This window comes from Ovis canadensis, chromosome 3 (genome assembly GCF_042477335.2).
Source record: "Ovis canadensis isolate MfBH-ARS-UI-01 breed Bighorn chromosome 3, ARS-UI_OviCan_v2, whole genome shotgun sequence".
Lineage (NCBI taxonomy): Eukaryota > Metazoa > Chordata > Mammalia > Artiodactyla > Bovidae > Ovis > Ovis canadensis.
Window position 1 is genome coordinate 63,323,499 of NC_091247.1, and position 72,089 is coordinate 63,395,587.

A 72,089-nucleotide genomic window follows, 5' to 3' on the forward strand; every position below is an offset into this window, starting at 1 on the left:
AAAAGATCCTCTGACTTTTCTGGAAGATTGTTCAATGATTTGTTCTGCGTATCACAGGCTGAGCTCTCCAGGAAGTAGGCTCTGCAACAGAGGTTTGCCTGCACAAAGTTTCCTGGGGAGTGAACCAACACCAGTAGCGAGAGGCGAAGGAGCAGGACGGATGGAAGGAAAAGCTGAACTTTGATGCTCTCCCAACAGAGGCTTCAGCTGATGTCATGAGGAGCTCTGGAGCTAGGATGGCCCTTTACAGTTGGAACCCAGGGCAGGCTTTATACCCCCACTGACCACTGGATACAGGCTTCTCTAGGAAGGTGCAGAGAGGCCTTGGGGTAGGCGGCTCGCTGTAGACCAGGGCCAGCTCTAAGGATCCTACCAACACTTCCTGAAGCTGGGTTAAAGAACCCCTCAACCCGGGGCGAGACCTGGGCAATGCACCTCGGTGTCCAGCACACTAAGCATGGGTGGTAGACCTTTCTACCTCTTGTGTGTATGTTAGTCGCTCAATTGTGTCCAGCTTTTTGCGATCCCATGGAATTCTATGCAGTCCATGGAATTCTCCAGGCCAGAAAACCAGAGTGGGTTGACATTTCTTTCTCCAGGTGATCTTCCTTACCCATTGCAGGCAGATTCTTTACCATCTGAACCACCAGGGAAGCCTACCTCTTGCCGCTGTCCAAATCCTTCTCATTTTCTAAGAGCTACAGAGTACAATGACTGAAGGTATAGACTTCAGGGGACTCAAGTTCAAGTCCTGTTTCTACTATTCATTTGGCAATATTTATAGTGTATATTTCAGGTGCTGTTCAATGCACTATGGGTACAAAAGTAGTAACCCCTTCTCTCTGGAGCTTATATTCCATGTGTGGCAGGGAGACACAGGCAATTTAAAAAAGGAATACACATACACACATGTACACTTAATATATATTTGATATATATTGTATAAACTCTATGCATTATATATAATAATCAGTGACATGGAGAATGTGAGAAGGGTGTGGGGGTGAGGGAATGTGGGAGGCTTGGTTGGTGCAGAGGTCAGGAAGGCTTCCTTCCCTGAGGAGGTGACATTTGAGCTGAGACAGGAGGTGTGGCTGTACAGAGATCAGGGAGTGAGGAGTTCAGGTGAAAGGAACAGCTGTGCAAAGGCCCTTTGAAGGGAGTGATCAGGGAGCACCAGGAGGCCAAGGTGTTGGGTGGAATAGGAGGAGGAAAATGGAAGAGGGGAAGGGAGGGGTTTCAGGAGGAGAGAAACTCAGAAAGGTTTCTAGGCAATATCCACAAAAGCGAAATGTAGAGACAGAAAGCAGGTTGCCTGGGGCTGTAAGAGGAGGGAAGATTGGGGAGTGATGCCCAGGGGCATGCAGTTTCTGTATGAAACGATGGAAATGGTCTAATATCCATTGAGATGGTAACTGCACAACTCTGAGAATGTGCTAAAAGCCACACCGTTGTGCACTGTAAGTAGGCAAACTGTATGGTATGTGAATTATATCTGAAAGAGCTATTTTAAAAATAGAAGCAGTAGATCAGGTATGACCTGACGTGCCATCTGAGGGTCTGAGATGGGACGCCCCTGGAAGGCTTTAAGCGGGAGGGCAGAATAATAGGATTTACACTTGAAGAGAACCTCTCTACTCTGCTGCTGCGTTGAGAACAGGCTGAAGGGGGCAGGGAGGGAAGCTGAGAGGTGGCTAGGAAAGGCAATAATCCAGGTGGCAGGTACTAGAAGTGGCATGGCAGGGGAGTGGGTGGTCGAATTTAGACACCTACGGATGGTGTCCATAGAACTGCTGGGAGAAGGTTGTGAAAGAGCAGAGTCACTTTTTTTTAGTCCTAACTGGTAGAGTCGAGTGGCCATTTACTAGAATGAAGGTGGCTGTGGGAAAAACACATTTTGGGTGGAATCACGAGTCTGTGACTATGTGAGTTTCAGAGACCCATGAGAGATGCTAGAGGTGGTGTGAGTTGTGTCTAGAGTCCAGCACGGGTGCCTCCGGGCTGGAGAGGGATTCTGGGAGTTACCAGCATACCGATGGATTTTAGTCATGATACTGGTTGAGACCTTAGGGAGGAGTAAAAACACAAGTGATGGCCAAGACTGAACCTTTGAGCTTTAGTTTTCCAAACTTGGATGATCTCCCTGGCACAGCTGTTGTGAGTGTTGGCAGGAGCACAATGAGTACAGTGCTCTCTCCCGCGACCTCTTTGAACTCAGAGTTCCTCAGATACACTTCCGTCTGCTTAGTGTCTTCAGCCTTATTTTATTACTTTATCCAGTTCAGTCCTGAGCACCGACTCAGCCTCCCTGCTGGGAACACCAGCTGCCTAAAGATCCTTGCACTGCCTACCCTCCAAGGATGTACCTTCCAGTGGAGAAAACAGAAAACCCCATCAACATGATAATGTATGGCAAACTCAAGGCGGGCGGTAACAGACGCGCCGCCAGACTAGAGCTTCAGTTCAGTCATTCAGTCATGTCCGACCTTGCGACCCCTTGGACTGCAGCTTCCCTGCGGTGGTTGGATGGCCTCCCTGTCCATCACCAACACCCAGAGTTTGCTCAAACTCATGTCCATCAAGTTGGTGATGCCATCCAACCATCTCATCCTCTGTTATCCCCTTCTCCTCCTGCCTTCAATCTTTCCCAGTATGAGGGTCTTTTCCAATCAGTCAGTTCTTCCCATCAGGTGGCCAAAGTATTGAGGTTTCAGCTTCATTATCAGTCTTTCCAATGAATATTCAGGACTGTTTTCCTTTAGGCTGGAGGTGGGAGGCATTAATTCAGATGGGAGACATTTGTGAGGGTCTCACTAAGGACGCAGAACATGAGCTGGAGCTTAAAAGTTGAAAAGGAATCTATGGGAGAGAGATGGGGGTAGAAGGGAGGGCAACCCAGGTTGACGTGTCAAAAACCGAACCACAGGGGTCTGTTTAAGCAAAACAAAGCAAAACAATGTGTTTGTTCGGCTGCATCAGTCCTAATTGTGGCCCACCGGATCTTTGTGTGCCGTGCAGTCTTTCTTTGCGGTGCATGGGCTCTCTAGTTGTGGCCTATGGGTTCAGCGTGCAGTCTCAGTAGTTGCTCTGCATGTGCTTAGTTGTTCCACGGCATGTGGGATCTTAGTTCCAAGACCAGGGATGGAACCCACGTCCTCTGCATTGCAAGGCAGATTCTCAACCACTGGACCACCAGGGAAGTCCCCACAGGAGTCTTCTGTGGCCGAAGCACAGTGTTCATGGTGATGGGATGGAGGAAGCTCACTCTGGCTTGAGCCAAACTGGAGGTGTTGGCAGAAGGCACTCATTTAATAAACCTGCACCCAAGGGCACACCTTGAGTCATTTGGTTACCCAGAACTGCTCACCTCTGAGCATAGACCTAGGGCGTTGGACTCTTCTCAATCTTAAACCCATTAACCAGCTCATCAGCTTCATTGAGGCTACCTTCCATTTTCTACTCAGCCAGTTGTGACCTTCTGACCACCACCTGTTTTCCTCCTCTGCTCCGTCACTATAGCCTATCTCTTGCTGGCATCTTCAACTGATTGGGTTCTTTGGCTTTCTACTCCATCATCTTATAAACTCCCTGCTGCTGCTGCTGCTGCTAAGTTGCTTCAGTTGTGTCCGACTCTGTGCGACCCCATAGAGGGCAGCCCACCAGGCTCCCCCGTCCCTGGGATTCTCCAGGCAAGAACACTGGAGTGGGTTGCCATTTCCTTCTCCGGTGCATGAAAGTGAAAATTGAAAGTGAAGTCACTCAGTTGCATCTGACTCCTTGCGACCCCATGGACTGCAGCTTACCAGGATCCTCCATCCATGGGATTTTCTAGGCAAGTGTACTGGAGTGGATTGCCATTGCCTTCTCCTATAAACTCCCAATCCTGGTCATTTCAATAACCTCTTTCTCTTCTATTTCAGGGTGTCAGGGACATAGTAAATGTATGTCCTATTACAGGTCAAATGTAAATCCTATTATTCTGGACAATAATTCCTTAACTGCATTTTGCAGTAGCTTTAACTTTTTTTTTTTTAATCACTCATCTCCGTTGGGCTCTTAAAAATAGGGGTCCACTCTTTCATGCGTGCTTAGGCAGCTAAATTTCCCATCTTCCACTGTACCCACCCCAAAATTTTGTTCTTTTTTTCCACTTGCTCTCAGCACAGAAGATGGGAGGGTTTCAGGCACGTGCTCCTTCAAACATTTGCCTTCACTACATGCAAACATATCTACTTCTTGATATTCACTGTCGCATTCAAAACTTGGTGGCTTAAATAATAACAAACATTTATTATCATACAGTTTGTGCACTCTGGCTGTGGTTTAGTTGGGTGCCTCTCCTTCAAGGTCTCTCATAAGAGGGCAATCACACTATTGGCTGGTGCTGAAGGACCCTCTTCTGGGGTCCCTAATGTGGGCCTTTGCATAGGGCTGCCTACACATGGCAGCTGATACCCACTAAGGGGGAGCAATCCAAGAGACAGCAGTTTAAGAGTGCCCAAGATGGAAGCCACAGTCTGTTTATAAACCTGAACATCCTAAGTGGCTTACCATCACTTCTACTGCATTCTGTCAGAACTGAGCCAGTAAGTCTGGGCCGCACTTAAAGGGAGGGGATTACACAAGGGCGTGAGTACCAGGAGGCAGAGAGCCCCAGGCACCATCTTAGAAGCCGCCTACTCCCTTCTGCCCCTCTTTCCATATTCCTGCTCCCTACCTGGGCTAGTTCCTCAACATGTGCCGATGTTCCTGACCTCTGGATCCAGCTGTATCAAGTTTCCACAGTTGTCCCATTGCCTCCTCCTCCTCTTGAGGCACTTTCAGGAATCCCTCTTCTTTTAATTCATATTTATTTTTGGCCGCATGTGGGCTTCCTCCAGTTGCAGTGAGTGGGGGCTACTCTTTGTTGCGGGGCGAGGGCTTCTCATTACAGCAGCTTCTCCTGTTGCAGAGCATAGACTGTAGGCTCTCAGGTTCAGTAGCGTGGTGCATGTGCTTGGTTGTTCCGAGGCATGTGGGATCTTCTTGGACCATTGAGCCCGTGTCTCCGGAATTGACAGGTGGATTCCTCACCTCTGGACCACCAGGGAAGTTCCAGAAGTCTCTTAAATTAAAAAGAAACCTTCCCTCCACTTCCATCTATGTATGACCCCGGATTTCTCCCTCCTCCCTCTATTGCTATTCTTGAGAATGTGACATTTATTCCTTGCATTCAGGTCCACCTCCACAGCACTGCTCTACTAAGGTCATCCTAAATGCCAGATCATGTGGCTACATTTCAATCCCTGTCTTGGTGGACTTGTGCAGGATTTAATGCTATTAGCTCCACACTGTAGCATATCTTGCCTTGCTGATTGCACTTTTTCAGCTCCCTCTTTTGTTGCGGGTGCTCAGTCATGACTCTTCACGACCCCCTGGACTGTAGCCCTCCAGGCTCCTCTGTCCATGTGATTTTCCAGACAGGAATACTGGAACAGGTTGCCATCTCATTCTCCAGGGGGTCTTCCCGACCCAGGGACTGAACCCACATCTCTTGTCTCTCCTCCCTTGGCAAGCGGATTCTTTACCACCATGCCACCTGGGAAGCCCGTCTCTCTTCCCTTACTCCAAGCTCTGAGATTGTCCAGGCTTTTGCCCACACTCCTTGGTTTTACTCCCTCTGAATCCCGTGTTCAGTACTCCCAGCACCTCTGTGTTCTGATAACTGTGGTCAGACCTGTGAATCTTAGTTTTCCAACTCTGAGGTGAAGTAATTAACACACTTTTTGACTTTGTTTAAATCAACTTCAGTCTCACAGAGAGTCCCCATTCTACTGTGTTGGCAGGAAATTAAGTCTCCGTAAATGTCCCCCCTTCCATCCAGGAGTATGTCAAGGTTGGCTCCTCCTGGAAGGGCCCCTCTAGGCAAAGCCATTCATTGGTGTTTGGTTCTGGCTGATAATTGTTGAGATGTTCCCTAGTCTGGGCCTGTGGTTCCTCAAAGCCAGTGACCTGGCTGCTTGGAGCAAGGGAGTGCTGCTGGGCCTGGGGTCCAGCCTTTTCAACTACACTGATTAACTGCCTTCACTGAGGACTTGTCACCTCTCTGGCAAGTTGACTCAGAGCAGCATCCAGACCCCAGTCCTGCGGACCTGCTGACATTTCCCTCTCTTCCCAGTCAGTCAGTTCAGTTGCTCAGTCATGTCCGACTCTGTGACCCCATGGACTGCAGCACGCCAGGCTTCCCTGTCCATCGCCAACTCCAAGAGCTTGTTCAAACTCATGTGCATCAAGTCAATGATGCCAGTCCAGAGTCCAATCTCCTCTCTTCCCTTATAGCTCTTCAAGTCCAGGCTGCAGTCTGAGGGGTCCTTCTGTGCATTGGTATGCACAGGTTACCAATGATTGCTCTCTCACCCTGCAAAAACATCTCAGGAAAGGAAACCCTAACAGGTCTGACACCTGCTTGAAATGCAGAGGAGAGAAAAGTACAACAAAGAGAACATGCACTAGTCGTGTTGAAAGTTTGGAAGTGGTTTCAAAATATAACACCCTTCCCCTCATGAGTTTGTAGGAGAGAGATGGAGATCAAAGACATTCACTTATTACTGATAACGCTGATGGAGACCATTGCTCTGGGTCTGCCCCAAGTGGCCTGCTCTACAAACCACCCCACTACAGTCCCCAGAGAACCAATCAGTACGCATGGGGTAGATCTAGAGTGTGGAGCCCCCAGGGCTGCACTGGCTTTGTTCCTTTCCCAACTGACCAATCAGAGAAGTTGTCCTCTCCCCGTGTCCCTACTAGAATCCCTGAGGCTAGTTCCCCACTAACAAAATGTCTGTAGAGTTAACCCTACCAGCTGTGCTGTCTGAACCTGCAGGCAAGGCCTCTCTCCTAGGCTCCAGACCAGGATGGGAACACCTGGGAGATTTGGGGGTTTCTGTTCCAGACCACTGCAATAAAGTCAGTCCAAACAAGTTTTTTTTTTTTTTTAATTTCCCCATGCATATAAAAGGCATGTTTATACTCTAGCCTGTTAAATGTGCAATAGTAATATGTCTTAAAAAAAGGACATACTTCGATTAAAAAATACTTTACTGCTAAAAACTGCTGACCATCATCCGCACCTTCAATGAGTTGTAATTTTTATGCCCATGGAGAGTTTGAAATATTGTGAAAATGACCAAAATATAACAGAGACAGGATGTGAGCAAATGCTGTTGGAAAAACAGTGCTGATGAACTTGCTCAAAGCAGCGTTGCCACAAACCTTCAATTTGTTTTTTTTCACTTTTAAAAAATAATATCTGCAAAGTATGATAAAATGAGCTATGTCTGTATTTCCCACTGTCTACTGCACATCTCCATGGGGACGGGCTTGAGGCAGCGCGGATTCGACACTGCCAGGTCTGAATTCATGACCCTCTCACCATTCTCAGAATTGATTAATGACAGAACAATATCTTCCAACCCAAGGGGAAGTAGAAACTATCCTCTACTCTGTCCCTGATCTGGTTTGTCAGCAGAGCCCATCCATTCTACCCCAAAACCCTCTTGAAACCTGTCCCCTCTCTGTGGCTGTGGGTTCCTGCTCTCCCCATTTCTTAGCTAGACCAACAGCAAGAGCCTCGCCATCTGCCTGCCCACCCCACCACCCCACTCTCATCCACAGGTAGTAGGACTGCCAAGCTTTCTGACCTCTTCTCACACCTTTCCCCAAATTCCTCTAGCGCTCCTTCCCCACAGCCCTACTCCACCATCTAATGTCCACAGCCTCCATCCTTCACACATGTGGTTTCTTCCTCTGCCTTGCTTTTCACCCTCCCAAATCCCCCAGCTGTTTGTCTGCCTGAAAAGCTTCAACTTGTCCTACAACTTTAACCCTAAGGTTATTCTTCCCAGCACCATCCCTGACCAAGGCAGAAGGAAGGGGTCCCTCTGTTGTGTTCCCACACGGCAGTGGAACCAAGATATCAGACCACCTCCTGCCAGTCTGAGGGGTCCTTCTGTGCAGACACGTTTCATCTTTGTTTGTGACCCGGGTGCCTAAGTTAGTGCTGGGGGGAATGTTGGGGGCTCCATAAACTTTCGTGGAATGAGTGTCTTGTGGCTCTTGTCTCCCACTGAGACCATCAACGTAGCCTGACAAGCTGCATCCTTTCTTCCCTCCTTCCCCACCCCTTCACCTGGTGACCCTGGTGCAGCTAATGGGCTCCAGCACACAGGGAATTTAATGGTGCTTTCCCTCTGGGGTTCTCAGCTGGAGGCAGGAAAAGCAGGCGTGCCTGCAGGCGGTGAGTGGGCCCTGCTAGAGGAGTGGCTGCTTTGTACATCCTCAGGGCCTCCTGCGGATCAGGCTCAATCGCCTTCACTTCCTGTGCTCAGGGAGATTAGATACTGCCTAATCAACGCCGATGTTTTCTTTTCTTAATATTTGAAACTACAGAACACCAGTTGCCATCCTAGTGGGTGGCTTTCAGAAATCCCCTCCTTTCTGGTGTTTGACTTCTTGTGAGTTTCAAGAAACCAATCTATTTGGAAAGAACCTGCACTTAGCAGTTCTTTGAATTGCCCTGAAGCCCAGGCAGGAAGTGACTTGGGATCTGGGTTAGAAAGTCTTGTCTCAGTCCTGGGAGAGGCAGGTGTAAAGCGGTATGTCTGGGGGTGGCTGTGGCCTTGGATCGTTCCCGTGGCCACCTCTCCATGCGTGGCAGGTTTCCCAGCTGTAGTCTTACCTGAAATCAGAGGATGCTTGTTTAAGCTGGAGCATGTCTACTGCACATTGGTGATGTAGCTGCCCTGCTAGGTGCTCCATGAGTCCTGGAGGGCAGAGACCTGTTTCCCCAGCAAGACCGAAGGAGTAGGTTGCTACTACTCCTATCTCTCTGATGGAGAGATAAGTGGTCCTTGCCCTGCCACCAAGCCCCTTGAAACATACTTTCTGGGAGAGTTATTTGGAGAAGGTAACTGTTTGGGGCTTCCCTGGTGGCTCAGACAGTATAAAGAATCTGCCTGCAACGTGAAAGACCCAGGTTGGATCCCTGGGTCGGGAGGATCCCAAAGGGATCAATAGACATTCTCCTCTTAGCCTAACCTTTTGCAACCTTTAAGCAGACTGAAGAACAAGCCAGTGAAATGCTTTAAAAATTAGTCTTATATGAAAGTGTTAGTCACTCAGTTGTGTCCAGCTCTTTGCAGCCCCATGAACTCTAGCCCGTCAGGCTCCTCTGTTCATGGGGATTCTTCAGGCAAGAATACTGGAGTGGGCTGCCATTCCCTTCTCCAGGGGATCCTCCCGACCCAGGGATCCAACCTGGGTCTTTCACATTGCAGGCAGATTCTTTATACTGTCTGAGCCACCAGGGAAGCCCCAAACAGTTACCTTCTCCAAATAACTCTCCCAGAAAGTATGTTTCAAGGGGCTTGGTGGCAGGGCAAGGACCACTTATCTTTCCATCACTGCAGGGGAGGTAGCAGCCTACTCCTTCGGTCTTGCTGGGGAGACAGAGGTGGCTTCTTCCCTGATTCTTCGGATGTGGTTTAGGAGAAGCCGACGCCCATTCAGGGGGAAGCACCATGCACAGTGCATGACGCGCTGTCGTGTGTAACCTTTTCACGCCTCCGTTACTTCTTGAACCTCGCTATGTCCCAGGAGCTTCTGAATCTTTTAATCCTCTGAGCAGCTCCTTGAGGTAGGTTCTGTTATCATAACCATCATTTTCAGAAGAGAAAACTGAGGCACACGGAAATAATTTCCACAACTTCTACTGGTTAAGTGGAGCTGCAGTCTGAGTCTAGGTAGTCCGACTGCAGAGTCCCTAAACCAGTGGCCCCAACCTCTGGGTCTGCTGCCTGTTAGGACCTGGGCCACACAGCAAGAGGTGAATGGTGGGTGAGTGAAGCTTCACCTGAGGCTCCCCATCGTTCCCCATCACTCGCATTACCACCTGGACCACCACCCCTCGCCTTTGCTGCGGAAAAATGGTCTTCCACGAAACTGGTCCCTGATGCATAAGAGGTTGGGGATTGCTGCTCTAAGTCATTTTTTGATGCTGCTCTGGTGACACAGGTATTGACAGTCTCACTTTACACATTAGGACCTGGAACCCAAGGTCCCACAGGTAGAGGTGGAACGCACAGCTCTCTGTCCCAAAGTCTAGCACATTCTCTGACTGCGTACTCTTCGGGTAGTGGATACACTAGTTTAAAAGGCAACACATTCTACAAGTCTTAAAAAACAACAAAACGTCACTTCCTTTCCTATTCTTCAGGCTTGATTTCTGCTCCCTAGAGCCATTTAAGACTTTTCTCCTATTATTTATTCCTAGTTACTATTTATGTTTCTGTTATTTCTAAATAACATGCTTACCCTATTCTGGACTTTATGGTTTTAAATATTTTCTACTTACTACCACTGAAGATTTCATTCTCTTACACCCTTATCCTCCCCCCTCCCTCCTCCACCCCTTCTCATATAGTTACAACTTGTGGCTTGTTCAATGTTCTCTACTTATTACGACTGTCAATATTTATAGCTCATCCATGTGATAGATTGTAGATACATTTCCTGTTTGATTGCCCTGAAATTATGTCATTAAAAAAATTATTTGTTCTCAAACCCTGAGAGAAGTGTTAATATCCTCTATGATAAAACGTATCAAGCAAAACTTCATTTTCACTTTTCTTTGCTAAATTCCTCCTGGATCACTTTTCTCCCTGCTCTTAGACTGATGGCTAAGGAATCCTCAAACTCTTATTCTGGGAGATTAATGGTCTGTGTGTCCATCCTATTTGTAGAACCTGCCAATCTTTGGGAATAGTTTCATATCACAGTTTCCCAATGAGGTTTGAAAGGCAAGTGTTTCAAGTGGGAGAAAACAAAGCACAAGGGGGTCAAGTGTCTGTGGAAGGTATACAGATATAAATGGCTGAGCCTGGGCAGAGAGGGGTTTTCCTGAGTCTTGGCCCCAGGCTCCCTGGAGGAGGCCACAGTGTCCCCTGCAGCCTGGCACAAATCACTGCTGTTGACCAGGCATCCCTCAAAAGTTCCAGACTCCACAGGAGAATGCTGTGTGGCAGGAATTTGATCCACACCTTCATCTAAGTTCTCTCATAAATGGGAGATACAATTGAGTGCTAGTCTGCCGGGTAACAGTTACGCAATTAGGAGCTGATCACATAAACCCTCTAAGCCTCAATTTCCTCATTTCTAAAATAAGGACAACAGAGCTGCCTCATTAAGATCACTGTAAAGATTAAGCGCCATAATGTTTTACAAGGCACATCCCAAGTGCTTAGGAAATGTTAAACATCTAAAATTATGCTCTAGAATTTCACAGGAGATGGGAATGTTGATACTTTCACTGTTGGAAGCCAACTATGTTGGGATGTTGTATGAAAGCTCTGTGTGTACAACAGAATTTTCTCAATGAGTAATTGATACATCTCACCAGAGTGACTTTTGGTTAACAAGATATACCTGTCATTCCTTAGTTTATCCCCTAGTCCACCATCCAGGGGTTGATGACACCCCTTGGCCAGCTAAAGTCAACTGACCAATACTAAAATAAAGATCATTTGAATGTTCCAATTTTTGCCCTTTGCTGATCTTTCAGCTTTCATATTTTTCCCCCCTTTTGCTATCAGTTGATGCAAATATGTTTTTGGTTAACCTTTTTCCTTAGGAGAAAGGCATAGCTATATTTCACCTACTTCTCTTTCACAGTTTATACTATTGGTCTTTCTGGTACTATTTCCTTTAATAGTTTGCATTCTAGAACAGACTGTATGAAGATGATCCAAATTTGACATGAACTTTGGGGAAGAAAACTTCCAATGTAGTGTATTCCAAATTGTATTAACAGGTCACAACTCAGGAGAGATAGTGAAAGCACCTTAGTCAAATCATAGCTAGTGCTTAAAATAGCCACCTGCATCTTGTCACAGTAAGGAAAGCATTTTGTGAAACTTGCTTCAATTATGTATGTGTATATACATATATAGATTACACATATTCATATATGTATAAATGTGCTGGCTTAAGCATTACAGTTGAAAGAGCTTGAAAAATGTATCTTAACGATCTTCACAGTAAAAAAAAGTTGAGAAACATACTTTAATGATTTTCACAAAGTTTTGTTTCTTAGTTTCTTCATCAGGCCTTTCTATTCTAGATAAGCCTCTTCAATTTAAGAAGAAAATTATCAAAAACCAACCAACTAAACAGGACTAACTCAGCTTCTTCTTCAGGAATTTTCTGGGCACTCACTACACAAAGATTCTTGGATAGAGGCCCCTACTCCCAACTTGCAACCTCTCAGGGGAAAGCAAGTAGGTAAACAGAAAAATTATGTAAGTTAAATAACTGAAATGTTGAAAAGTAACACGATACAGAGGTAGGATGATAGACTGTGATCAGGTTATCATGGAAGGTTTTATGTGGCCATTAGGCTCAAAATGTTAGTAATCAGAGATTGGAAACGAAGGGTTTTTAAGGACTAATAAGTAATAGTTTGGCTGGCTCCTATGGTTTGAAAGATAGTTTTTAGGACATGTGCTTTTAAAAGCATCTGATTCTATCTTGCCCATAATAGCTTAATGCATGCAGTCAGATCCATGAAGAACCTGTTATAATGTTAACGTAACACATGAAGCATAGTATGCTAACTGTGTTAGATCCTGGGAGCAATGAGCTGCCCTCATCAGAAACTCCCGCTTTGGGTATGGTTAGGCGGCACTCCAATCAGCGTACTTTACAAGCGACTATTAGAAGTCCTTCTGTTATCCACGCTCAACCCATACAAAAGGCTTTGCTAATTACCTTAGTAAATGTCAAGTGTGTTTCCACTGGTGCCGTGGCTTGCTAATATCTTGATGCAGACACAGATTCTTATTTGTTCAGTACTAGATTCAAGATAGGTGTGCTGACTACAAACAAGTCACAGTTCATTAACAAGAAGGTGACAAGATCTGTAGCTTGTACTTCTGTGGACAGTACCCAAGATCTGACTGCTAAATGCACTGCTGTTCAGCTATTAGCAGAGAAGTCTGCTTGCCTGATGCTGACCAAAAGGGTGATAGAATTTTGCCCCCAATGTTTGAGGCAGACGCTACTGCTTGCTAATGTTTAATCAGATATTCCGTGTAAGGCAAACTGAGTATGAGCTTTGTTTTTGTATTAAGCAAGTAGTGGATCCCATTATCTGCCAAAGAGTCTGAGAGGTAAATGACCAACTAACTGGCTGTCAGTGTGAAATATAAGTAAAGACGTCTGGTACTTTTAACTTACTTCCAAATAATATCAGTCAATCACCAATACCTATTTATCAAAGCAAGTTTATTATATTACTTATTCCAGACAGATAATGAGGCTTGTGTGTACAACTAAGAAATTAAGACAATCCAAATAAAAGGCAGGAAAATTAATATGAATTACACAAACAGCTAACTAGAAAGGAGCAGCAGCTGCATTCATTTTACATTAATACTGTGAAGTGATGTAGCACCATTTACCTCAAATATATCCTAAGTACTTTTTAAGGTAATTACTTGGGTCCTTGCTAAAAAATGCAGCAATACATTAAAAAATTAGAGCAAGCCTGATGATAATCTTATGTTCAACTAACTTCAAATATAAAACTCCAGAAAAAAATAGGAAATCTGGGAAGGCTCTGACCTTGTACAATTCTTTTAAAAAATCCTAAGGAAATAGTTACCATTTTTGAGACTGGCTTTTTTCTATTGCTTGCACTATATTCATCACTATTATCATGACTTAAATTCCAAGCTTTGGAAGGTTTAATAGGTACTTATTTATGCATTCATATAATTTATTAAAAAATTTTTTTACACTAAAGTTCTATTTCTTGGTCTGTTCAGTCTGAACCAATGGAGGAATAAGAAATTTAAGGCTACCAAATCAAAGGATTAGCATCTTTAATTATTATTTTAGGATCTTTAATTATTAATTCTGCTTTTTACCATTTCTAATGATTATTCTAAGCTATTCTACTCTGATCATTCCTACACTGAAATTTGTTGGTTTGACCCTGTTAATGAATTGAAGTTAACATGAAGACATTTATAAATCCAATCATAAGGCTTTTTCTAAATACTGATAAAGTTTCATCTGAGATATATAAAGAAAACTTGAAAAGAGAAATTCAGTATTTCAGAGTCTTTCATTAGCCCACTTTACTAGTTAAGAGCCACAGTACATTTTCAGAAATATACCACAGAAAAATCTTAAGAAAATTCCAAAGTTTGGGATTATTCAATCCTGTAAAGCTGTGGTCCCTAACTTTTTTTTTCTTAGTGTCATGAACCATTTTGAGAACTGATGAAAGTATGAACTTCCCCTCAAAAATATGCATATGAACAAAAGCTTCTTATATATATTTGCAAGGGATTCCCTACAGTCCATGATCTTGCAAGTTGGGAGTTCCTATTTTGAAGTGGTGGACACCGTGGAAAATAAGTTTAGCCCATTTTGACACTGTTCGTCTTCACTTCTCTGTTCCTATATAGGACAGTAAGCATTTTAATGTTACCAAATTGCTGTCTTAAGACAAAAATTCTTATTGTAAACACAGTCTTGTAAAATCCTCTTCCCCTAATTTTACAAGGTTTTAAGCCATGTATCCTGTCTCTCAAATTAGTTAAATCCCTAAGGTTTAAACTAGCAGATAATCGTTTCTTTGATATATTTTATTCTTTAGAGCCAGTCACTGAAAAGTAAGATTAAAATTTAATACTGTCATGAAAATGAATGTGTTGTCCACATACAGAACAGGTTATTTGACTTTATAAAGTATATTTCTAGTTATACTTGAAATGAAACACATCTTAGAATCAAACACATTCACCTAGTGCCTCTGAACACAGCACATAATCACAGACCATTCCTTCCCCACCTCTTAACTTACTTGGAACCCCATCTCCTACCATGATAACAAAATGTACAGCTGACCCTTGCACAATGCAGGAGGTAGGGGTGCTGAACCCCTCATCCCAGTTGAAAACACCTGTACTGCTAACTCCGTCTCAAAAACATAGGAACTGATACATGACTCACCCAAGGGCAGGAAGATGAAAGAGTTTGGATAGAATCAGGACTCAAACCCTAGTTCATTTGATTCTACATATTGTGATCTCCACCTACTTAAAGATCTGTAAGATAAAAATACAAGTACTATATTTATTGAAAAAATATGTATAGGTAACATATAGGACCTGTGTAGTTCATACATATAGGACGTGTGTAGTTCAAATCTGTGTTGTTCAAGGGTCAACTGTACTGATTGTTCTACACACTGTTTGGGATAGAAAACACTTCATTTCTGACCAAACCCACCATCTCAAAAGCATCTCATCAATTCCCCGAACCAGTCAGCAAACAGGTTGAAGAATGCTGTCTCTGAGGAGTTAAACACTCGGCTATGTCTTTAACCCCATGTCGAATGGACACTTAAAACAAGAGATATGACTATACTACAGTACAAAGGTTAGGCCTGTTGCTTTCTTATTAAAGAGAAACTCCACTAGTTACTCCAAAGAATTGGTTACATAGTAGGTGAAACTTGGATGTATGTATGAAGAATTCTTAAAGCCCTTAAAGAAGTTTTTAATGTTTTGAGTCACATGACAATTATTCAGTCTTTTCCTAATCATGTACTTTTGCTCAAACAGAATATTTATAAAACAAAGCTCAAAATACCTGAATAAAGGAAAAGGGTCAGCTAAAAAAAGTTTTGCCAAGGAAGCTACTATTTGGTCATGGGATTTCATTCTTGTCTTTTCCTACGTAAAAAATAAATAAAGGAACAACCATTGTTTTCTCCTTGCTATTCTTTAACTTTCACAAAGGAAAACTTAGAAGTAAACACTAGAATTTCCATTTCAGAGATGTAGGCAGGGGTCAGGAACAGGAGGGGAGAAGGATACTGCTTTCTGACAATCAGAATTCAAGTTATTTCAGCTCAATGGTAAAGGGCTTGCAAGAAAAAATGGACTATGACTCCAATGGCTAAATGGCATCCCGTGTGTCCTGTAAACTATACAACTAAGGGCTTCTCCCTGCACTATTCAAATGTACCATTCTGTTTTTCCTACTAGACCTGCTAAATGGTGAGTGCAAGCTGAGGAAGGTAATATATACCAGCATTCCTGGCTGTGTAATCTATACATTTTCATTTCAATTCAAGCATAATCCATATTTAAAAAATTAGACTAAAGAGAGACAGTAAAGGTTTTAAAGTTTTCTCTTTGAAAAGATGGTATCTTACAGTACATACAAAAATACTCTGAAAATACATACGACTTCATTTACAAAACACTGAATCAACATATTACAAGAATTACATGGTTATGGATTTCAATAAATGGAGCATGCATTCATGAAACTTAAAAAATATTAAGAAAAGGACTGAAAAAAGCAGTGTAAAAAAAGACAACTCATATTTAAATAAAAATTACAAAGGTCCTGAGCCAATTAATGGTTGGTAACAATGTCATCAAAAATGCCTTTAGGTCTCAATAAAATCCACTGCTTATTTCTGCATGCCTAGTCCGTGAAGAAACTGAAGTTGTGGGGGTACGTAATGGTCAGGAATTATCATGCCAAGTTAAATTGTACACGTCAAAAATACAAATTTGCCATACTTAAAGTATCTTTATTGTTGATGCCGGATTGAGTTGCTCCTCAGTAAAAAATACCAGTCAACTAACAAGAATGGCATGAGATAGGTTATGTAACAATTTCACCATTCATATACTGACTTTCAGTATTCTGGTTATATTTTGATTCTTAATAAAGATGCATTTCAAAGGCCTCCACAGGAGGCAAAATATAGAGAATTTATGGTGCCCAACTCTTATGTAATCACTGGACTAATCCTCCCTGGTAACTATGCAACATTTGGACAGAAAGGCACAAAAAAATAAAATTTAAATATTTCATGTGCCAATCTGAGAAAAAATAATTTAAATCAACAGAACAGACAAAAAGTACATCTACACAAATGAGGAAAGCAGAAAAGATACCTCACATTCATTTATCTCAGGTTTCACAAAGTGGCTTCAATGCTAAAGTAAATGTGTTAACATTTGGAAAATTACAAGACTTTTTTTTTCTTCAAAATTTTCAGTTCTATACAATGATTACAACGTAAGACTTAAAAAAAAGGGGGGGGCGGTGGATATTTCAGGACTTGTTTTATGAGTGTCCAAAGAGCCAAGAACTGGTTCCCATAACAGAGAAACAAGCATCGAAAGTTAAGGCAGTAAAACCTCCAACGCAAAGCCATAAGACTGCAGATGACAATTTGATAGCAGGTGATCCTCAGAGAAGTGTATGTAGCAATCAATGAGAGAATGCTACAGCATCTGCAGGTCAAAGTGTGAGAGTTCAAAAAAACACTTCAAGGTCGTTAGGCGGATGACTGTAACTTTCACCTTATCTTATGTGTGACAGCTCACTCTATTTTTAAGAGTGGCTGCATCTATGCCACTAAATGATTGCATATTCACTTTAGTAAGGAGGCACTGCTTTTACCGATTTAGGGTCAGCCGAATGGAATTTTTGATGACACGGATGTTATTTGCTGGAACTGGAGATGATGAATCTGGTAGTTCTTTGCTGGGCAGTCTCTGTTAGAAAGAAATAGAAACAAAGAAGGAAAAACAAATACATATTATAAAGGTCCACTGAGTGAACAGTAACAAAAGTATGCGTTTTTTGCCAAGAGCTCTAAGTTCCTATACACTCAAGTATTCGTTGAATACTTTTTCCCAACGTTCATAGGTACTCCTTGTTTGGGGGAATTAAAAATAGGTGAAAAGCAAAGGGACAGGGAAAGGGCAGAAGTGGGAGGGCTGTATGAATAAAAAAGAGGGCTGTGTAAAATCAATCGACACTTCTACACTGAGAAATGCACAAAGAACAAAATCCTCCTCAGAGTCAATGGTAAAGAGAAACAGGAAGACTAAACACGAAATTCTCAGGGTGCAAGGTGAGAAATGAGTGTGTGATACAGAGGGAAACTTGATATCGAGTTATATCCCTCAATTAGTTTCTGTACAACATTCATGGAGAATAACCCAACTTGTGAAGTAATTAAGTTTTTAGGAAAACTGACTTTGCAGTCAGGGTAGGTAACTTTAGTGATGGTACAATTCAGCAACATCTCTATGAAGGCTTTTGAAGGCACTGAAGATGATTACATAATGAAGGCAAGTCTATGAAACTGAGAAACAAAGATAGAAACCTAAAATACAGATAGTTGTGTGATGGAAACAGTATGTTAGCTTCAAGTCATTACGAGAAGACTGTAAGAAGTAATTCTCCTTTCACGTTACCTCGGCTAAACCATTACATCATACGGGCATCCATTAAAAAAACACAAAAAATTTCAGACATGCATAAAAGAATAAAAAGGATGATGAAGATGCCACAATGAAGACTCAGACATTATTAAAGTTTTGCCATAGTTCTTTGGGTTATACCCCTTGCCCTTTATGCTTGAAATCTTTTAAAGTAAAACTCAGACATTTCATTTCACACTTTAATATCCACCTCAAATTTTTTTTTCCATTACCATACATTACATAATTATACACCTCTATTTTTTGTAACTCGCTCTTATGTTAAACTGCACAAATTCTACAACTAATAGAAAGTATGAGGACATTTTCTATTTTGCTTTAGAATTGTCAATACATCCTGAAGAATCTGGCAGGGTGACAGTTGACTACAATGAGAAACACGAGAACCTACATTATTAGCTAAAATGTTTAAATTAAGATTTAGGGGCTCTTTAGGTCATGTTTCAAAGATACTCACTCTATACACCAGTATATTTGGTTCCTCCAAAATACTAGTAAGTATGGTCTCCAACTATCAAGCCTGATTTTTATCAGTAAGCAATGGAGTTCAACAAAAGACTATCAAGTGTTGGTAGGAATTACTGTGCTGAGCACTAAACTGCTTCTTTAAAAATAAAAACAAAAGTTGAACATACCTTGAATAAATCATGAAATCTTAGACAACTCCCTCTTTTCTAGACTTTTGAGATACATACACATTTAGGCTCATATACTCTGCTATTTCCATCCCCAACTTCCAACTACACTGCTGATGTGGAGGACACAGACAAAATCTTACTAACGCTTTCTTTCACCTAGTGCTAGGCTCTTCTTAATGAGCTTTTTGTACCTGTAGATTACCTATGAACTCGTACTTGTGTATTTTACTTACAAATCAGACTGTTACCTTTTTGCGTGACGTATCAATAGTTGGAATAGGCATACATTCTCCTCCAATGGCATCCTAAAAACAGAATTACATACAAGTGAAGATGTTCCTATATGCAAATATTTATTTCTACATGATATAAGCCATAACTAAAAGTTAAGAGATAAATCTGATCTACTTTTGAATATAGTACTCTTCCTGATACATGGCTCTTTAAGCATTTTTAAGCACAGTATTAATATACTTACTACTGATTTTCTTTTTCTGTCTTCAGCAGCACGTGATTCCTTAAACGTTGATTCAAGTCGAATAAACTAAAATATAAACATTAAAATGAGGTGCTATTATTACCTATTAAACAGGTACTATTTATTTATAGGTGTTATTTATTACCTATAAAACCATATAAGTCTATATAAAATGAGAAACTAATTAGTGACCAGGCTGATGTCAAAACTTTTACAAATAGGTTTGGTGAGCAAAGATAATTTAAATCAGATTGAATTTAACTGACACTCTTAATTTCTACAGTTTGATCTACTGAGATGATAATAAAATACTTATACCACCACCTACTGGAGGCAGAGGAGATCACCATTATAACTCAATAAATATTTAGTTACCAATAATGACTTTTACGTAAGCCAAGGAGAAACTCAGACTAATCATTCAAATTTTTAGACACATTATTAATTCGAATTCAGAATGAACAATTAGTATTATCCTATTAGGGTTAGGTAAATATTCTTTTTAAACGGTCAAATCCTAATGCAATACTAAGGTAACTATGAAGAACTGTGAGCTTCTTTAGCACTATTTTAAGTTTACTTCGAAAAAATAAATTCACTACAGAATCACCACTGACTCTGTAATCCTACCTTTTCTATGTCTTTCAACCTCTTAGAGGACCCATCTACGGATGGGGAGTGGGGTCTTTTAGGCGTAACATTCTTAGTTACATTTGAGATCCCATTTAGATGTGGCTGCCCCTGGACAGGGTTGTGAGGTGTGACCCTAGGAATGACATTTCGTCCTACTACCGTAGGAATGGTACACACAGCCGGGGGTGATACAGCTTTTAATGCAGCGTCGACTTCTGAAAAGGAAAAAAGAAAGGTTTTAGTAATTAAATACAGATGTAATAGAATCGTTAACTAAGAAAAGTATAGATACCTACTTGCACCAATGACAGGAATAGATAGCCCTTGAGCTGGCGGGACACTCAGTGGCTTTTCCATGATTACAGCAGCAGGCTCAGCATTATTCCTATAAAAAGTGTTAAATTATCATTATTAAATTATTTAAATAGTATGTATTTAAAACCTTAACTAAATGTTTAAATTACTTCTTTCAAGTACTCCTACTTTCACATTTCACCAAAGGAAGAAAAAACAGTGGGGAAAGGAAGAGGACCCAGTGAGAATTAACAGCAAAAATTAAAGAGAAAACCTGGACATTTCTATTTACTTACCTATTAATATTCCCACATATTCATAAACCTAGACCACTTCCCACAGGATTACCACAAACTGTCAAGTAATTCTAAATAAGAAACTGACTAGTAACTCACAAAATAATTTTTTTTTTTTTACAGTTAAAGATATTTAGCAAAAGTACACAAGTTTACATTATCCTCAAATAAACTGAAGACTGAAAGGAAAATTTTGAAATGCAGACCTCTCTGTCTCCCCTGAAGGAGGAATATCAGGCTTGGAAGGCTTGTTTGCAGACACTGGGGAATTAAAAGGTGTTTCATTATCAGTGTCTCTGGAGCTGTCCAAACAATTGCTATCCAGAGATGATCTTTTGGATTGAGGTCCACTTGAACTTCGGGTGACATCAGATAGACTTTGCTGAAACAGGGGAAAAGCTTTTAGGATTTCAAAATGTAAATGAAAAAAAATGGTTTCAATTCTGAAGTACATATAAAACAAAAGATATTTTGTGATTAATGAAGGTTAAGATTTTAGTCCTAGATTGAATTGCCTGTACTTTCCCAAACCTTCTCAATAGGGTTGGATGCTGTAAAAATGCAGATTTGGGCCCAGGATCATGTGTCTGGGTTCAGACTGGAGAGGTGAGTACAAACTCACCTTTTTCTTCTTCTGAAGAATTTCTGCGGGAAGGTAGTGATGAAGTTGTTTTTTTTTAACATGAGTTGCTTCAATTTTCATTCCCTCCTTTAGCATGTTTATATTGTTTGCCTGTCTGTACACTGTAACAAAAGTCAGTATGTTAAAATGGGAAACTCCTTTCTAAAGAAAAAGTGCTATTTTCTTTTTCTAAAATACAAACATTCAGTAACTCCACATTACTACACAAAAACACATTCTTCTTACAGAACAAATACTTCCAAAACATTTTCACAACATCACAATCCTTTTCAAGTACTGACTAGTTTCCTCATGTCCAACTTCTAAGACTTTCCCATAATCAAATCAAATCTCACTAACAAAATTAATGTATGGAAAAAAGTTTTCCTAAATCTTGTTTTCTGCTATTTTCCCTAAGGGCAATCTCTTCTCATTACTACCTGCCCAAATCTGAGCTAACCCTAATGCCATATATTCAAGATGCAATTTAAGCTCTCCTCCTCCATGAAGCTTCTTTTACTGTATGAGTCACAGACTGTCAGACATGGGAAACCATCTACAAGTACATCTTTATCATCCAGGTAGGTAAACAAGACTCAACAGCCTTGAATGCCCTGCCAATACTGAAATACACATAGCCCCAGATTCCCACTCTAGTGCTTCTCACCCTTGTAAAAGAGTCAGTTTTATTAACTATTATATAAATTATTTAGTGTATGTTAACTGTGAATACTCATATGATAAGCTAACTGAAGAGAGGGGTTTCTTCTGCACAGTATCTACTGTGAAATGCAAATTATATAATCTCTTAGGGCCTCAATATCTCTATCTGGAGAACATTTTATATATCTGTAATAAACAGAGATTCCCAACCCCTTCCTTTTGGAAAAAAAAGAGTCCAAATTAGAATGGAAAAATTTATATCTATGTTTCCATTCCAGATTGCTTATAAAACCCTTAGGAGTGCATGTTCAATGTGCAGACTTCTGGCTCCACTCCCAGAGCCTATGATTCAGTAGTTGTAAGGTGATGCAGAGAAACCTGCATTTTCATAAGTATGAGTGCTAGTTCAAAAGAAAAACTCAGATGAGCTAACCAAGAATATTAATAGTATAAATGTAGTTTCCACATTATTAAGACAACCTCACATTTATAACAAATATATTAAGATATTTCACAGAGATAGTCTTAGAAGATGTGAAAGATTCTTTTCACTGATTTTGAAACATATTCAGTAAGCCTGTACTGACTGATACTTATTTCATGTAAAATAAAACTCAAAGAGCAAGTAATCTTTATGACTTTGGTTATAAATACTGGCTGTACACACTAAAAATCACCTATAGAGTTTCTTTAGTCTTTTTGTTTTAAAAGTTAATATAGTCACATGGTACAAAACTCAAAGGGTTCATGAGTATACAGTGAAGTTGCCTCTGTTAGACACACCCAGTTAGTTCCTTGACCTAAAAGCAATTCTACCAGTTTCTTTTATTAAAAACTATATATCCTTCCAGAGAGAGTCTATGATTTTTAAGCAAAAATGCATGCATTTCTTTACTGATTTATATAAATGACACTATACCGTACCTACCAGTCTGCACCTCCCACCTCCCACAAGAGGTCAGGTAAATTGTCTCATCATGCCTTTACTTTTTTAAGGGCAGCGCATAGTTTCATAATATAGATGTTTCATGTTCATTTAACCAATTGTGGAACTTTATAAAAATATAGCTAGCCAGATCCGAGACAGACGATACTGTATTACAGCCAAGGTTGAGTGCCACAGCTCTATGATGACAAAGTCTTACCTGTATCAGTAAATGACTGTATATCGTATGTCAAGTCTATATTAACACTTTCTGCATTTTCTACTCTCCGAAAAATTATTCCAAGGAACCACATTGATACATAATTGTTGCTATAAAATAAAATTTAAGAATTTCCATTAATTTTTAATAATTTTACAGATGCTTTTTGATAATTAAAACTTGGTCTCTATGGAAGCACAAATACAAATTTCAATGGTTTGGCCAAATTCTTTAAAAAAAATGCTAAGTTATCCTGTGTTATTATAAAGCAGATTAAATGCTTTGAAAATGACTAACTAAATATGTATTTAAGGATGCTCCAAATACTGTGATGGAGATTTTGTTGAAGTCTGTGGGCTACCAACATAGCATGTACTTGGTTGGGGTTTTTTTTGGCCTCATCATGTGGCTTGTGAGATTTTAGTTCCCTGACCAGGGATTGAACCTGGGCCCTGGGCAGTGAGAGTCAGAGTCCTAACCACTGAGCCACCATGGAATTCCCAACATGTACTTAGTTTTAATGCATGATCACTTATGCTCAAGTATACAATTTATCATCCTCCATCAGTGCCTGTTACATAGCAATAACTGCTATGTAACATGGGAATCTTATAAGTGATCTTAAATATACATATGTCAGGTAACATTATTTAAGAAATAAAATATTAAAAAATAATTAACTTACTCTTTATGATGTTCCTTATTTCCTGGGAATGACTGGGGATTTACATGGGCAAGAGTAATAAATTCATTCCGTTCCAAATTTCCCACAAGTACACGTATTTTAGATTCTACTAAGCCAACCCTAAAATAAAAACACAGACAAGAATTTTCAATGTTAAATGTGGAAGCTATATCCAAGTAAACCAAATAGCATATTAGCTATGATGATTTTGTTGTTCAGTTGCTAAGTCGTGTCTGACTCTGTGACTCCATGGACTGCAGCACACTAGGCTTCCCTGTCCTTTACTATCTACCAGAGTTTGAGCAAACTCATGTCCATTGAGTCAGTATGCCATCTAACCATCTTATCCTCTGCTGTCCCCTTCTCCTCCTGCCTTCAATCTTCCCCATCATCTGTGTCTTTTCCAATGAGTTGGCTCTTCTCATCAGGTGGCCAAAGTATTGGAGTTTCAGCTTCAGTCCTTCCAGTAAATATTCAGGACTGATTTCCTTTGGGACTGACTGCTTGGATCTCCCTGCTATCCAAGGGATTCTCAAGAGTCATCTCCAGCACCACGGTTTGAAACCATCAATTATTTGGTGCTAAGCCTTCTTTATGGTCCAACTGTCACATCCGTACACGACCACTGGAAAAACCACAGCCTTGACTATACAGGCCTTTGTCAGCAAAGTGACGTTTCTACTTTTTAATATGCTGTCTAGCTTTTCTTCCAAGGAGCAAGAGTCTTTTGATTTCATGGCTGCAGTCATCATCTGCAGTGATTCTGGAGCCCAAGAAAATACAGTCTAGCACTGTTTCCATTGTTTCCCCATCTATTTGCCATGAAGTGATGGGACCGGATGCCATGATCTTCATTTTGTGAATGATGAGTTTTCAGCCAGCTTTTTCACTCTCCTCTTTCACTTTCATCAAGAGGCTCTTTAGTTTCTCTTTGCTTTCTGCCATTAGGGTGGTATCATCTGCATATCTGAGATTGTTGATATTTCTCACAGCAATCTTGATTCCAGCTTGTGATTCATCCAGGCAAGCACTTATGGTGTATTCTGCATATAAATTAAATAAGCAGGGTGACAATATACAGCTTTGAATACTCTCTTTCCCAATTTTGAACCAGTCTGTTGTTCCATGTCCAGTACTAACTGTTGCTTCTTGACCTGTATACAGGTTTCTCAGGAGGCAGGTAAAATGGTCTGGTATTCCCATCTCTTTCAGAATTTTCCAGTTTGTTGTGATCCACACAATAGTCAAAGGCTTTAGCGTGGTCAATGAAGCAGAAGTAGATATTCTTGTGGAATTCCCTTGCTTTTTCTATGATCCAAATGATTTTTGGCAACTGGATCACTGGTTCCTCTGCATTTTCTAAATCTAGCTTTATACGTTCATTAAAAAAATTCAGTCCAATGTATTAAGAGACCCTGTTTAGAATACCATTCAAGTAAATGAAAAGTTACTTAGTGAATTCTGTTTCCTTCCCTTTCTTTTTCAAGAAGGACAGATCTATTTAATGCATTCTTGATCTAAAATACTGCCTTTTAGGGCCATAAAATAGTCATGACTGGAGCATGTATGTATATATATGTGTCTGTATAGACATTATGGTTATATACTAGGTATCAGAATCATTCAAATGCCTCACAATTTTGCTTAAATCTGACTCGAGAAGTGACAAATAGCAAAAGTCTGTGCATATATCCTTATGTCATTTTCAATTCTGAAACATTAATTTGATAGCATTTCTTAAACACTGATACTCCATGGTCAAGTACAACAGTCACTATGATATTTAATAATTGAAAAGTAAGAAAGTGTTTTAGAAATGATAAAGCATCATATAAATATGTTATCATTACATAGTAGGCAGAGAACTTGAAATGCCTTACCACTCTAGATGATTTTCTTCTGTTGATGCACTGGCAGTCAATACTATATAATGTCTGTGAAGAATTTTCAGCAACAATTGGGGGGGAAAGCCAGAAATTACTGTTAGAGTCTGCCTTTCCATCATTACTTTTTCTTTCTCCCTCCCAATGAACAAAAAAGCTAACACAGGCACACATTTATGAAAATTAAAACATGCTCTGATTTTCACAAAATTAATTCTAGACCCTCTAATTAAAAACAATTCACTAAAACCAAAACCCCACAAATACTGGGTTGATACTACTAGAGTATAGACTTTATCACCCAGAGTTTCTGCTAACCTATTCTCTACCTCACTTGAACTATTCAAGTGACAACTGTCACCTATTATGTATTAACTTTGTAAGTTTAATATTCTTCCTTACACACACACACACACACACACAAAATGCAAAATTTCAAATACCTATACTTTTGGAAAAAATTTGGTGGCTCAAGTAGTTTGGACCAATCTGATTTCCCCTGAAGAATTTCATCTGTGACTGCAAGACCTAAGTAGAGAAAGAAACACAGATTCTGAAAACTCAGCATCATAGATCCTGTATTACCCTTCCCTCAAAGCTCTAACCCCACCAAATCACTAAGTTAAAAAAAAAAGTATAAATTTATTATATTCTTTCTTAGAACACAAAAGTCAGTTTCAACCAGACTGGAGTGGCTCCATTTTTGGCCTTTTAATATTATCACATACTCTGCAAAACCAATTACTGAAAAAATACACATTTGAAAGAATTTTTAGAAATAAAAGGCATAACTGCAATAGAATAAAATTGTTGTCAACCAAAACTTGTGGGAATATGTATAGGGCAACAGGGCTAACAGGTTTACCTTGTTTAAATTCTTCTACCATTACTGTTCGAGTTGATGTGGACACATTATACGTAGAATTCTGTTGTGGGTAGGCAGGGGTGATTATGGGCATGAGATGATACCTATCTGATGGATTTACCTGTGAAATTAGAAGCAGAATAACTGATCTAGTCTCCTATTTCAGTTGTCCTCACTTCATTTCCCCACAAGTCTGAAGAATATGAAATATATTTTAATACTACATTTCCTCAATTCTAAGAAAAACATTTCCCCTCCCCAATTACATTAATTTCTGAAGTCAGATGTGTATGATAGTCAAACTTAAATTGATGGTACACTTTATAAACAATGGTCTTTTAGAACCAAGGAAATATAATAGTAAGTGCAAAGAGGATTATCTGGTCCAATGGTCCTCTATCCTCTTTCCACACCTTCCCCTTGGTTACCCAGGAATGAGTACTCTAAAAGCAAATTAAAATGCAAGGGTAGAGTTCTGCTATTGTCAGACCATGAATCTGCTTTAAACTGTACTGCAAAGTACATGTTTTATATATGTCAGTATTTTATTATTAGTAACTAATTACTTGTAAGACAGCTTTAAACCACAGATGATGACATCCTGGTTGATACAACCACTCATCAAGTCTTATACGGGTTATTTTTAATGCTGTAACATTTGGATCAGCATTGGAGACACAAATTATCTGCACCAAAAAACACAGCAGAGGGAGGGAAAGGACTATAGTCACATAGAAGGAAGATGAACAGGAACAAGGGGAATTATCCTTAACTAGATTTCACTTTACAGAAGTGTCCTTTTCCTAGAAAGCTTTAATAAGTTACATACCCGAGGATCCCAAACTGGCAAATTCAAATTGCTTTCTTCCGGTTGCTTCAGCAGCACAGGATTTGGCCATTCCCTAACATGAAATAGGAAAATAAACTCATGTAAGACCTCATTTCAGGAACTACATGAAATGTTAAAAGCTGCTTATTTTAAAGCAGTGATCTCTGAAAGGGCAAATACTGCTTTGCCCATTAACTTTAACTAATTTAAACCTGAATTTTTTCTTTCCTTCTCATTTGCTTTCATGGACTTAACTCTGATAATTTAGTAACAGCAACAGCTAACATTTATTGAGAATACTCCTAACAAATACATGGAGCAGCTATGGTTATCATCTCTATTTTACAGAGGAGGAGATTTTAACCTATATAGAGCTAGTAACTGGCAGAGCAAAGACCACTCTCACTAGCTACAGGCCCACATTTACAGACCCCCAAGAAGAAAGCACCATCTGGTATCCCATCATTTCCTCAAATTTGATGTTTAAAATTTAACTTTTAAAAAGAAATGTAAGACAACAGAAAAAGTATACGCATAACTCTTAATTTCCAAATGAGTATACACATAGGCAGAAGTTAGTAAGCAGAGAAAATATGTACATGACTACTTACCATTTGGAAAAAACTAAGAAGAACTTATGAACTAAAGTAGAAGCTGCTGCATTTGGATATAATTGGCAAGTTCTTGCAACCAGCATTGCCCAGGAGACACCACCAAGGAATCCCAGCATGTTGGAATAAATACCACGTCCTAGAAAATTAATACAGTTGTTAATTATTGTTAGGACCTACTATCCATGACATTCACATCTAAGGAACAGTTTGAAGTTTAACTGCTCTCCTAAGATTTGCTTGGAACTCTTTTCCATCATAGAAACATTAAAATCAACAAGCAGACCTTCATGACAGGCTCATTCTTGTTAGTAACCCTAAGTCACTCATCTTATCTCCTACCTTGCCCTCCAATACAGAGTGCTGTAAGGTAAAAACAAAATGTTAAAACTATCACTGTAGGTTCTTCCTTTAAAAAATTTACTGCACACCTATTATATACTAGACTGCTGACGATGGCGATAAAGATGATTAAGATGGTTCTGCCTACAGAGAACTTGAAAATAAGTAAGGATTTTACTCTTCAAGTTCTAACTCATTCTAACTCCCTAGTTGAAACCTAAGATGTAGAGTCAGGGGCTTTTAGTTTTCATCTATGGAAGAAAAGAAGAGTCACATCTGAAAAAGAAATAGCCCCTCCAAAACGTACTGTACCTCAATCCCCCAGAGTAGTTTCCTATGTCTGTCTACCATGAACAACTGAAAATTATAATTTTATAACTCAAGGTAAAATTAAAGACTGGATACTTACGTTTTGCCCATAGTTTAACTGCTCTTAGGGTGAGTCTGAAAGTTTCTTTATTTGGCACTAAATGCAAAATTTCATCAGTAACTCTACATCCTGAAAAACATAAAGCATTCATTTTTCATTATGCAACAAATTCCAGTTAATTCAAACAGCCTTTTAACTTCAATTCTCAAATGCTAAAAATATCAAAGATAATAAAATATGAAGTTTAATTTCTCCATGTAAATTTAGCCCTTATATAACAGAAATCACTTTGCTTATAAAGAATCACACAGCACATGGGTAATGCAATCTAATATTAAAATAAGAGATGAATCTGAAATATATTATTTTTTTCCACATCTGGCTTTACTGTTAGTCAAATGCCTCTAGGTTAGAAAACTATTATTGCTTTAATGCAAACCTTGTCCACAAATACTGTAATCTATTGCTGCTCTCTGGAAATATAGCAAAACACAATGATTAAGTTAAAGAAGATACTATAAACCAGTAGTTCTCAAGGTGTGGTCAGTGGACTCTGGGGACTGTTAGGTCAAATCTATTTTTGTAATATGAATGTGTCCTTTGACTGTTTCACCATGTTAAATTTGCACTCATGGTGTGAAACCAGTGTTGGGTAAAACTTCTGGGATCTAAGCAGTGAATCAAAGCTGTGCCAACAAAGTGTATTAGCAGACAATATTATCTTCACCACAAGTTTGCAGTTAGAAAACAGGAGAGGAACTTGTGTGGTGATGTCTGAACGTGTTCAAGGTAAGCTAACTATGTTCTTTTATTCAGGGAACATCAGTTTTAGTAGGAAGAATGATTGACAGACAACTGTGGTTATTCATTTTTGGGTATTTAGCAGACATTTCCTAAAAAAATGAACAAAATGAGCCCCTCACTTTTAGAAAAATGAAAAAAATGAGCCCCTCACAAATGATGAAATTTATTGAAATAAAACTTGAGCTTTCAAGTAAAAATCAGAATTTTGGACAACTAGTATTTGCTACTATGAGCGTGACAGCTTTCTAAGACCTAGGCTTTTCTGATGAGATTGGTGGTGACAGTGATGAATGTGATTTTTAAAAAATTATTTTATAGTAAAATGTGTGTTAATATTTAGAAGACTCAAATTAACTTTGTGAGCCAGTATTTTCCACATACCTAAGGCATGATAAGACAGAATCATGCATGGGTAAAAGATCCATTCAAAGAATCAGACACACCAATATATTTTAATGTAACAAGCAGACCTTTTGTAACAGTGTACAAAAGTTAACTGATAACAGTTTCAGGTTCTATATTCTAATCAACACATAAAAAAGATCACTTTTAATTCATCAGAAAAGGGAACAAATTACTGATGTATGCTACAAACATGGATAAACCTCAAAAACATTACGCAAAGTAAAAGAAGCCAGACACAAAAGACCACGTATTATATGATCCCATTCATATGAAATATTCAGAAAAGGCAAATCTACAGAGATAGAAGTAGTTGTCGGCAACTGGAGGTTGAAAAGGGGAATAACTGCAAATGGGTAAGAGGGATCATTTGAGAATGATAAATGTTCTAAAATTCTACTGTAGTGTACAACTGTGAATATACTAAGACTACTAAATTATACACCTTAAAAAGATAGATTTTATAGTATATAATTATACGTGAATAAAGCTGTTAAAAAGCCTGCCATTCTCACACAAAAATATATCTATATTCACTTATAAATTTATTACAGCTATTTTTAAATGGACTAAGTAAATACCTTAAAAATTTCTCAGTTTTTATTTCTAACATGATATATTGATAAATATAATTCACGTAAATGGAAGATCTTGGGGTAGGTCCTCAAAAAATGTTTAGAGTGTAAAGGGGTCCTGACACGAATAAGCCTGAGAACCACTGCTATAAACATTTCAAATCTGTGTTTTATGATGCTTAAATGTGATCAGATTACTTGTATAAAGAAAAGTACATCATTTTAAACTAAGGCTAATTCTTGTAATAGTTTTGCAAAAAGATCTCTATTTGTCCAATTGTTTTCAAGCAGGTTTCTGAAATTTCTTTTTAGAAGCTTACCATTTAGGCTGCGAATACACCTTATATCAAGGCTTCTCAGTCGAGAGTCATCTCTTAGATCTAAATTTTCTGATATGGTCTGTATTGCCAATCTTGCAAAGACTAAATCAATCTTTGGAAAAATGAAAAAGAGAAATATTACTTTTTCTCCTAGTCCATTCTTCCTCTCTTTCCCATCTCAAAAATGTAAAAAGTTCTAATTACTAGTTTGGTAAGTTCTACCAAAATTTCCAAAGGCCTATGCAGGCAACACCACATTGGAAAATCACTGCAACGTTTTGGGAGAACAGTTTTCAAATGAAGGGAAAGCATTTTAATTTTGCCAAGCATTTAAAAAATAAAAAATCAAAACCATATGAGTGAAATTTCTAGATAAAGATGGTAGATTCAACACATTTACTTTCATTCCCTCTTGAAAGCCCACTGAAATACTGGCAAAATTTTGTTTTGTTGTGTTCTAGTGTTATTGTTTTTAAAGGCATAACCTACTAGGTCAAAGAACACAGTAGGAGACAACAGCAAAAACTATGAAAGCTGGAAAACAAATGTTGTTGGACAAATGTAACAGACTGAGCAGATCTAAGAAAGCACAAAAAACGTATATAGGAAATAAGGACAAGAAGCTGTAAATAAACTCATAAATAAAAAGGAACACTAAAAGAATAAAAAAGCATTCTTAGAAAATAAAAGTATGATGGCAGAAATGAACAAAAGAAAAGTTTAAAAGATGAGACAAGCCCAAAAAGGAGAACAAAATACGAAGACACAGTTATAAGCAGGAAGGAAGAAGTTTGTTTGTTTGTTTTTTTAAAAAAGGCAATCCTGGGGGTACAAAAATGTTAGGAGTTCCAGGAGGAAAGAAAACAAAGGCAGGAAACACAACAGAATTCAATACAATTTCCAAGAGCTGAAGGACAGGTATTTCCAAATCAAAGGAACTGAGTGCCTCAGCACATTTGTTTGTAAAGACACATGGCAAAACAAAGTGTATTACCATGAATTTTATAATGATGAAGACCAGGTGGCAAAAAGAAAACCACACAGTGGCCAAAAAGACAGAACAGGTCACATAAAAAGGATGAGGAATCAAATTGGTTTCACATTCCTCAACAGAGTATGGGAACTAGATGACAAGGAAGCAAACAATGCCTTCAAAATCCTAAGTAAAATTATTTCCCACCTAGAACTCTATACTTAGCCAACATATCAATTTGGTGTGAGAATAGAATAAAGACATTTTTAAATGTGCAAGATCTCAAAAATATGCGCTCTTTTTAGGGAAGCTGGTGGATGAGTGCCTCTAAAATGAGAGCAAGTCAAGAGAAAAGAAAACTAGAGAAGCAAAAGGAAATCCCAGGATCAGTGAAGAGAGAAGTCAGGGTGACAGCTGTGTATCACTAATGGAGACCAGTCAGAGTACATCTGAATAGATGAGAACAATCAGTGAGACATTTTCCCAAGATATTAATGACAGAACACCTGAGAAATCCAAACCTATTTAATGGAGATTTAGACAACCAGGAGAGACTAAGTTTGAATTAGTAAAAGTATAAAAATCAAGGAAGCAAAACACAGAACATTAACTTCCGAGAAAACAAGTCACATAGCAAAGAATGGTAACCTAGTACATTTTGTGCTTAGTTTTGAACAGTATTATAAGATGATAATAACAAAAACAATCAATACTGCTCTAACTAAAACTATAATAATATAATTATTTTAGGAGATTATCGGAATGAGATGGATGTATATAAAAATAACGGGGGCAGGGATAGAAGAAGTTGGTTCACCTTCCATGGTGAGGAAGGATTCCCCATGACTAGACTATTTGATTCCTTAAAATATGGGCCTATGTAAACCTGATTTTTAAAAAATACAAAACAGTACCAAAAAAACACCCCATACAAGTTAAACAGTTCAACTGTAAAGTCAGAAAAATAGATAACACTTACTTCAATTCCATCAAATTCGAATTTTATAACAGGAACAAAGGCATCTTCTACAGCCTGCAAAAGAAGAAAACAATTACAAGAAATAAGGTGTAATCTTTTCTCTGTTCTTTCCAAATGCCAATAATGTGAATACTTTTTCTCCCAATTTCTAACTCAGTAGAAAATATGAAAATTTTCTTGGTTTCTCATTCTAGGTAAGCAAGCACTTCTACATTGTGACTGTGTTATCTAAGATATGCAAGATATCCATCGGAGTAGTTATCTAAGTTATTATCCTTCTAAAAATACTCATCAGAATCTGGTAGGGAAAAATGCTATCATTTGGGTATTTACTATTTGTTGGAACTTAAATTGAAAACTGATTATTTACCAAGAGCACTAGTGTAAAAAATTAAAGTATCAGATCTCATCACTAATTTAGCAAAAAAATCTATGCAGTTTGGATTTAGTAGGAATGTTTCTCTAAGCCCTCCTAATTTCTCCACCTAATGAATTCTTAACCTCCTCCTCCATTCCCAGAAACCCAAATAACAAGATCCTCTGAGCTTCACCTTATCCAAGCACTTGAAATTACAGCAAAACCGTTTGTTGGACTTGCCTGGTGGTCCAGTAGTTAAGAATCTGCCTGTCAATGCAAGGGACACACATTCGACCCCTGGCTGGAGAAGATTCCACATGCTTTGGAGCAACACAGCCTGTGCCCCACAACTACTGGGCCCAGGTGCCTAGAGCCTGTGCTCTGCAATAAGACAAGCGACTGCAGTGAGAAGCCGAGGGCCGCAATGAGGAGTAGCCCCTCAGCTCGCCACAACGGAGAAAGCTCATGAGCAGCAATGAAAACCCAGCACGGCAAAAATAAAAAATAAATAACTAAAAATGTTTAGTTCCCCCAATCCCAGAATCCCATAAACTGTGTTTTGTTTACTCTTGTATTTTGTGGGACTAAGGCCATATTGGATGAATCACTGCTGAAATTTTATTTGCTGAATGAATAGCTAGATATACACACTAAAGAGTTATTAATAGAACCTTACACATAATGGGAGCCACAATTTTATAGGCAACAACCATTTACCAGATATTACAGTAACTGATTTATATAAATTATCTCATCAATCCTCCAAAAAACTTTATAAGAAAGTTATCACTAGACTGTCATTTTATAGCTAAGGAAACAGACTCAGAGAGAATAGGTAACTTGACCAAAATCCACTATTTAATATGTGGTAGATTTTAGACTGGAGAAGGCAATGGCACCCCACTCCAGTGCTCTTGCCTGGAGAATCCCATGGATGGAGGAGCCTGGTAGGCTGCAGTCCATGTGGTCGAGAAGAGCTGGACACGACTGAGCGACTATACTTTCCCTTTTCACTTTCATGCATTGGAGCAGGAAATGGCAACCCACTCCAGTGTTCTTGCCTGGAGAATCCCAGGGACAGGGGAGCCTGGTGGGCTTCCGTCTATGGGGTCGCACAGAGTCGGACATGACTGAAGCGACTTAGCAGCAGCAGCAGCAGATTTTAGACTCAATCAAGATCTATAGAACTAAAAAGCTCATGTTTTTATATATAATGGAATATTAATCTTAAAAAGGAACAAATGAGTCAGCTGAACTAAGGTGGATGAACCTAGAGCCCGTTAAGTGAGTGAAGAGTGCAGTCAGTCAGAAAAACAGAAACAAATATCCTATGTTAACTCAAATATGGAACCTAGAAAAACGGTACTGGTGAACCTATCTGCAGGGCAGACACAGAGAACGGACTTGTGGTGGACAGAGAGTGGGGAAGAGGTGGGGGAGAAACCGAGACAGTAACCCTGGCATATATACACTACACGAGCAAAACAGACAGCTAGTAGGAAGCTGCTGTGTAACACAGGGACTTCACTCTGGCGTCCTATGACAACCCAGAGGAATGGGGTGGGGATGGGGACGGAGGGAGGTTGAAGAGGGAGAGGATACATATCTATACTTATGGCCAATTCACATTGTATGACAGAGATCAATACAACATTTTAAGCAATTATCCTCCAATTTAAAAAAAAAAAGCCCATGTTTTAAGATATAGCAATTTCTTAAATATATCAGTCATCACAAGCCCCAACTTTTGCTGTTATTTGTTAATAGATTCAAAATGTTAAATAACAGAGGATACTTACTCTTAAGTTTCTAATGCCATCTTGATGTTTCAACTTTTCAAAAAAAGACTGAAAAAAATCAGATCTCTCCACATGTCTTGGGGCTACACAAAGTGCATCAATGTCAGCTCCTGCAAATCAAAGTATTATTAAAAACAGTATATTGAGTATGTGTTACATTTTTATAAACAAAAACATACAGAAGAAACTATGTAAGATGAGTATAGGGAAATGTTAACACTGATGAACTCTGAGTGATGAGATAATGGGAATTTCCCCCCCTGTATTTTCTAATTATAAACAATAAATAAGTTTGTCATTCAAAGTTCTTACCAGTAAAACACAGAAAAGGAATTACCTTTGGTGTGTACTCCAAGTCTATAGGAGCCAAAAGTAAAAATCTTTCCACCAACAGTAGCCACAACAGAAGGTGGAAGATTCTAAAATAAAATAAAAAATATAAAAGGCATTCAATCATTCAAATTATTTAGCATTAAAAGTGCTCTAATAAACACTGGTGAGGATGTGAAGAAAAAGTAATCCTTATAAACTATTTATGGGAATCTATCAATATATTGGAGCAATCACTGTAGAAAACAATTGGAAGGTTCCTTAAAAAAACTAAATTAGAGCTACCATATGATCCAGCAATTACTGGATCACACTCCTGGGAATATATGGGAAGAAAATAAAAACATTAATTCAAAAAGATATATACCCTCATGTTGGGTACATATCTAAATTGTAACATATATAAATTGGGAAAGGAGTATGTCAAGGCTATATATTGTCACCTGCTTATTTAGCTCCTGTGCAGAATATATCACAAGTGTGGGGCTGGATGAATCACAAGCTGGAATCAAGACTGCTGTGAGAAATATCAACAATCTCAGATATGCAGATGATACCACCCTAATGGCAGAAAGCGAAGCGGAACTAAGAGCCTCTTGATGAAAGTGAAAGAGGGGAGTGAAAATGCTGGCCTAAAACTCAACATTCAAAAAATGAAGATCATGGCATCTGGTCCCATCACTTCATGGCAAGTTGATGGGGAAACAATGGAAACAGTGATAGACCGTATTTTCTTGGGCTCCAGAATCACTGCAAATGGTGACTGCAGCCATGAAATCAAAAGATGCTTGCTCCTTGGAAGAAAAGCTACGACCAACCTAGACAGCATATTAAAAAGTAGAGCTGTCACTTTGCTGACAAAGGTCTGTACAGTCAAGGCTGTGGTTTTTCCAGTGGTCATGTATGGATGTGAGAGTGAGACTATAAAGAATGCTGAGCGCCACAGAATTGATGCTTTTGAACTGTGGTGATGGAGAAGACTCTTGAGACTCCCTTGGACAGCAAGGAGATCCAATCTGTCCATAGTAAAGGAAATCAGTCCTGAATATTCATTGGAAAGACTGATGCTGAAACTCCAATACTTCAGCCACCTAATGCGAAGAACTGACTCATCTGAAAAGACACTGATGCTGGGAAAGACTGAAGGCGGGAGGAGAAGGGGACAGCAGAGGATGAGATGGTTGGATGGCATAACTGACTTGATGGACATGAGTTTGAGCAAGCTGTGGGAGCTGGTGATGAACAGGGAAGCCTGGTGTGCTACAGCCCATAGGGTTGCAGAGTCAAACAAGACTGACTACCCTCATGATCAGAGCAGCATTATTTACAGTAGCCAAGACATGGAAGCAACCTAAATGTCCATCAACAGAAGAATGGATAAAGATGTAATGTGTGTATAATGGAATACTACTCAGCCATAAAAAAATAAAATTTTGCCATTTGCAACAACATGGATGGATTTCAAGGGTACTATGCTTATGTAAGTCAGACAGAGAAAGACAAATATTGTATGTTATTCCTTACATGTGAATGTAAAAAACAAGTGAATATAACAGCAAGAAACAGACTTGTAGATACAGAGAACTAAGAGTGGTTACCAGTGGGGAGAGGGGCACAACAGGGGTAGAGGACTAAGAGGTACAAACTACTATGTATAAAATAAAGTACAGGGACATACTGTACAGCACAGGGAACACAGCCATATTGCAAAACAATTTTAAGTGGAGTATACCTTTAAAAATTGCAAACCACTATGTTCTACACCTAACATTGATATATTGTAAATAAACTATACCTCAATTAAAAAAAAAAAACAACTGCCTAAATGCTACTGATACAAACTACATCTGTCAAATTTAGTGAGCTGAGATTTATAGTTTTTTGATTGTAGCTTGAAGTAGTGAAGGTATGCTCAGAGGACAGACAAAACAGATTTGTCTCTAGTATACATGCATACATGGGCTTCTTTGGTGGCACAGTGGTAAAGAATCTGCCTGCCAATGCAGGAGACACAAGATCCCTGGGTCAAGAAGATCCCCTGGAGGAGGAAGTGGTAACCCATCACAGTATTCTTGCTGGGTAAATCCCATGTACAGAAGAGTCTGACATGCTACAGTCCATGGAGTCACAGAGTCAGACACAACTGAGGGGACACACACAGATGCATATATCACACACACACAGATGTATATATCCCTATCTTAAGAAAAATGTTTTCTATCATTTCTATCAGTCTTTATTTCTAAATCCCATTTTGTAAAAAATTCATTGGCTGATATTTTTAACTCTATCACATAACTCTTTTGCTCAAAACTTGCCAATGCATTATTTTCTGGATACTGATCCCTGGATCCTAAGGACTTCGATGGTATGCTCTTAAGGATCTTTCATTTTTTTCCCAATATTTCATATTTATTACTGAGTCTCAGACTGATAGTGAGGAAATAAGAAACATCAGGAGCCAAGCATTACAGTAGTGATGTTCTCACTGTGATTTGGCTGCTTAAAAAAGTGGTCTTAACATGTGTGCCACATGTTAAGACCACTTCTTACAGACCCAGCTTGCTTCTTACAGACCCAGCTTGGTTCTTCTCCAATGTCTTCTCTTGGAGTTGTACCTGATTTTATTGCCAGTTTTCATTCGAATCCACTGAGGAATGGGACAATTCTGCTTTTGTTTCTTGGCCAGGAATTGCTTGATCCTGAAAGTCTTGTGAGAAGACATGGTGAGGAGAGAACTCAACCGCACATAGGATGGCGGAGAAAAGTAGGATCTTTCTTGCCTTGTTTCTTGATCTTCCCTTCTGAAGCTCCAACTGCCAACATGTTACATAACGTAGTCTCCTTCCCATTGCATTTGCCATTTTCCTTGCCTCAAATGGGCCAACCGTTTGGTGGCTCAGCTGGTAAAGAATTTGCCTGTAATGCAGGAGACCCGGGTTTGATCCCTGGGTTGGGAAGATCCCCTGGAGAAGGGAATGTCAACCCACTCCAGTATTCTTGCCTGGAAAATCCTATGGACAGAGGAACCTGGCGGGCTACATACAGTCCACTGGGTTGCAAAGAGTCAGACATGATTGAGTGACTAACACTTTCACTTTTGCCTCAAATGATTGCTCTCCTTTCTGCTATCTCAATTTCACCTATTTTTCAAAGTTCACTTCAAGTCCCACGTTCCTCATGAAGCATTCTTTGATTATCCACCTCTTTATAAGAAGCTCTTTTCCCATGTGCTCTTTCATGCTACATTTACTTTTCTTCTTCCCTGTATGTTAGTTCCATCACTTCAACTATATTTACATTCCTTGAAGGTGAGAACTATATCTACTATTTCTAGGCATTTCCCCAAAATGCCTAGTCCAAGTTCCAAAGAGTAGTTAGTATACGCTAATTAGTTTGATTAAAAATATCTGTATAACAGGATATTATGTTTGTTACTTTCTCTGTTTAACAGGTATGTTTCAAGAGTACCACAAATTTTATAGCTAGAAAGGAGTTAATAAAATTATTAATGACTAACATGAAACAAAAGGTTAGAGAAGCCCTGTTGAGTTTACCTTCCCACTTTGAAAAGCATGATTCTTTCATGATTTATGAGAAAGTGATAAACAGAGCAAAACATTTTCACCACAAACCGCAGTATTTAACTAAAATGATTTGGAGTTCTAGATTGTTTAAATATTGCAACTATGCACAGAATATTAAAATGATATTTGATCTAACTCAAATCCTTTGGATATTTCCCATATAATAGGTATAAATGACAGAGAATTATGATATTGAAAATGACTAATCACTGTGTCTATGCAAAGGAAGATGGTAAAACCAATTAAATTAAAAAAAAAAACTTTTATTTGCTTAAAAAAAAAAGATCAAATAGTGGTAATGCCTCAAATTTTTAACAATGGTTTTATGCCTAGGAATTAAATGGAAACCAGCTAGTGAAATTTGTAAATTAAAGTACTGATGTAAATAAAATGAGGGGAAAGCAATTTTTAAAAATTTTAAAAAACCTTTGACCTTGAAAAAGATTCTACTAATTTTTCTTTTAGGTGCAAAAAATCCACCCAGTAAGAAAATTAGTTAGGTGCATATCTGAATAAAGTATCTAGCCCTTTTTTGTGAATAGTTAACACCTGACTTCCCTTGATGTATCCTGGAATATGTATGAGAGCAAAGACCTCAGTATGACCATATTACATGACATAAAGACAACACAAGAAGTCAAAAAGCTTGTTACTTTGATTTTAAATCAGTTCTAGCTGATTGTGTATCTGGTTTGCATACCCACAGCAATTATGGGCTGATTATAGACAGAGACAACAGGTTCCCCAACATTCATTCAATGCCTGAGCTCTGTCCTAAGGTTGTGCAAGTGAATAAGACAAGATTATTAAAGAGTTGATCAGCTAGTAGCAGAGAAACAAGCATGATTTTTTTTTTTTGATTACTCATGACTAGCATTTCACCTGCTCAGAATTCAACCTAACAGAAAACTTCAACTATTGATAACCTTGCTGTGAGCTCAAACATGAGCCAGATAGTCATTTGGCAGAAAAAGTCAATAGTGTAAAGACCATTTATATAAACTCAATGACTGTAGACTTAGCACAGTCCCTCATAACCTTATTCAGAGCCCACTGCTTGAAAGAACCAATTTTATACACATATCAAAGGTTACAAAAGGAAATAAAAGTTGTAAAAGAATTCTAACAGGTGTGTAATTTCTAAACTGATGAAAATTAATGGGCAGAAAGGGATTTTACAGAGACACTACTGCTGTGAGCCATTAACTTTCAGGTGATAGTTGTTAAGAGATGGGAAAACTATTAAAAAAAACACACACACAACTAAAACTAAAAATTTAAAATACAACAGTTTGAGCCACTTAGTAAAGGAACAAACAGTATTATCCAGTTGAACATGCCCTATCTCATTTTACTACAGCCAATGAAGATTCCCACACAAATGAATTCAAAAGATTCTAAGAAAGCAAAGAGATATTAATTGATTTTAGAAGGAAAAAAGTTAAGCTACTAGAGGGGAAAAAAGCAATATAATTATAAATTAGGGTTTGCAAACTCCAATGTCTCACAGGCCAGGCAGATAGGCAAATGAGGAAAGTATACGTAAGAAACACAGAGACTAATAACTGACAGTTGCTATGTCTGAGAGAGCAGGGAGTAATGGGGACCATGAGGCACCAGAGGGGAGTAGCCCAATTCCATTCAAGCCTCTTCTGGCCTTGCCCAAAGAAAGGCCCAGTGCTGCCACACCTGTTATTTCACCAGATTTCTGAAATCTGGCTTTTAAAATTTCAGTATTTAAAGTTTGGTTTACTACATGTGAGTCAAGGAAGACATTTATGTGGAAATGTAGTCAGACACTGGCTACCTCTGGGGTAAATCCTCATTTATTTAGGACTCAACTGTCTAGAGGGCTTCCCCAATGGCTCAGCCGGTAAAAAATCCACGTGCAATGCAGGAGACCTGGGTTCGATCTCTGGGTTGGGAAAATCCCCTGGAGAAGGTAACGGCTACCCACTCCAGTATTCTGGCCTGGAGAGTTCCATGGACTATATAGTACACGGGGTGAAAAAAGCTGGACATGACTGAGTGACTTTCTCTTCACTTCAACTGTCTAGAACAATTCATCTCCAAGTATACTAAAAACATTTAATCTATTTTTGATTATTCTCAACTCTGCATTTTGTTACCAGGACACAATGAAACTGAATTCAATTCAGAGTCTTACCTTACTCTCACTGACCTCAGAAATCCATTCTTTTACTAGATTGTTCAGTTTACCAAGAACAACCAGCCTATAACAAAAAATAAAATGCTTTAGATGAAAACAAACAAAAAACCCCCACCAAAAACAAACAGTATTTTTAAAAGTAATTAAACTTATAGGCAGTACCTTTATGTTGGTGCTAGAGTAAAAGCATATTATACACGTGCTAATGCTATCACATCTGTTGACACAAGGCACATCTCTTTGGCATTCTTAGGTTCCTAAGAGTTCCAAAGAGACGATAAATGTGATGATAGTATTTTGGTTTTTGAGCTATTTTTTCAAAATTCAAAAAGCCTAGTTAAAAAAAAAATCAAAATTACCTTCAATAAGGCTGCAGAGGCCAACTGAACTGTCAACTTTCTTGGCCTTACTATGGAATACAATCAATTCAGTGTGGTAACAGTAGAAGTCAGCACTCTCATTGACAGTTACAAGTTTGTGGATAATAAAAACAGGCAAATTATTTATTGGCTAATTTTTTATAAAATTTAACTTAATAAAAGCAATTTGATATTAAAACAAACTTGCAACCAACGTAACATCCAAATCCAAATTAAAAAAAAAAGTTTAGGCATCTCAAAGATAACACATGAGAAACCGAATTCCCGATCTGTCCAAACTTGCTTCTCCCTCAGCCTTTCTCAAGTAATGGAACCCCATCCTTCCAGATGCTGAGACCAAAAATCTTGGCATCATCCTTGATGCCCCCCACCAACCCCCATTCGTTATTAAACAAGACATCCAGAATTCTACTATCTCTTATCACCTCCACTGCCATCCCCCTAGTTCCGGTCACCATTTCTTCCTTGGGTTATTAGAACAGTCTCCTAACTAGTTTCCCTGTTTCTGACTTTGACCCCTCTGCAGACTACTTTCAGTAAAGCAGCCAGAGTGACTGTGTTAAACATGAATCAATCATGTCAATCTGCTGCTCAAAACCCTAACAGCTTTCCATCTCAGAGTAAAAGCTGAAACCTTTATAATGGTTTTCAGGTCCTAAATGACCTTTCCCTCCAAGCTCCTTCCCATCTCATTTTCTTTAAGCCCACATTCCCCTTCTTATTCACTCTGTGTCATATACCTAGGTTATCTTGCTATCTTTTTAAAATATACCAGGCACAGTCCTGACGCAAGCCTCTGCCTAGACTGCTCTTCCATCAAATCCACATAGCTCTTTCCTCACTTTCAAAATTTCCCTCAAATGTCAATGAAGACTTCCTTGACAACCTCCACTCCCAGCTTCATTTTTCTCAGCCGGCAACTGTCATATGTAACACTGTGTTTATTTTACTTACTTGGCTAATTGTTAAGTTTCCTCCTCTAAGCTCTAGGAATGCCAAGTTTTCTCTTCATTTTGTCATTTTTATATCCCTACACAGGGACATCACTGGTACATGAATATATGTTTATAGAAGTAATGATTAAAGAATGTACTGTAAAATACTTTGCATTTTTAAATGACATACCTATGGTTCAATTCTTCCTCATCTTCAAACACTCCAAATGGTTTCATGGCATCAATTAATTTCTGTGTGTAAATATGATCAATTTCTTTAGGACATGCCAAGCTAATTGGAGAGGTGATTCCATAATGCTTTTGTTGACGCTGGCTGTCCAGCACAGTGTTTCTGTTCAAGAAAAATGAAAGAGCAGAAAAAATTTAACGTTTCATTTACTGATACATTAAATCTCTCAATCCACTCATTAATTTAGCTACTTTAAAAGTTTACTCAGTACTATTGGTTGCCCCCCACCCCTTTTTTAAGGAAAAAAAGGATATTTTGTGCTTATGGAGATTCATTCTACTTCAAGCTTTCATGGTTAGGATGCGTTTTCAAGTCAAAAGCAGCCTGTGTTGGCATCAGGACAACTGTGCCAACACCACTCAGCTCAAATGCAAAGAGCCTGAATGGGAGCTGGGCCAGGGCCACCTTGACTACACCCTGCAGACTTAAGTCAAGTACCACCTTTGAAAAGCAGTCAGCCACTTGAAAGAAAGCTCTACGTAAAAAACAATGCCCCCAACCTCATTAAAAAACAAATTATTTCATTAGAAGGTCCTTATGAAATACTCTAGCTTCTAAAAAGAAATCACTAGATGTGTCCCAGAGAAACTTATTAACATCAGTTGTTTCCATCAGAGTTTATAGTCCTAACATTCTGTGACTCTAGTTGAATTGTTCTCTTCACTAAGTGAAGTCTATGATACCAACTATGATCTTGAGTCCCACTTTCTTATCTCTGTGCTGAAAATGCTGGCTATCAAGGTCCCTACTAGCATTAAAATTCCAAATCCACGGTTCTGAACCTCTCTCATCTAGACAGGAAAACAAAAGCAAGTGACACAATCCCTGGAGAAGTAAACACTCTGGAAAAATTCTAGGATAAGTGCACAAAGAGACATGTACAAAAACGTTCACTACCACATTGTGACATTAAAAAAAAAAGAAAACTTAGAAAAAACCTAAAACACTCACTAACAGGAAATGGACTAAATCAGAATGTATCTCTACAAAAGAAAACAATACAGTATTAGTGTGAATTAATTAGAGCTGAAAAATACTATCATGGACAAATCTCTTTAAAAGACATGTTGTGCTAAAGAAGTTGTTGAATAACAAGTGTGGTACTAGTCATATAAAGTTTAAAAACAAGTAAAACAATGCAGATTATGGACATATACATATGCAGTAATAGCATTAAAAAAAAATATGCCGCATAAGCATCAAATTCAGAACTGTGGGGAACTCCAGGCAGGGAGGTGAATGGGCCTACAGGAGGAGATAACAGAATTCCTTCATATGTATTCAGTATGTTCGGTTTCTTTTAGCTAAAGATATGTGTACACACACACACACGGAACGTTATGCTTTGGGAGATGCGTGATGGCTACGTAAATGATGCTGTTATGTTATTTTCGGCATTTTTCTGTATGTTTAAATTATTTCCTAATAAACCAAAATGTAAGAAGTTAAAACAAAATCTTGCCAAGCACCGACACTGTTTCTGACTTATCAAAGTATGACCAGGAGGTATAGACTGGCAGATGTACTGTGGATAGGTGGGGAGATGAGGGAAGGGTGAAAAAACCAAAGCTTGACTAAAAAGAGAAACCCATGGGCTGGGATAGAGGTGAATGCACTCCAGAAGACCTGGAGACAGCCGGTCAGGAAGGGAGGCGGGGGAGGTAGGGGGATGGTATTTGCGCCAATGCAGACAGGAGCTGAGACCGGCTCAGACAGCGCTGGGGGCAGGAGAGTGACCGACAATTTTTCCCCACAGACACACGGGCCTTTCTCCCGCCGCAACCTAGTCTAGGGGCGTCCTCGGAGACAGGGCAGCCAGGGAACAGATGGGGACTTCTAGAGTCCCCGAGTCTGGCCAGGTGAGCCGCCGGGTGTAGGGGAGGTGCCCTTGCCGACCGGTCGGGAGGGAGAAAGGAGACCACACGAGAGCTCTGGGCAGGACCCGAGGGGCAGGGAACGGAAACGGGGTCCGTGCAGGCCACCGCAGCCCACCCAGTTCTGCCTCACCCCCAACCGCCGCCCCCCACCACTTACGCAGACATCTCTTTCATCGCTTCCTGCGTCTCCCTCACCGGCGAGTTGTCTTTCGCTCTGGAGTCCTGTTCTTGCTCTTCCCTTCTCCTCCTGTCCAGTTTCCTCCGCTTGCTTGTAACTCGCTTGCACGCTCACTCTCTCACTTACTACAGCCGAGGCATCCAACCGAGTAGTGAAAACACCACAAAACCGGCTCTATTTATGACAATACAGCGCGGCCGACGCCAATATGGCGCCGCTTCCCAGCCTGCCCCTCGGCCGCTGCGGCCCCGCCCATGGGGGGCCTGGGCCCGCCCTCGACCCCGCCCCCTCCTGCTTTAGGTCCGGGTAAGAGGCAATGGCATCCCACTCCAGTACTCTAGCCTAGAGAATCCCGTGGACGGAGGAACCTGGTAGGCTGCAGTCCATGGGGTCGCTAAGAGTCGGACACGACTGAGCGACTTCACTTTCACTTTTCATTTTCATGCATTGGAGAAGGAAATGGCAACCCACTCCAGTATTCTTGCCTGGAGAATCCCAGGGACGGAGGAGCCTGTTGGGCTGCCGTCTATGGGGTCGCACAGAGTCGGACACGACTGAGGCGACTTAGCAGCTGCAGCAGGCTCAGTGGCCCCGCCCACAGAGGCACAGGCTTGGGCTGCAAACGCCGGTCTGGAATAGTGCTTGGTTCCCTTCATTGTCCGTGGGACTGTCTATCCAGGCTAACTGCTATCCAGGCTAACTGCTTGGAAGGTAACTTGGAACGTATTCCTTATCTTGTGAAAGTCTATGTCATATATTTTTAAAAAACTACACAACCTTGCCTAGCAAATATTATTTTAACTCTTCCATTATACCGCACCTTTATTTTAATCACTTATATGTAATCAATCTATTCCTTGAGGCGATTATGCTGTGAGAAGGTCACACCTAGGAACGTGTGCCTTTATAATTACCTGGGAGTGAAGCGAGTTTGTAAATTGGAGACTAACTGTTCACCTCGAAGTACCTCCCCCTGATTTATGACCTTCTAGCAATCAGGTAGGGCTTCCCTAGTGGCTCAGATGGTAAAGAATCCTTCTGCAACGAGGGAGACCTGGGTTCAATCTTTGGGTTGGGAAGATTCTGTAGAGGAGGGCATGGCAACCTGCTCCAGTATTCTTGCCTGGAGAATCCCATGAACAGAGGAGCCTGGTGGGCTACAGTCCATGGGGTCACAAAGAGGTACGACTGAGCGACTAAACACAGCACAGCACAGCAGTCAGGTATGGGAAATTGGTAGGCTGGTAGCCTGCAATATAGGGATAAATACACGGCTGAATCAAAATCACATGTGTTCAAACAGTGGAGATCATGTTTCATGCAAATGAGGATGAAAATGGGAAAATGATGACAAATTTTAAAAAGTTAATTTAAAACAGTAAATTGGTTACAAGGAAAAGAATGTTAAGAAGCTGCTTTTTCTTGGAATGTAACAATACATAGAGAAGATAGACTCATTTATTAAAAAACATTTATTGAAAACCTAATCCGTGCCACCGCAAGTTAGATAGGTCATGGTGGAGAGTTCTGACAAAATGTGGTCCACTGGAGAAGGGAATGGCAAACCACTTCAGTATTCTTGCCTTGAACAGTATGAAAAGGCAAAAAGATAGGACACTGAAAGATGAACTCCCCAGGTTGGTAGGTGCCTAATATGCTACTGGAGATCAGTGGAGAAATCACTCCAGAAAGAATGAAGAGACAGAGCCAAAACAAAAAACACCAGTTGTGGATGTGACTGGTGATAGAAGTAAAGTCGGATGCTGTAAAGAACAATATTACATAGAAAGCTAGAACGTTAGGGCCATGAATCAAGCCAAATTGGAAGTGATCAGACAGGGGATGGCAAGAGTGAACATCAAGATTGTAGGAATCAGTGAACTAAAATGGACTGGAATGGGTGAATTTAACTCACATGACCATTATCTCTACTACTGTGGGCAAGAATCCCTCAGAAGAAATGAGTAGCCCTCATAGTCAACAAAAGAGTCCAAAATGCACTACTTGGATGCAATCTCAAAAATGACAGAATGATCTCAGTCAAACCATTCAATATCAGAGTAATCCAAGTCTGTCGTCCAACCAGTAATGCTGGAGAAGCTGAAGTTGAATGGTTCTATGAAGACCCATAAGACCTTCTAGAACTAACACCCCCCAAAGATGTCCTTTTCATTATAAGGGACTGGAATGCAAAAGTAGGAGTCAAGAAATACCTGGAGTAACAGGCACATTTGGCCTTGGAGTACAAAATGAAGCAGGGCAAAGGCTAATAGAGTTTCACCAAGAGAATGCACTGGTCATAGCAAACATCCTCTTCCAACAACACAAGAGAAGACACTACACATGGACATCACCAGATGGTCAACAGTGAAATCAGATTGATTATATTTTTTGCACCCAAAGATGGAGAAGCTCTATACAATCAGCAAAAACAAGTCCAGGAGCTGACTGTGGCTCAGATCATGAACTCCTTATTGCCAAATTCAGACTGAAATTGAGGAAAGTAGGGAAGACCACTAGACCATTCAGGTATGACCTAAATCAAATCCGTTACAATTATACAGTGAAAGTGACAAATAGATTCAAAGGATCTGATAGACAGAGTGCCTGAAGAACTATGGACGGAGGTTTGTGACATTGTACACGAGGCAGTGATCAAGACCATCCCCAAGAGAAAGAAATGCAAAAGGCAAAATGGTTGTCTGAGGAGGCCTTACAAATAGCTGTGAAAAGAAGAGAAGTGAAAGGCAAAGGAGAAAAGGAAAGATATACCCATTTGAATGCAGAGTTCCAAAGAGTAGCAAGGAGAGAGAAGAAAGCCTTCCTCCATGATCAATGCAAAGAAATAAAGGAAAACAATAGAATGGGAAAGACTAGAGATCTCTTCAAGAAAATTAGAGATACCAAGGGAACATTTCATGCAAAAATGGGCACAAAAAAAGACAGAAATGGTATGGCCCTAACAGAAGCAGAAGATATTAAGAAGAGGTGGCAAGAATACACAGAAGAACTATACAAAAAAGATTTTCATGACCCAGATAACCATGATGGTGTGATCACTTACCTAAAGCCAGACATCCTGGAATGCAGAGTCAAGTGGGCCTTAGGAAGCATCACTGTGAACAAAGCCAGTGGAGGTGATGGAATTCCAGTTGAGCTATTTCAAATTCTAAAAGATGATGCTGTGAAAGTGCTTCACTCAATATGCCAGCAAATTTGGAAAACTCAGCAGTGGCCACAGGACTAGAGGAGGTCAGTTTTCATTCCAATCCCAAAGAAAGGCAATGCCAAAGAATGTTCAAACTACCGCACAATTGCACTCATCTCACATGTTAGTAAAGTAATGCTCAAAATTCTCCAAACCAGGCTTCAACAGTATGTGAACCTCCAGATGTTCAAGCTGGATTTAGTAAAGGCAGAGGAACCAGAGATCAAATTGCCAACATTTGCTGGATCATTGAAAATGCAAGAGAGTTCGAGAAAAACATCTACATCTGGTTTATTGACTATGCCAAAGCCTTTGACTGTGTGGATCACCACAAACTGTTGAAAATTCTTCAAGAGATGGGAATAGCAGACCACCTGACCTGCCTCCTGGGAAATCTGTATGCAGGTCAGGAAGCAACAGAACTGGACATGGAACAACAGACTGGTTCCAAAGAGGTAAAGGAGTATGTCAAGGCTGTATATTGTCACCCTTCTTATTTAACTTATATGCAGAGTACATCATGAGAAATGCTGGACTGACAGAGTGGTCGTCGTCCCTTTTTCTTTGAGACTGGGTTCTCAAATGTCTGAGAAGGTAAATAGGTAGATAGTTAGACATGAGCAGGGTATCAACAGGGGCCAAAGAGTTGGCCCTAAAAATAAAGAGAGGACAGAATGTGGTCACCCAAGGACAAAAGAGCAGATGAAACCAAGGAGGGTCTTGGAATGCAGGAACAGATAAACCAGACTCTCACTGTCCTTCTCTTCCCCATGTTCTAACTAGTAACGGATTTCAGGTCTTCCTGAGCAGTAGAACCTGTCTCCCCTCCTACCTCATAGGGAGAAGGTGCTTTACTCTTCCCTCCACCTGGTATACATGCCTCATCCAATTAGCAAATGACCCACAAGACCCCTATCCCACTCCTTGTACCCTGAATATAAAAGTGAACTAAGGACCCCTATTCGAGGTTGGTTCTCCCTTGAGCTGGCCCAATGTTCTAACAGCATCTCCCACTCTAATAAACTTTATTTCCCTCTTTAAAAAAAAAGGAAATGCTGGACTGGATGAAGCACAGCTAGAATCAAGGTTGCCAGGGGAAATATCAATAACCTCAGATATGCAGATGACACCACCCTTATGGAAGAAAGTGAAGAAGAACTAAAGAGCCTCTTGATGAAAATGAAAGAGAGTGAAAATACTGGCTTAAAGCTCAACATTCAGAAAACTAAGATCATGGCATCTAGTCTCATCACTTCATGGCAAATAGATGGGGAAACAATGGAAACAGTGACAGACTTTATTTTTTGGGGCTCCAAAATCACTGCAGATGGTGACTGCAGCCATGAGATTAAAACATGCTTACTCCTTGGAAGAAAAGTTATGGCCAGCCCAGACAGTATATTAAAAAACAGAGACATTACTTTGCCAACAAAGGTCCATCTAGTTAAAGCTATTGTTTTTCCAGTAGTGATGTATGGATGTGAGAGTTGGTCTATAAAGAAAGCTGAGCACTGAAGAATCGATGTTTTTGAACTGTGGTATTGGAGAAGACTCTTGAGAGTCCCTTGGACAGTGAGGAGATCCAACCTGTCCATCGTGAAGGAAATCAGTCCTGAATATTCACTGGAAGGTCTGATGCTGAAACTCCAATACTTCAGCCAACTAATGCAAAGAACTGACACATTTGAAAAGACCCTAATGCTGGGAAAGATTGAAGGTGGGAGGAGAAGGGGACAACAGAGGATGAGATGGTTGGATGGCATCACCAACTCAATGGACATGAGTTTGAGCATGCTCCGGGAGTTGGTGATGAACAGGGAAGCCTGGCATACTGCAGTCCATGGGGTCGCAAAGAGTTGGACATAGCTGATGAACTGAACTGAACTGACTCTGTGCCAAACTCTGGGTCAGACTCCAGTGATTTAATCATGCATAAAACCAGATGTATTCTTTAATTTTATGAATTTCAAAGTTTATGAGGAAACAATAAAAAAGAAGTGATATTCTCGTGTTATAGAACTAAAGAGTCTACTATGTGTCAGGCACAGGAACTATTTCATTCCTCTCTGGAGAGTTCACAGTCTCCTGAAGGAGAACGCACTTACACAAGATCAAATGTGGTATGGTCTGTGATAAGATGGGGTCAGGGGATTTAGGGAGGCCTACAGCAGGCTGCCTAAACTTCAGGGCAGGAATGCTCAAACGTAACTTCTTGGAATAGAGTATGCCCTTAATTAAATGAGCAAGATTTGGAAGTAGGCATTGGGTGCAGGTGGGAGAGAGAAGGCAAAACCTATCCAAAGCAGCATACAGTAATAGCGAGCATTGGTTTCAGTGTGAGGGAAAACCAAATTTGAATTCTAGTTTTGCTACTTACTAGTTTTGTGACCAGAGAGAAATTTACCTTAAAAAGTCCTTTCCTCATCTGTAAAATGAAGTTAATAGAATTGTAAGAGAATGAAATGAGAAGAGCATGTATAGCCAGTATGAATCTCTATCCAAAAGTTCAGATATGCAAGAAATGTCACTTTAGTTTCTAAGACAGAATTTTTGACCCTGAGCTCCTCATTCCTCTGAGCTGGCAGGTAAAGTCAGTCTTGGGCATCCTGAGTCTCTCTCTTCCCACTTCTTGAGACTTAAGGATTCAGGGAGTTATGGCAGACTGTGTACATCTGGCCCTGGGCTGTGGTAAATACACCTTCCTGTCCTTTGGCACCTGCACCTCAAGGGTTTCTCCTACCTCCAGTTCTCATCTCAAGCTCATTGGGCGGGCTGGTGGTCTCATCCCAGAAGCACCACGGAGCTCATTCTTCCTACCTCTTCCTACATCTTCCCAACAGTTTAGGGAATCTTGGCAGGCTGGGATATAGAAAATCTCCTTTCCTCAAGTTTTCAAACCAAGATATTTGTTGCTGGCTGCATAGAATTCTCTTCAAGGTTCAGCTTTGTTTCAAATAAAAAAGCCAGAAAAGAATTGCAGGCAGATTCTGTCATCTTCACAGGGCAGAGTCCTTAGCTCAGAGCCAGGCGCATAGGCGTCAGTAAATGTAACTCTTATTCACATCGATTACCAATACTCTTATCTCTTAATTTTCCTCTTTGTTTATGTATTTAATTTTCAAGTACTTATTTTCCTTCTTTCCTTTTTTTTTTCCTCTTATAGAATGCTTTGTTTGCTCTTATCTACTGCAGTACTTTGGAAGAAAGGAAAACTCTGCTTTTAATTCTACTAGTTCAATGAAATCCTACAGTGTTTCAAACACAGCTTTAAACCTTTATGTAATTATCAAAGTCAATATCAGAAAAATACTTTTCAATTCTCTTTTATGTTGTTATTTTAAATTCACCTCAGTTTTAGTTGTTTTTCTTCCCATTTTCCTGTCTTTGTCAATCTACCTTGGATTGAATGCCAGTCCCCAACCCTCATTTCAATAAGGACACTTTCTTTCAAGGAAGCATATGCTTTCCTTTGATCAGGGATCTACCCTGTATCTCTATTTTTTAAACTCAAATTTTCCAATTACAAATGTAACCCATGTTTGTTAAAAAAAAGAGAGAGAGAGAGAGAGAGAGAGAGAGAGAAAATCTGTCCCTCCTGCCCATTCCTAACTCAAGTTTTATTCCCCAGGGACCATTTTTAACAGCTGTGTATCCATCCCTCCAGAATGTTTGCAATGTACCCCAAACTGCATATAAGCATGTACCAGAGGTTTGTTTTTAGTGTTTAAGTTTGAAAAAAGGGGGATTGTACTGCATGTGCTGTTCTGCTCAAATTTTTTTTTAACCTAAAAAATCATGAACATCTTTCTATGTTACTAATGTTATGGACTGAATTGTGTCCCCCAGATTTTATATGTTGAAGTTCTAGTTTCCAGCACCTAAGAATGTGACTGTGTTGGGAGATAGGCTGTTTTTATTTGTTTGTTTTTATTTTTGGTTGCGCTGAGTCTTTGTTGTCACGCACGGCTTTTCTCTAGTTGCGGCGAGTGGGGGCTTCTCTTCCTTGTGGTGCCCTGGCTTCTCATCACAATGGCTTTTTCTGGCTGTGGGGCACAAGCTCTAGTTGCATGGGCAGCATATGGACTCAGCAGCTGCAGCTTGCAGGTCCTAAAGAGCAGGCTCAGTAGTTGTGGCACATGGACTTAGTTGCCCCATAGCATGTGGAATCTTCCTAGACCAGGGATTGAACCCTTGTTTCTTGCATCGGCAGGCAAATTCTTATCCACTGTACCACCAGGAAAGTCCAGGAAATAGAGTTTAAAGACAAAGTTAAGTGCGAATAAAGTTGTTAGTGTGGTCTCTACTCCAATATGACTGATGTCCTTATAAGAAGAGAAAATTTGGACACAGATGATACAGAGAAAAGACCACATGAAGGCACATGAAAAGACAGCCATTTACAAGCCAAGGAGAGAGGCCTTGTTGACACACTGTTTCAGGTTTCTAGCCTCCAGAACTGCAAGAAAATAAACCTCTATTCTTTAAGCCTCCCACCTAATCTGTTACTTTTTTAAGGCAGCCCTAGCAAACCAATATAGTAAATATGCACCTACTTTGTTCTTTTTAACAGTAATATGGCATTCTTTATCATAAATAGTATGTAATATTTGTCAGAATATATTTAACCACTTCACTGTTGTCACAAATATGTTTATATTATAAATAATGCTTATAATAAATATCCTTATACCTATATCCTCTATACTTGTATCACTAGTTATTAATAAATTCTTAAAGATGGGATTACTATATCAAAAGGTATGTATATTTAAAAGTTAAATTTATCAGATAAAGACAAATATGATATCACTTATATGTGGAATCTAAAAAAAATTATACAAATGAACTTGTTTACAAAACAGAAGTAGACTCACAGACATTAAAAACACACTTATGGTTACCAAAGAGGAAAGGGGGAAGAGATAAATTAGGAGTTTGGGATTAGCAGATACAAACTACTATAGATGAAATAGATAGCCAACAATAACCTATTGTATAACACAGGGAACTATACTCAATATCTTCTAATAACCTATAATGGAAAAAAATCTAGAAAAATAATCTAATCTATACATATATGTATAACTGAATCACTTTGTTGTACACATGAAAGTAATACAACACTGTTAGAACTAACACCCAAAAAGATGGCCTTTTCATTATAGGGGACAGGAATGCAAATGTAGGAAGTCAAGAAACACCTGGAGTAACAGGCAAATTTGGCCTTGGAGTACGGAATGAAGCAGGGCAAAGGCTAATAGAGTTTTGCCAAGAGAACGCACTGGTCATAGCAAACACCCTCTTCCAAAAACACAGGAGAAGACTCTACACATGGACATCACCAGATGGTCAACACTGAAATCAGATTGATTATATTCTTTGCAGCCAAGATGGAGAAGCTCTATACAGTCAACAAAAACAAGACCAGGAGCTGACTGTGGCTCAGATCATGAACTCCTTATTGCCAAATTCAGACTTAAATTGAAGAAAGTAGGGAAAACTGCTAGATCATTCAGGTATGACCTGAATCAAATCCTTTATGATTATACAGTGGAAGTGAGAAATAGACTTAAGGGCCTAGATCTGATAGATTGAGTGCCTGAAGAACTATGGATGGAGGTTTGTGACATTGTATAGGAGACAGGGATCAAGACCATCCCCGTGGAAAAGAAATGCAAAAAAGCAAAATGGCTGTCTGAGGAGGCCTTACAAATAGCTGTGAAAGAAGAGAAGCAAAAAGCAAAGGAGAAAAGGAAAGATATAAGCATCTGAATGCAGAGTTCCAAAGAAAAGCAAGGAGAGACAAGAAAGTCTTCCTCAGTGATCAATGCAAAGCAATAGAGGAAAAGAACAGAATGGGAAAGACTAGAGATCTCTTCAAGAAAATTAGAGATACCAAGGGAACATTTCATGCAAAAATGGGCTCAATAAAGGACAGAAATGGTATGGACCTAACAGAAGCCAAAGATATTAAGAAGAGGTGGCAAGAATACACAGAAGAACTGTACAAAAAAGCTCTTCACGACTCAGATAATCACGATGGTGTGATCACTCACCTAGAGACAGACATCTTGGAAAGTGAAGTCAAGTGGGCCTTAGAAAGCATCACTACGAACAAAGCTAGTGGAAGTGATGGAATTCCAGTGGAGCTGTTTCAAATCCTGAAAGATGATGCTGTGAAAGTGCATCACTCAATATGCCAGCAAATTTGGAAAACTCAGCAGTGGCCACAGGACTGGAAAAGCTCAGTTTTCATTCCAATTCCAAAGAAAGGCAATGCAAAAGAACGCTCAAACTACCGCACAATTGCACTCATCTCACATGTTAGTAAAGTAACGCTCAAAATTCTCCAAGCCAGGCTTCGGCAATATGTGAACCATGAACTTCCAGATGTTCAAGCTGGTTTTAGAAAAGGCAGAGGAACCGGAGATCAAATTGCCAATATTTGTTGGATCATAGTAAAAGCAAGAGAGTTCCAGAAAAACATCTATTTCTGCTTTATTGACTGTGCCAAAGCCTTTGACTGTGTGGATCACAATCAACTGTGGAAAATTCTGAAAGAGATGGGAATACCAGACCACCTGACCTGCCTCTTGAGAAACCTATATGCAGGTCAGGAAGCAACAGTTAGAACAGGACATGGAACAACAGACTGGTTCCAAATAGGAAAAGGAGTATGTCAAAGCTGTATAGTGTCACCCTGCTTATTAAACTTCTATGCAGAGCACATCATGAGAAACGCTGGGCTGGAAGAAGCACAAGCTGGAATCAAGATTGCCAGGAGAAATATCAATCACCTCAGGTATGCAGATGACACCACCCTTATGGCAGAAAGTGAAGAGGAACTAAAAAGCCTCTTGATGAAAGTGAAAGAGGAGAGTGAAAAAGTTGGCTTAAAGCTCAACATTCAGAAAACGAAGATCATGGCATCCAGTCCCATCACTTCGTGGGAAATAGATGGGGAAACAGTGGAAACAGTGTCAGACTTTATTTCGGGGGGTTCCAAAATCACCGCAGATGGTGATTGCAGCCATGAAATTAAAAGACGCTTACTCCTTGGAAGAAAAGTTGTGACCAACCTAGATGGCATACTCAAAAGCAGAGACATTACTTTGCCAACAAAGGTCCATCTAGTCAAGGCTATGGTTTTTCCAGTAGTCATGTATGGATGTGAGAGTTGGACTGTGAAGAAAGCTGAGTGCTGAAGAATTGATGCTTTTGAACTGTGGTGTTGGAGAAGACTCTTGAGAGTCCCTTGGACTGCAAGGATATCCAATCAGTCCAGTCTGAAGGAGATCAGTCCTGGCTGTTCTTTGGAAGGAATGATGCTAAAGCTGAAACTCCAATACTTTGGCCCACCTCATGAGAAGACTTGACTCATTGGAAAAGACTCTGATGCTGGCAGGGATTGGGGGCAGGAGGATAAGGGGACGACAGAGGATGAGATGGCTGGATGGCATCACCGACTTGCTGGACCTGAGTTTGAGTGACTCCGGGAGTTGGTGATGGACAAGGAGGCCTGGTGTGCTGCGATTCATGGGGTCGCAAAGAGTTGGACATGACTGAGCGACTGAACTGAACTGAGCGATTGAACTGAAAACATCTATACTTCAGTAACAAATAAATAAATTTATGTGTTCCAAGTTGTCCCCTAAGAATGTTATATCAGTTTACACTCTAACCAATAATGTGTATGCTGCTGCTGCTAAGTCACTTCAGCTGTGTCCGACTCTGTGCAACCCCATAGATGGCAGCCCACCAGGCTACCCTGTCCCTGGGATTCTCCAGGCAAGAACACTGGGGTGGGTTGCCATTGCCTTCTCCAAATAATGTGTTGGGATGGTCTATTTCATTAAACTCTCACAAATGCTAGATATTGAAAATACTTTTTATCCTTATTATGAAAATTATAAATGTACAGGAAAGTAGAGAGAATAGAGTAGCAGATGCCATAAACTTACCACTTAGATTTAATAATTATTTTAACATTTGTCATGTTTCACTTTTTTTAAGTAGAAGCTTTTTAAAATAAATATAGACTCCTAAATATCTCACTCCTATTATTTTTTCTTCCAGTTCTGTTGAAATACAATTGATAAATAGCACTGTAAGTTTAAGATGTACAGCATGATTTGATTTACATACATTATGAAGTGATTATTAGAATAAGCTTATTAACCATCTATTTTCTCACATTTAAACAAATTTTATAAAATAGAAAATAAATTTTCTTTTGGTGAGAACTCAGGATTTACTTTCTTAACAACTTTCATATATAACATGCAGCAGTATTAATTGTAGTTATCATGTTGCACATTACTTCTCTAGTACTTTGTTATCTTGTACCTGGAAGTTTGTAACTTTTGACTGCCTTCCTCCAATTCCCTCCCCCCCCATCCCCACCTCACTCCTAAATGTTTTGATATCAGTTCAGTTCAGTTGCTCAGTCATTTCCGACTCTTTGCGACCCCATGAATCGCAGCACGCCAGGCCTCCCTGTTCATCACCATCTCCCGGAGTTCACTCAGACTCACGTCCATCGAGTCCGTGATGCCATCCAGCCACCTCATCCTCTGTCGTCCCCTTCTCCTCCTGCCCCCAATCCCTCCCAGCATCAGAGTCTTTTCCAATGAGTCATGTCTTCTCATGAGGTGGCCAAAGTACTGGAGTTTCAGCTTTAGCATCATTCCTTCCAAAGAAATCCCAGGGTGATCTTCAGACTGGACTGATTGGATCTCCTTGCAGTCCAAGGGACTCTCAAGAGTCTTCTCCAACACCACAGTTCAAAAGCATCAATTCTTTGGTGCTCAGCCTTCTTTACAGTCCAACTCTCGCATCCATACATGACCACAGGAAAAACCTTAGCCTTGATTAGACGGACCTTAGTCGGCAAAGTAATGTCTCTGCTTTTGTATATACTATCTAGGTTGGTCATAACTTTTCTTCCAAGGAGTAAGTGTCTTTTAATTTCATGGCTGCAGTCACCATCTGCAGTGATTTTGGAGCTGCCCAAAATAAAGTCTGACACTGTTTCCACTGTTTCCCCATCTATTTCCCATGAAGTGATGGGACCAGATGCCATGATCTTACTTTTCTGAATGTTGAGCTTTAAGCCAACTTTTTCACTCTCCTCTTTCACTTTCATCAAGAGGCTTTTTAGTTCCTCTTCATTTTCTGCCATATCTTTCTCCAGGTGGTGTCATCTGCATACCTGAGGTGATTGATATTTCTCCTGGCAATCTTGATTCCAGCTTGTGTTTCCTCCAGTCCAGCGTTTCTCATGATGTAATCTGCCTATAAGTTAAATAAGCTTGGTGACAATATATAGCCTTGATGCACTCCTTTTCCTATTTGGAACCAGTCTGTTGTTCCATGTCCAGTTCTCACTGTTGCTTCCTGACCTGCATACAGATTTCTCAAGAGGCAGGTCAGGTGGTCTGGTATTCCCATCTTTTGAAGAATTTTCCACAGTTGATTGTGATCCACACAGTCAAAGGCTTTGGCATAGTCAATAAAGCAGAAATAGATGTTTTTCTGGAACTCTCTTGCTTTTTCCATGATCCAGCGGATGTTGGCAATTTGATCTCCGGTTCCTCTGCCTTTTCTAGAACCAGCTTGAATATCAGGGAGTTCACGTATTGCTGAAGCCTGGCTTGGAGAATTTTGAGCATTACTTTATTAGCATGTGAGATGAGTGCAATTGTGCGGTAGTTTGAGCGTTCTTTTGCATTGCCTTTCTTTGGGATTGGAATGAAAACTGAGCTTTTCCAGTCCTGTGGCCACTGCTGAGTTTTCCAAATTTGCTGGCATATTGAGTGATGCACTTTCACAGCATCATCTTTCAGGATTTGAAACAGCTCCACTGGAATTCCATCACCTCCACTAGCTTTGTTCGTAGTGATGCTTTCTAAGGCCCACTTGACTTCACTTTCCAAGATGTCTGGCTCTAGATTAGTGATCACATCTTCATGATTATCTGGGTTGTGAAGATCTTTTTTTCAACATGCGTATCTAAATAAGAATTCTTCCCTACAGAACCACAGTTAATATCAACACACCTAAGTTTCCCAAACTTGGCCCCAAAATGTCTTTGCAGAAACTTTGTTCATATTAGAATCCAATCAGGAACTCTGATTGCATTTGGTTGTTGGGCTTCTGAAGTGTACTTTAATCTAAAACAGACACTCCTTTTCCTGTCTGTCTTTATCTTTCTCATACCCCCAATTAAAACACACACACACACACACATTCATTTGACTGTGTCAGGCATGTGGAATCTTGGTTCCCTGTCCAGGGATTGAACCCACTTCCTCTGCATTAGCGCATGAACTCTTAACTACTAGACCACTAGGAAGTCTTCCCTCCAGCTTTTTATTTTCCTATGACACCACTTGGAAAGACCAGGTCAGTTGCTCCCTGCTGCCGCTGCTGCTAAGTCACTTCAGTTGTGTCCGATTCTGTGCGACCCCAATAGACGGCAGCCCACCAGGCTCCCCTGTCCCTGGGCTCCTCCAGGCAAGAATACTGGAGTTGGTTGCCATTTCCTTCTCCAATGCATGAAAGTGAAAAGTGAAAGTGAAGTCACTCAGTCGTGTCTGGCTCTTAGCGACCCCATGGCGGCTGGAGTGTGTTGCCTTTGCCTTCTCTGCAGTTGTTCCCTCAGTTCAGTTCAGTCACTCAGTCGTGTCCAGCTCTTTGCGACCCCATGAATCGCAGCACACCTGGCCTCCCTGTCCATCACCAACTCCTGGAGTTCACTCAAACTCACGTCCATCGAGTCGGTGATGCCATCCAGCCATCTCATCCTCTGTCATCCCCTTCTCCTGCCCCCAATCCCTGCCAGCATCAGAGTCTTTTCCAATGAGTCAAGTCTTCACATGAGGTGGCCAAAGTATTGGAGTTTCAGCTTTAGCATCATTCCTTCCAAAGAACACCCAGGACTGATCCCCTTTAGAATGGACTGGTTGGATCTCCTTGCAGTCCAAGGGACTCTCAAGAGTCTTCTCCAACACCACAGTTCAAAAGCATCAATTCTTTGGCGTTCAGCCTTCTTCACAGTCCAACTCTCATATCCATACATGACCATTGGAAAAATCATAGCCTTGACTAGACAGACCTTTGTTGGCAAAGTAATGTCTCTGCTTTTGAATATACTATCTAAGTTGGTCATAACTTTCCTTCCAAGGAGTAGGCATCTTTTAATTTCATGGCTGCAATCACCATCTGCAGTGATTTTGGAGCCCAGGAAAATAAAGTCTGACACTGTTTCTACTGTTTCCCCGTCTATTTCCCATGAAATGATGGGACCAGATGCCATGATCTTCATTTTCTGAATGTAGAGTTTTAAGTCAACTTTTTCACTCTCCTCTTTCACTTTCATCAAGAGGCTTTTTAGTTCCTCTTCACTTTCTGCCATAAGGGTGGTGTCATCTGCATATCTGAGGTGATGATATTTCTCCTGGCAATCTTGATTCCAGATTGTGCTTCTTCCCTAGAATGTCCTAATTTCTGGATTTTTCTTATTATCATTTAAAAATAACCCCGATAATTTTCTGTTATTGGAAGTTGAATCTAAAGGCTTAGTTAAATTCAGGTTGAACACTGTATCACATAATGATGTAACTAGGAGTCACATAATGAAGCTCTGGGGTTATTCCATTGTTTGTGATGTTGAGATTGATCACAGGGTGTTTGTAGTGACTATCACCTTGGAACCAGCTAATGATCTGTGAGGTGATAATTTTGCCACCAGGTAACTATCCAACCTTTTACCTGGTGTTTTTAGCATCTGTTGGTAATTCTTGGGCTTAATTGTGTCCTTGAAGTGAAGTGAAGTTGCTCAGTCATGTCCGACTCTTTGCGACCACAGGGACTGTAGCCTACCAGGCTCCATCCATGGGATTTTCCAGGCGAGAATACCGGAGTGGGTTGCCATCTCCTTCTCCAGAGGATCTTCCCGACCCAGGGATCGAATCCAGGTCTCCCGTATTGCAGGCAGACGCTTTACCGTCTCAGCCACCAAGGAACTGTAAATTGTGATTTTCCAATTCTGTCTACTTTTATAACTGACATTTTTCTTGAAAGAAGTGCTTTTCCTCATCAACTAGGAATATTAGGTACACTGAGATGTAATTACTGTTGCAAAGGAAAAATGTTCCTGTCCCTTTCAGAGAAAGAACTTGGTGTAATGGTTACCTGCAAAATTTATTTTCTTTGCTTGCTTGCTTGTTTCATTCCCTTACTTTATTTTTCTTGAGTATCATATGAACTCAAGGTCTTATATAGTCAGTGTTTTTCAGTTAATTACAGTCATTGTTATTTTGATACTAAAACTGTCCCAACTTTGGCCAGTAGTTTCCTCTGTCAAGCTGGTTCTTCTGTCAGTATTTAAAAAGTGTCCTTTTAAGTTAATATTATAGGTTGGATAGTGGTATTTCTTTTTATTAAATTAGAAAAATGTAAAGTATAATTGATTTACAATGTTGTGCCAATTTCTGCTGTACAGCAAAGTGACTTGGTTATATACATATATACATTCTGTTTTTATATTTTTTTCCATTATGGTTTATATATGGTTAATATAATTTTCTGTGCTATACATTAGGACCTTGTTGTTTATCCATGGAAAGTGGTATTTCTTTGTGGTTTTAAATTTTATCTCTCTGATCAGTGGTGAAGGTGATCATCTTTCATATTTTACCAGCCATTTGTATTTCTTTGGGGCTTGTTTATTCATATTTTTGTCTATTTTTTCTTGGTATAAATGTATTTACACCAATTACCAAGTTTCATCTCTACAAATGAAATGTTTTCAGTACTTATTGCCAGTCTCTTCCAACTGCAACTTCCTTATGTTTGAATTTTTTCTTTTGATCATCTCTTGCTCTAGAATGTGTCTTGAAATAGCTTATTCATAGAGCGGCTACATTTCATTAGTTCTGGCATATTTGAAAAATGCCCTTCTATTAAATAATAACATGTCCTTAAAAGCTTGGTGAATGTTGCTTTATTGTTACCTGAAGAGTCTTGGATACTTATAAGATTCTTATTTTTAAATCTTAAAAATTTTCCCCAAATAGGCTTTTCTATGAAAATCTAAAACTCAACATTCAAAAAACTAGGAACATGGCGTCCAGTCCCATTACTTCATGGCAAATAGATGGGGAAAAAGTGGCAGATTTTATTTTCCTGGACTCCACTGCAACTGTGGACAGTGACTGCAGCCATGAAATTTAAAAGACGCTTACTCCTTGGAAGAAAAGCTATGACCAACCTAGATAGCATATTAAAAAGCAGAGACGTCACTTTGCTGACAGAAGTCCATATAGTCAAAGCTATGGATTTTCCAGTAGTCATGTATGGATGTGAGAACTGGACTATCAAGAAGGCTGAGCCCCCCAAGAGCTGATGCTTTTGAACTGTGGTAATGGAGAAGATTCTTGAGAGTCACTTGGACTGCAAGGAGATCAAACCAGTCCATCCTAAAGGAAATCAACCCTGGTTATTCATTGGAAGGACTGATGCTGAAGCTGAAGCTCCAACACTTTGGCCACCTGATGTGAAGAAATGACTCACTGGAAAAGACCCTGATATTGGGAAAGATTTAGGGCAGGAGGAGATGACGTTAACAGAGGATAAGATGGTTGAATGGCATCACTGACTCAATGGACATGAGTTTGAGCAAATTCTGGAAGATAGTGAAGGAAAACCTGGTGTGCTGCTGTCCATGGAGTTGCAAAGAATTAGACACAACTTAGTGACTGAACAACAACAAGGCAGTCTTTTCCTAAAATAAGTTTAGCACAAAATAAACATTCAAATAATTTCTGAATCATTTTTAAAGATTACATAAAATTTATTTTTACTTTAAAATTTATTATTGCTTCTGTTTATCCATCAGTTTTTTTTTTTTTCAGTTCATTCACGTAAATAGGATTTCACCTTGAGAGAGTTTTGTTAGTACAAATATTTCAGGAAAAAAACTTTAAAAATTAATATTTTAGCTTTTTAAGATTGTACTGGGCTGTTTACTCATCTATGGGATTCCCTGATGGCTCATATGGTAAAAGAGTCTGCCTGCAATGCAGGAGACCCAGGTTTGTCCCCTGGGTCAGAAAGATCCTCTAGGGAAGGAAATGGCAGCCCACTCCAATATTCTTGCCTGGAAAATCCCATGGATGGAGGAACCTGGCAGGCTACAGTCCATGGGGTCATAAAGAGTCAGACATGACTGAGCAACTTCATTTCATTTCACTTCACTTTACTTGTCCGTAGGACAAGTAGGGACTATATCTGCCTTATTCATCAGCTTATCCTCAGAACTTAGCACAGCTGTTCAATAAATATTTGTTGAATTAATTTATTTCAAGTATTATTTAGCATATCTTCCTTTTTCTTATTATATCTTCATCTTTTATCCCTAACTGATAGACTTCCATTTTTGCCTTCTTTCTTTTTTTTTTCAAACTTAAAACTTTTTATTTTGTATTAGGGTATAGCTGGTTAGTGCTTCCCTGGTGGCTCAAATGGTCAAGAATCTGCTTGGGGTCGCAAAGAGTTATACACAACTGAGCAGAATGCCTGCAATGAAGGAGACCCAGTTTGATCCCTGGATCAGGACGATCCCCTGGAGAAGGGAATGGCTACCCACTCCAGTATTCTTGCCTGGAGAATTCCATACGTAGAGGACCTGTCAGGGTACAGTCCATGGGGGCACAAAGAGTCAGACACAACTGAGAGACTGACATTTTCACTGTTCACTGAGCTACTGACCTTTTCCCTGTTCACCGAGCGACCAACACTAACACTTAGCCGATTAACAATGTTGTGTTTGTTTCAGGTGAACATTGAAGAGACTCAGCCATAAATACGCATGTATCCACTCTCCCCCCAAAACCCTTCCCATCCAGGCTGGTACATCACATTGAGTAGAGTTCCGTGTGCTATACAATAGGTCCTTGTTTGTTATTCATTTTCAAAATTGCCTTCTTTCTGTAACTTAATATCCTGAGGTGTCTGAATGTAATACAGGTACGCCACTGAAACTTTTCCACCTCTGAGCAGTCTTCCATTAACTCTAAACTTTTTCTTTACCTAGCAGATTGTTCTAGCACAGTATTGTTCACACTGGCCATTAGCAGGTTATGACTAGCACTTCTTGAAAAATGAATAGGTGAGTATGGTGCCTCGAGTAGGAGCATCCTAAAACATCTGTGAGAGTTAGCCCTGATGCCTTGTGTGTCATGCCAGGAGGGGCGAGAGTCTCCCCTTCTGCCAGCAGGCTGGGCTGTGCCCAAACTCAGCTTCCCAGGATAACTTTATACCCCTAACAAAAGGGGTTGCAACTTCCTAAGGACCCCTGAAATCCCCAGGTATTGGGCAGCTGGCACCTAAACATAGTCACACTGGCTCCAGTCTCTGTTTCCACATTTGGACAAGGCTGATTTCTCACAATTTTACTCCAAGAAAGTATCATCTCAGGGTACATGCCCCTCTACTGAAATGCAACAGCACCTAGCCACAGCATCTCGCTCTCTCTAGGATAATGGGAAGACCTGAGGCCATGCCGTCTTCTCTTCCTGACCCTCAGGTTGTGTGTTTCCCCATTAAAGTGAAAGTGAAGTCGCTCAGTCATGTCCGACTCTTTGCGACCCCATGGACTATAGCCTACCAGGCTCCTCCCTCCATGGGATTCTCCAGGCAAGAGTACTGGAGTGGGTTGCCATTTCCTTCTCCAGGGGATCTTCCCGACCCAAGGATCGAACCCTGGTCTCCTGCATTCCCAGGCAGACACTTTAACCTCTGAGCCACCAGAGTGGTCCTTAACTCAAGGTGCATGACCATGTGGAATTCACCTCGAGGCCTGTACCATGATAGGTGAACCATGCACAGACTCCCTCCTTACTTTGAACAACAACAACAAAATATATGGTAAAATTTGTTCTCTATGCATTCATGTCGTCTCACTCAGCTAATTTTGAAAAAATAGGTGTTGGATGCTGTTGGAAATTGATATGGGTTCTGACTGTTTGTGCCTCTTACTCCTTGTGGAGTAAGAAATGACAACCACTCCAGGATTCTTCCCTGGAAAATTCCTTGGGCAGAGAAGCCTGGCAGGCTAGAGTCCATTGGTTGCAGAGTTGGACACACTCCTCAATTCATATGTTAAAACTTTAATCCCCATTGTAATGCCATCTGGAAATGGAACTTTCAGGAGGTAACTGGATCATATGGGTGGAGCCCTCATGATGGGATTAGTATCCTTAGAAGAAACAGGAAAAACCTTCTCTCTTTGCTCTCTGCTTTATGAGGATACAATGAGAAGATTGACATCTGCAAACTAGTAAGAGAGCTCTCACTGTTGTAGGAAAGGGGATCCCTTCTAGGGCTCAAGAGTGGGCTAACACTCAGAAATGAGTTGTTAGAGGAGACACATGTGCTGACAAAGAGACTATTGGGGAAGGGACATCCCCCCCCCCCCCGCCCCCGCCCCCAGGGAGGGGTGGAGCAGAAAGCAGGAGGGTAAGGGAACCCAGGGTTCTCTGGGTCCTGGTGCACACAAGGTTTTGTTTGAGCCCTCCTAGCCTCTCTGGTGGGTGTGGGGTTTAATTCTAAACATGATTCTGTCCCTTCTACCGTCTTGCTGGGGCTTTGCCCTTGGACATGGGGTATCTTTTTTTTTGGTGGGATCCAACATTCTCCTGTCGATGGTTGTTTCGCAGTGAGTTGCAGCTTTGGAGTTCTTACAGAAGATGAACGCATGTCCTTCTACGCCACCATCTTAGAGCTTTGCTATGTTATGCATGGAGAGTCATGTATGGATGTGAGAGTTGGTCCTTAAAGAAAGCTGAGCACTGAAGAATTTATGCTTTTGAACTGGGGTGTTGGAGAAGACTTTTGAGAGTCCCTTGGACTGCAAGGAGATCAAACCAGTCCATCCTAGAGGAAATCAGTCCTGAATATTCACTGGAAGGACTGATGCTGAAGTTGAAACTCCAATATTTTGGCCATGTCATGCAAAGAACTGACTCATTGGAAAAGACCTTGATGCTGAGAAAGATTAAAGTCAGGAGGAGAAGGGGACGACAGAGAATGAGATGGTTGGATGGCATCACTGACTTGATGGACATGAGTTTGAGTAAGGTCTGGGAGATGGTGATGGGACAGGGAAGCCTGGTGTGCTGCAGTCCATGGGGTCGCAAAGAGTTGCACACGACTGAGTGACTGAACCAAACTGAACTGAAGGGAACCCAGGAGGGCTACTCTGCTAGGTGGCTTGCAGATTTTAGGTAATAGGATTAGTTTCTGAGTTGTCATTGGCCAATCATTCTGATTCGGGGTCCTTCCTGGTGGCACACGCATCTCTGAGCCAAGATGGATTCCAGCAAGCAGGATTCTGGCATGTTGGTAGGACATATAGGTTAGTGTTTCCTTTTGGCCTTTCTGGAATTCTGGTTGGAGATGGCTTGTTAGTTCCGTGTTCCTTACCAGGACCTCCTGTCATAAAATAACTCTTGCAGATGGGACTGGTCAGGGTGGACGGTTTCAGTGTTTCTCCTAACATCAGTTCAGTTCAGTTCAGTTCAGTCGCTCAGTCGTGTCCGACTCTGCGACCCCATGAAGCGCAGCACGCCAGGCCTCCCTGTGCATCACCAGCTCCCGGAGTTCACTCAGACTCACGTCCATCGAGTCAGTGATGCCATCCAGCCATCTCATCCTCTGTCGTCCCCTCTCCTCCTGCCCCCAGTCCCTACTAGCATCAGAGTCTTTTCCAATGAGTGAACTCTTCGCATGAGGTGGCCAAAGTACTGGAGTTTCAGCTTCAGCATCATTCCCTGCAAAGAAGACACCAAATCTGCTGGCACCCTGAACTTATACTTCTCAGCTTTCAGGACTATGATAAAAATTTCTGTGGTTTAAGACAGCAAGTTTATGGTGTCTTGTTGTAACAGCCTGAATCAAGCAGATCCCCAAACAAAATTTTAATAGTAGGGCATCAGATCCCAATGAAATTAAAAGGAAAAAAAGCTGGCAACAATGACATTTCAGAACTGTAGTAATATTTTATTATTGAATTGTGGGGGAAGAGAGAGTGGAATGGGGGAGGCAGTCACAGTGAAGCTACGTTTCTATCCATATGTGTAGTGTCTCTGGGAAAAGGACCCTACTCTTCAAGTTTTTATGCTTGGCTGAGTAGTTTGTGTCTCAGTGGGACCTCAGCCTATTGCCACAGAGGCCATGTTGAAGGAGGGGCATCCATGTATTACAGTTCCTAGCAGGCCTCTCAACTGGCTTTTCTTCAGTTCTCTGTGACAGGGCGGTCTCTACTGCCCCACGTTAGGGGTGTCAGAGGGCACCGTTCAGTATCTTTTGCTTGCATCCTAATTTGTTGTCTCAAAGAAGGATTGCTTCTGTGCACTGGTTTTATTTTGCTACCCAGTTCATTCTGCAATGAATTTTACTGTGAAATTTCTGTGTTTTTACTGTGAAATTTCTATTGTTGATGCAGATATTTTGTTTGCACAATTTATTGCATTAAAAAAAGAGAATTTGGTGCAAAGGAGGGGCAAGGCAGGTGCCTATTCATTTTTCTCTATCTAGAATAATATATAAAGTCCTGGACAGGCTTTAGGCAATTCAAGAACCCATTGGTTTGATGTTTGCCCTGATAGCAACTCCAGTTCCAAGTACCTGAATTTCCTGGTTTCTGTTTGTGGGGTGAGGCCCCCTGCATCTTCAAGTATTTTCATGCATTAAAACCCTGAGAGCTTCATTGGAAAGCCTTGGCTCTGTGTGCTTAGATGCATCAAACCAAGGATGGTAGCAATCAACAGCTTTCCTGGAAAATGTCTTAACTGTTTGAAGTTAGGGATCTCAGCAACCCACCCCAACTGTTTCTTCTCTCTACACTTTCGGAAGGGCAGAAGAAGTCTTTACACCAATTTAAAAACTTTTCCCCAGAGCTGGGGGGGGATTAATATATAAACTCAGTGGACAGGGCAGGTAGGTTCCCCGCTTCCCTCCAAATTGAAGCCAAGATTAATTACGGTATTCACCTGTTCCTGCAACAGGCCCGGTAATGGATCCCAGCTGTGTGCTCCCCCAAGCAGCATTCATCCTGCAGTTCTCTGTGGACGCACTGGCTTTGATCAGCTCATTCCCTCTCAGCAGGCCAACACGGTAGCCACAGGACGCAAGTGCTTAGTTTACAATCATGTTAATTTTGCTTTTTGTTTGTCTTTAGCAGTTGGAGATTAATGAGTGAAAGGGTGTTTCCATTTTCAACCAGCCTTCTTCTAATCACTTGGCTGCATTGTTGCTGGCAGTTTTATTACTTTGATTTCCTGAATCATTCAGATATACAGTTTCCTTGTCCAATGTAGGTTATGGTGCAGGAAAAGACAGTCCTACCAGGAAATGCTGCTGCCACTCTGAATTCCACAAGAGGCGATGGGGAAAACAGAACCTTTGTAATGACTTTTCATAGGATTTTCTTGCTGAATGTATCCCTGGCATTTTTAACAGACCCAAGTATTTTTAAAAGGATGTTGCTATGCCTATTTTTCATAGCTAGTGAATCAAATTAGCCTTTATCTGTTGGGATGGTGAAAACTCTGGATTGGGAGTAAATTCTTTAGCAGATTGGGAGTTCCCTGGTGATATAGCGGTTAGGATTCCAGGCTTTCACTGCTGTGGCCAAGGTTCAATCTTTGGTTGGGGAACTGAGATCCTGTAAGCCACATGGCAAGGCAAAAAAAATGAAAAGTAGTTGCTATTATAATTCTGAATTCTGTCTTCTGAACTGAGAAAAACAAACTCCATTCCACTGTAGGTTTTCTTCAATGTGTGCTTCTGGGTGGGTGTAAAAACAAGCAAGGCCTGGAAGATGCTCTCTTAAAAGAGGCTTCATATCAAAGAAATCTCCCTCCAGCCCAATACAGTGTAATGGAGATTTGTAAGCACGGTGCCACTGGGTATGCATTGTTCTTGACAGTGAGGAAAATGGATAGATTTGCTTTAATATAGAGATAATGCCGGAGAAGGCAATGGCAACCCACTCCAGTACTCTTGCCTGGAAAATCCCATGGATGGAGGAGCCAGGTAGGCTGCAGTCCATGGGGTCACGAAGAGTCGGACGCTGAGCGACTTCACTTGCACTTTTCACTTTCATGCATTGGAGAAGGAAATGGCAACCCACTCCAGTATTCTTGCCTAGAGAATCCCAGGGATGGCAGAGCCTGGTGGGCTGCCGTCTATGGGGTTGCACAGAGTCGGACACGACTGAAGCAACTTAGCAGCAGCAATAGCAACAGCAGAGATAGTGCCCATCTTTGCATGAAAAGTTCCCATAGTATCTCTAATTTTCTTGAAGAGATCTCTAGTCTTTCCCATTCTATTGTTTCCCTTTACTTCTTTGCACTGATCACTGAGGAAGACTTTCTTATCTCTCCTTGCTAATGCTGTGGAACTCTGCATTCAAGTAGGTATATCTTTCCTTTTCTCCTTTGACTTTTGCTTCTCTTTTTTTCATAGCTATTTGCAAGGCCTCCTCAGACAACCATTTTGCCTTTTTGCATTTCCTTCTCTTGGGGATGATCTTGATCACTGCCTCCTATACAATGTCAGGAACCTCCGTCCATAGTTTTTCAGGTACTCAGTCTATCAGATCTAATCCCTTGAATCTATTTCTCACTTCCACTGTATAATTGTAAGGGATTTGATTTAGGTCATACCTGAATGGTCTAGTGGTTTTCCCTACTTTCTTCAATTTAAGTCTGAATTTGGCAATAAGGAGTTCATGATCTGAGCCACAGTCAGCTCCTGGTCTTATTTTTGCTGACTGTATAGAGCTTCTCCATCTTCGGCTGCAAAGAATATAATCAATCTGATTTCAGTATTGACCATCTGGTGATATCCATGTGTAGAATCTTCTCTTGTGTTGTTGGAAGAGGGTATTTGCTATGACCAGTGCATTCTCCTGGCAAAACTCTATTAGCCTTTGCCCTGCTTCATTCCATACTCCAAGGCCAAATTTACTTGTTACTCCAGGTATTTCTTGACTTCCTTCTTTTGTAATCCAGTCCCCTATAATGAAAAGGACATCTTTTTTGGGGGTTAGTTCTAGAAGATCTTGTAGGTCTTCACAGAACCATTCAACTTCAGCTTCTTCAGCATTACTGGTCAGGGCATAGACTTGGATTACTGTGATATTGAATGGTTTGACATGGAAACAAACAGAGATCATTCTGTCATTTTTGAGATTGCATCCAAGTAGTGCATTTTGGACGCTTTTGTTGATTGTGAGGGCTACTCCATTTCTTCTAAGGGATTCTTGCCCACAGTAGTAGCTATAATGGTCACGTGAGTTAAATTCACCCATTCCAGTCCATTTTAGTTAGCTGATTCCTAAAATGTCAATGTTCACTCTTGCCATCTCCTGTTTGACCACTTTCAGTAAAGGATGGAAATCGTATGGACCTAACAGAAGTAGATGATATTAAGAAGAGGTGGCAAGAATACACAGAAGAACTACACAAAAAAGATCTTTACTACCCAGATAATCACGATGGTGTGATCACTCACCTAGAGCCAGACATCCTGGAATGCAAAGTCAAGTGGGCCTTAGGAAGCATCACTACAAACAAAGCTAGTGGAGGTGATGGAATTCCAGTTGAGCTATTTCAAATTCTAAATGATGATACTGTGAAAGTGCTACACTGAATATGCCAGCAAATTTGGAAAATTCAGCAGTGGCCACAGGACTGGAAAAGGTCAGTTTTCATCCCAAACTCAAAGAAAGGCAAATCCAAAGAATGTTCAAACTACCGCACAATTGCACTCATCTCAGTTCAGTTCAGTTCAGTTCAGTCGCTCAGTCGTGTCATAGTAGCAAAGTAATGTTCAAACTTCTCCAAGCCAGGCTTCAATAGTACGTGAACACTGAACTTCCAGATGTTCAAGCTGAATTTATAAAAGGCAGAGCAACCAGAGATCAAATTGCCAACATCCGCTGAATCATCAATAAAGCAAGAGAGTTCCAGAAAAACATCTACTTCTGCTTCATTGACTATTTCAAAGCCTTTGATTGTGCAGATCACAATAAACTGTGGAAAATTCTTCAAGAGATGGGAATACCAGACCTCCTGACTTGCCTCCTGAAAAATCTGTATGCAGGTCAAGAGGCAACAGTTAGAACTAGACATGGAACACATACTGGTTCCAGATCGGAAAAGGAGCATGTCAAAGCTGTATATTGTCACCCTGCTTATTTAACTTATATGCAGAATGCATCATGAGAAACGCTTGACTGGATGAAGAACAAGTTGGAATCAAGATTGCTGGGGGAAATATAAATAACCTCAGATATGCAGATGACACCACACTTATGGCAGAAAGTGAAGAACTAAAAAGCCTCTTGATAAAAGGGAAGAGGAGAGTGAAAAAGTTGGCTTAAAGCTTAACATTCAGAAAACTAAGATCATGGCATCTGGTCCCATCACTTCATGGCAGATAGCTGGGGAAACAGTGGAAACAGTGACAGACTTTATTTTTGGGGGCTCCAAAATCACTGCAGATGGTGATTGCAGCCATGAAATTAAAAGACTTGCTCCTTGGAAGAAAGGTTATGACCAACCTATACAGCATATTACGAAGCACAAACATTACTTTGTCAACAAAGGTCCATCTAGTCAAAGCTATGTTTTCTCCAGTAGTCATTTATGGATGTGAGAATTGGAGTATAAAAAAAGCTGAGCACCAAAGAATTGATGCTTTTGAACTGTGGTGTTGGAGAAGACTCTTGAGAGTCCCTTGGACTGCAAGGAGATCCAACCAGTCCATTCTGAAGGAGATCAGTCCTGAATATTCTTTGGAAGGACTGATGCTAAAGCTGAACTCCAATACTTTGGCCACCTGATGTGAAGACCCTGATGCTAGGAAAGATTGAAGGCGGGAGAAGAAAGGGACGACCATGAGATGGTTGGTTGACATCACCGACTCAACGGACATGAATTTGCGTATTCTCTGGGAGTTGGTGATGGACAGGGAGGCCTGGCATGCTGCAGTCCACGGTGTCGCAAAGAGGTGGACACGACTAAGCGATTGAGCTGAGTGATAGTGCAAACCTGATCATGATACTTCTTGGCCTACCATCCTTTAGTTTCCTCTTTGTCCTCTGGATCATGTCTGACAAGTTTACAGACACATCTCTCTGTCATGCATTCCCTCTTCCTATAACATTGGCTACCGGCTCCTAACATAATCCTGATTGGGAGGAGGCTCTCACTGAGGAAATGGATGCCTGGGGCAGTGAGGAAAGAATTTCACCTTAGGACACTGGAACAAAGATGCATTCAGGGTCTGCCCTGTTGTTCCAAGGGCAGAATGGCATTTCTCAAGACCTCTAGCCCGGGTGATGTGTGATACCCATTTTGTAAGCCCACTGGGACTCTTCCTTCCCCTCCGAAACTCTGGGGAGGGCACCCGAGAGATGGGCCGTAGGAGCCAGCCTGGGGGACTCCTCCATGCAGCTGTGCGTGGAGGACAGTGGAGTGAAGACGGTCACTGTGCTACTGGGGGTGTGGTCCTGACGGAGACAGGCTGAAGTGGATGGAAAGGCAAAGATGCTAAGCTGGCTGTGGACTTGTGGGAAGCTGCTCTGTCAGGCTATGTTTTCTAAAGATGGCCTCACTGATGTGCATCACATGTTTCCCTTACAATGCGACTTGACACTCCTCCAATGAGAGATGGGGTCCTATGTTTCCAACCCTTGGACCTGAGCAGGCTTTTGTAGCCAGTAGTTTAGGTGCAATGATGCTGTATGACTTCTAAGGCTGGGTCATAAAAGGCAGTATGGCTTCCCTCTGCCTCTCTCTTGGGAAACATTCCTTGGAACCCATTCTTTGGGACCCCTGAGCTGCTGTATAAGAAGTGCTACCACACAGAAGCTCCTGTGTTGGAGATACTACGCAGAGTTAGAGGAAGGAGTTAGTTTAAGGAGCCCCAAGTGTTCCATGGGGCTTCCTGGTGGCTCAGACGGTAAAGAATCTGCCTGCAGTGTGGGAGACTGGGTCTGATCCCTGGGTCAGAAAGATTCCTTGGAGATGGGAAAGGCAACCCACTCCAGTATTTTTGCCTGAATAATTCCACGGATCGAGGAGCCTGGTGAGCTACAGTTCATGGGTTTGCAAAGACTTGGACATGACTGAACAACTAATAAACATAAGTGTTCCAGAAACCAGTTGTTGGGC

The 72,089-nt window shown here is 40.5% G+C and overlaps 2 protein-coding genes across 7 annotated transcripts; both read right to left on the reverse strand.

Moving 5' to 3' along the window:
- Nucleotides 1-13,298: 13,298 nt before the first annotated feature.
- On the reverse strand, nucleotides 13,299-44,872 carry PAPOLG (poly(A) polymerase gamma). 6 transcript variants are annotated; one of them, XM_069583246.1, is made up of 24 exons: nucleotides 44,613-44,872; nucleotides 42,519-42,680; nucleotides 41,026-41,077; nucleotides 35,264-35,345; nucleotides 34,927-35,036; nucleotides 32,770-32,823; nucleotides 30,818-30,929; nucleotides 28,756-28,845; nucleotides 28,005-28,143; nucleotides 27,394-27,466; nucleotides 26,565-26,685; nucleotides 26,143-26,227; nucleotides 25,697-25,750; nucleotides 23,817-23,936; nucleotides 23,132-23,241; nucleotides 21,324-21,445; nucleotides 20,908-21,083; nucleotides 20,408-20,496; nucleotides 20,109-20,326; nucleotides 19,479-19,544; nucleotides 19,249-19,305; nucleotides 17,533-17,627; nucleotides 15,055-15,149; nucleotides 13,299-14,499 (listed from the first exon to the last, which is right to left on the reverse strand). In XM_069583246.1, exons 1-23 carry the CDS (start codon nucleotides 44,627-44,629, stop codon nucleotides 15,089-15,091), a joined length of 2,265 nt encoding a protein of 754 aa, XP_069439347.1. In that variant the 5' UTR covers nucleotides 44,630-44,872; the 3' UTR covers nucleotides 13,299-14,499; nucleotides 15,055-15,088. The 6 variants fall into 6 exon arrangements, with proteins under 6 accessions (XP_069439347.1, XP_069439346.1, XP_069439348.1 ...); XM_069583245.1 differs by having other exon boundaries at nucleotides 41,011-41,077; XM_069583247.1 differs by lacking the exon at nucleotides 15,055-15,149 and having other exon boundaries at nucleotides 13,303-14,499; nucleotides 41,011-41,077.
- LOC138436919 (large ribosomal subunit protein eL39-like) lies at nucleotides 37,653-44,872 on the reverse strand. The gene is made up of 4 exons (XM_069583249.2): nucleotides 44,613-44,872; nucleotides 42,519-42,680; nucleotides 41,011-41,077; nucleotides 37,653-38,175 (listed from the first exon to the last, which is right to left on the reverse strand). Exon 4 carries the CDS (start codon nucleotides 37,979-37,981, stop codon nucleotides 37,826-37,828), a length of 156 nt encoding a protein of 51 aa, XP_069439350.1. The 5' UTR covers nucleotides 37,982-38,175; nucleotides 41,011-41,077; nucleotides 42,519-42,680; nucleotides 44,613-44,872; the 3' UTR covers nucleotides 37,653-37,825.
- Nucleotides 44,873-72,089: the final 27,217 nt, after the last annotated feature.

Bases quoted from the DNA above. Each gene is read 5' to 3' on its own strand.
- LOC138436919 (XM_069583249.2), bottom strand. From the start codon at position 37,981: ATGTCTTCTCACAAGACTTTCAGGATCAAGCAATTCCTGGCCAAGAAA.
- PAPOLG (XM_069583242.1), bottom strand. The intron at 19,545-20,108 runs GTAGGATTACAG...TTTATATTTTAG, and splicing joins GGTTGAAAGACATAGAAAAG to TTTATTCGACTTGAATCAAC. The intron at 19,306-19,478 runs GTAAGTATATTA...TTCTGTTTTTAG, and splicing joins ACAGAAAAAGAAAATCAGTA to GATGCCATTGGAGGAGAATG.